The sequence below is a fragment of the Lutjanus erythropterus genome, chromosome 12 (genome assembly GCF_056507025.1).
Source record: "Lutjanus erythropterus isolate fLutEry1 chromosome 12, fLutEry1.hap2, whole genome shotgun sequence".
NCBI classification, from domain to species: domain Eukaryota; kingdom Metazoa; phylum Chordata; class Actinopteri; order Lutjaniformes; family Lutjanidae; genus Lutjanus; species Lutjanus erythropterus.
The window spans coordinates 37,448,639-37,520,727 of record NC_139328.1 but is presented as its reverse complement, the minus strand read 5'-3'; the positions used below and the strand labels follow the sequence as shown (position 1 = coordinate 37,520,727).

Here is a 72,089-nt window from a genome sequence, read left to right as displayed (position 1 = left end):
TCTCTGGCAGCTGGTACTGATGCTCCTGTTGTGCCGGTGTTGGTTGAGCAGGGAGCACTCTTGCTTCCTGAAGGGGCTCTGCAGACTCAGGGAGGTCTGTTGGCACTGAGGAGCCCTGGAGCAGCACAGAGAGCTCCTGATTCTTCTGCCTGTTGTTGTGCCACTGGATGAGGGTGTTCTGGTTTACCTCAACCAGCTGAATCTCTGTACCCTGCATCACCAGAGAGTTACAGACAACAAGCTGCCTGATCTTCCGGTAATCCCTCAAAATTAGGGACCACCTTGAATCTGCCCCTTTCCCTTTCCTGACTGGGTTTGGGTGAATGAAGCACAGTCTAATGAAAATGCACTCCACCAACCGGCAGCAGTCAGGCCATTGTGCAGGCGCACTACTTGCACCTAGCACACAGCGGGTGGTGCTCTCTACACCAGGTGTTTGTTTGGGCTTCTTGTGGATTCGGAATCGTCCACTCAAAAGTCTTTTCTGGTGACGAGCCGCATAAACCACCCGTTGCTTGTCATAGTCATCCAGGCTCTGCCACAGGCTAATAATTGTGCTGGCCTGCTGATTGCTGAGGAAGAGAGAAGTCTGGTCCCAAAGCCCAGACTTCTCAAGTACTCAGCCAGGTTGTCCACATGCTGGGACCCAGGTATATTTTGGTGGTTGACAGCCTGTACAAATGATGAAGTGGTTTAGAAAATAGCAACAAAAAACCTTCACTGATATATTAAATTGACCACACTAACACTTACCGAATCTTCCTCTTCCATCTGTGTATCCACTCCAGCCTCAGAGGATGAACCAGAGGATGGACTGGATGCACCAGAGGCCACTGCAGAACTGCTGGGAGCAAGACTGGATGTGCTGGCAGCTGAGGTTGAAGTGTGGGGACCCAGAGTGGATGAGCTGGGGGCTGCACAATATGTGGAAAAAAAACACTGTGATTATTTTGACAGATCCCGTGATTGTGATATGATTCACAAATCACAAACTTTGATTTTTGCCAAAAAAGCCCTGAAAACTAATAAACTTTTTTTTTTAACATCTGTTTGTAGAACAGGGCATCTCTGCAGCACTACAGTATTTCATTATAATGATGCTTTTGTCCTTTTTCAATAAAATGCAGCATCTACAGTTTAGATATTGTAATACTGCATTAGATAAGATTTCAATGACTTGTTCAGCCATACCGGGAGCAATGGTAGTTGTGCTGGTTGTCACTGCAGATGTGCCAGGAACCAGGGTGAATCTGCTGGGAACCGTGGTTGACGTGGAGGTAGCCATGGTGGCAATGCTGGAGGGGGTTGAGGAGACTGGAGCCTGAAGACCTTCCAGGTCCAGCATTGTGGGGTCGTCCGTGATATCGGAGAAGCCCTCATCTTCCTCCATGTCATCCTCCACGTCATGTTCCTCAATTAATTGAGCGGTCTGCTCTGAATCAGGGTGCATATCCTGCAGTGCCTGGCCAGTCTGCCGGAACAGATACTGCACCCCTATGAGCTCTCCTGAAACAAAAGAGGTCAAGTGGATAACTTACAAAAGTAAATAAAAGATTCAAAAACCAAGCTGAATAACTGATGTGTTTATAAATGCTTATCTGTATAACGTGAGGGTGGACAGAACTCTGGTACCACCTTCCTCCCGAACATCTTCTCATAGTTGCTGTTCACACAGTGAAGCAGGTCACCTGAGTAGCGGCGCAAGGAAGATGGTCCAGTAGACAGGGCAGCACGACCACGGTCCTGGTTCCATCTGTGCAGGCCCTCCAGCAGATAAATCTGAAAATTCAGGCTGTTGGCACTGCTCCCTAGAAGTACATTATCAAATATTACATTACAAAATATAGAGCTGCAATGATTAACCAATTATCAGTGAATTATTAATCACCAACTATTTTGATAATCAATCAATCGGTTTGAGTATTTTTCTAAGTAAGAAAGTCAAAATTGTCTGACTCCAGCTTCTTAAATGTTAATATTTTTTTGTTTCTTTACTCCTCTCTGACTTTAAACTAAATATCTTCACAATTTTCTAAACATTTTATCGGAAAAACAACTGTTAATCAATTAATCAGGAAAATAATAGACCGATTGATCGACTATGAAAATAATTGTAAGCTGCAGCCATGATAAAATATTCTTAAACCTTTCAACACATGAACCGACATGACTGACAGATACAAACCTGGTATGAAGCAGTTCAGATGTAGATGAAAAGACCCTAAGGATGTAGAGCCTCTGGCACATCTGTAGGTGGGTAACCGCACTCCTCCTTTTGTGAGCTCCCCTGTTTTGGCGTACAGAGCAACACCTGGCAGGTCCTGGATGCACTTAATGTGTTTTTTCTGGACACGCCAGATGTGCTCCTCCCTGTCAAACAGGGGAACTCCAAGGGAGTCATTGCCACTGGGCCCCATGAGTCCCCGCAGAAGCTCCTCCAGCAGCTCAGCGGTGGTCTCCTCACCGCGGGTCCTCCTCCAGCAATGGAGAGCCAGTTCCTCCCTGGACAGATGTCTGTTGATGTCACCATCAGTAGGGGAAGACGGGCCCTGGGACTGAAGCTGCTGTTTTTTTGCTTCGCACAACAGAGCTAAATCAGCTGCATCCCACTCAAATACGCACGCTGACAGGCGTGACATAAAAGGTGGGTACAGCTGATGAGCATCTGTTGAGCATCCCAGAGCAATTCGGCGCATAAAGTGCCAGATATCCAGCCTTACTGTAAGGTCTGACCACCCACTGAATCTGGTCTTCAGCTTGGTCTCCCCTGCTTCTGCACAGCAGCCACAGTCCACATACAGGGCTACAGGGGGCTCCACACCAGCCTGCTGGTATCTCTTCACCAGGTCTGCTGCCATCATGTCCAGACCAGCTCCCTCCTGAGCAGTCAGCACACTGATGAGTATCTGACCATGCTCATTTCCCACAGAGGTGAGCCAGAGTGCTGTCCCCTTGGCTGTACCAGCAAGCTTTTTGGTGATCTAAAAAGAGCATACAATTAGTAAGATCTCTGCAAACATGCTTCAGAAATACTGAATATAGGAATAATTAATAATTGTCTAATATCAGCAGCCCATTTTAAAGAACAAAGATTGGTTAACCTTTTTGGTGGAGACAATTTTTAGAATGGTGCCATAAGTGGATGTTATTCTGGCCTTGATTTCCTCCAGCCTTGTCAAAATGTCCTGGCTGTAAACGGAGAGGAGCCACTTACAGCTCGGCACCACAGCAGGCTCTGGAGGCTCTGGGATGGTCATGGACACCAGTCCGGGACGCTGGAGGAAGTCCATACACTCTGTCGTGTAGGGGTGGGAATCTTTGGGCACCTGCCGATTCGATTACGATTACGATTCAGGGGCTACGATTCGATTATAAATCGATTATTGATGCATCTTTATGTATATTGATGCACTTTTTCACAAACACATTTCTTTTTGTCTCACTGAATAAGCATTCGTCACTTGCAATTTTTAAAAACAGCGCATTTGTAATAAGAATTCATTTCGATTATATTTTATTAAACTATTGGAAATATGTGCAAACTGGAAAGTACCAACAGTAGCCACTAGTAGCCGCAGCAACAGCAGCCTGCCGTCTCCCCGACTCCTCCGTCGGGTGGAATCGAGTTACGGCTTCTCATGTTTGTTGTGTTGCCAAAGTATTTTATTTTAGCTCGACACAGCTTACATATAACGTGGCTCTTGTCCAGTTCGCTTCCGCCGTCGACGTTGTAGAAGCCGAAGTGTTTCCACACGGCTGCTTTTAAATTAGAAGGAGCTGTTCGGACCTCATGCCGAGGTGGCTGCCGGTCGGCCATGTTTGTTTTCCGCTGTGCGCGTGTCGCTCCAGGTGCGCGTCCCAAAGTGTCCCGGCGATGACGCGTACCGCGCTTCTTAGTTCCACATTATTTAGAAGCTTCTGTATCACTTTAATTAACAGATTTAAATAATCGAAATTTGGACGTTTGTGAATCGATTCAGATTCGTCCACGTCCGAATCGCGATGCATCTAAGAATCGGAAATTTCCCCCACCCCTACTGTCGTGTACCGTGCTACACGATGCAGCCACACGTGGGAGCATCTACATTTGGTGCAGGTTAGAGTCTCTGTCACCATATTGTAGATCCTGTCCACATCCAGGACCCGCCGTGCCCTCTTGTGCACCCCGGCTCCTGTAAGCTAGTGCCGTCCACAGACAGGGTTGGGACAAACCACCTTCACATTCCACAATTTGTAAGGCATCCAGACAAGAAGTGGGTGGGCAAAAAAGTGGTCTGGAGCAGGAGCCTGGTGGTACAAATGGCTTGGCTGTGGTGGAAAGTACCAGAGCTTTAAATTGTCCTGAAGCACCAGTTTTCCTTTGGGCCCTGACTTCAGCACGGTCTTCATAATCCAGTCCTCAGGTGGCAAGCCCTCTGACCACAAACGGGGAAGCTGAGGTGTCAAAGCTTCAGGTGTCTCTGTCCTGGACTCAGCAGCCTTTGCAATAATAAAACAATACACAAACATACTCAATACAGATAAAAAAAAAAAAACACTGCTGCTGATCTACACAGTATAAAATTTAATATTAAATTACTTACTGACACAGTGGCACTGGCTACCATGGGGCCAACGACAGGTGCTGAAGCTGGAACATCTGTCTGTGGAGCTGGAGCCTGTTATAGTTTGATAAGGTATATACTCACATTGGTTAAAAAAATCATAGCATTTCAAACACAATCAAATCTAAACAAATACTTCATGCTCCACATGAAACAATATTAGCATGCTTTCAAGTGTAATTTCTGATTTGAATTGTTTGTAATGCTCTTAATAATTTTAGGGAAAATTATATCTAAAAATACAAATACTTTAGCTGTATTTGAAAAATTTGAAAAAAGTTACATGATTACTCACTGAGACAGCAGTGCTGGCTGGAGAACTGGTACATCCATCAGTGGGGTCGGTGACTTGGCTCTGTAAAGTATTCAGTCCAAGTTATTTGTATTAATCACACAATTTAAACAGTTGCTATTTGATCTCCATTTACCTGGGACACCCTTGTGGCTCTGCTGAGATTTGGCTTCGCAGCAGCAACATGAGCACCACCAAATCTTGGTTTTATAAACTGAAAGGTAATAAAGCCATGTCATGAGAGGATTATATTGTAAAACTACCATTCAGTGAACAAACTATCAAATATTCTTTGTCACTTTATGAGTGTCAAATACCATTGACAAATTACTTATAGCGAAACTTATAGTGTGTGGTGGAAAATATCATGAATTTGAAAGGTTGTTGTTTACCTTCTTAGGGAATTCTTTTTTCTTTTTTTTTACATAGACTGAATTATATGGCGTTTCACATAACCAGGGATGTACAGTAAACTCGTCTATCCACCTCTTTGAAATAAGAGGTTACTCGTTTATTTTCAGATCATCCGTATCAATCAATGAGGAGAAACAAGGAAGGTAAATTGCAGTTTACTCATCTCACTATTTACCACTAAACCCTTGCATAAATCGAGTGTAATACTGACGTTTTTATTATATTAGACCTACATTTTTGTGTTCTCCGGAGGGTTAGAAAGGCCTAACCGTACTCCACTGCTGAGTTCAAACTAGTATTAAAGCCACCCAACTGTAATACAGCAACAGGGAGGCTAACTACCGTTAATAACACATACACGCAACGACCGTAGGCGACCCAATTAACCCTCCTATTATGTTCATTTGTCAGGAACAGCAATGGTGTTCCTGGGTCAAATTGACCCGGTGCATGTTTAATTATCCAAAAGATGTCCAAAACCAAAAAAATCCTAACAAGCATTGTTAATATTCCATTACTACTTACATTACTAACTATTCTATCAACATTTAGTGCAATGGTGTTCCTTACCTCTAACAGGTAATGGTTCAATTAGGATAATTCACTCGTTTTTCATAAAACAAAATACATGTTCAAACTTTTTTTTAATGTTTCACCACTTTATTACTTTTGAAAGACCAACATATAAAACGTAACATTGAAACATAACTTTTAAATTTTGTTTTACATACATGCACTGTTTGTGAACCACTAATGAACAAAATAACAAGCAATCGCAATATGAACAAGGTGTGTGTGTGTGTGTCTGTCTGTCTGTCTGTACATTTACACAGGACCATGATTACTCTACTATGCTGAAGCAAGACACACACAACGCACTCTCATACACTTATACACACACATGCACACACACGCGCACACACACACACACACACACACACACACACACACACACACACACTTACTTACTTACCTCACGCACTGGTGTACTTGGTGCTGTCCTCTCCTGGATCTCCCTCACCGTGGCTGCAGCAGCTGGGGTCTTTGGCAGGTGCTGCCTCCGTTGGATGTGCGGTGTCACAAGCGCCTTCCCCAGCTCCTCGAGAAAGATGCGCCTCTTGTATAGCTTTGACACATTCCAGTCAGGAAAGATCTCAGTCCAAATGACAAATGCATTGTAGGCCGATACATCGATCATGTTATAAAAGATGACCAGTGGCCAGCGCGCAGTCATTCGTTTGGTGCTGTAGGACCCTGTTACTTTGTCCAAGTTGTCTACCCCCCCTTTGGTAGCATTGTAATCCAGGATCATGCTTGGTTTCTGGTCCTCTCTTGTGCTGATTTCAGCATTTTTGTGCAGAGTGCTCATGAGCACAACATTTTTTCCCTTTTTGGGGCAGTAAGACACTAGGGCTGTGGTGTCTGTGAAGGCAAACATGGAAGATTGAGGGGCCCTGTTCTTGATTACCAGTAGCTCAGCAGGGAGTTCAGCCCTGTTCTTTCGGACAGTTCCGACCATTGTGAGCTTTCTCTTTAGAAGCTCCTGACCCAAGTTGTAGTTTGTGAAAAAATTGTCACAGGTTATGTTGTGCCCCCTGAGACCCTGTGCCATGTCGAGCACAACCCTTGTGCCCTGATTCTTCTCTGGGGCAACTCCTTCCAGCTTTCCAGTGTAAACCTGCATGTTCAATGCATAGCTGGTGTTTGCATCACATGCTGCCCAGATTTTTATCCCATATTTAGCTGGTTTGGAAGGCATATATTGCCTAAATGGGCAGCGACCTCTGAATGGCACCAGCCTTTCATCCACTGTGATATTAGGGCCTGGGTTATAGAGTAGTGGAAGTTGCTCTACCCACTTGTCCCACACTGTCCTAATAGCTGCCAGCTTGTCTCTCTCCCGTCTACCAGCCCTTGTCTCTCGATTATCAAAGCGGATTACTCTGGAGAAAATGTGAAAAGTCTCCAGAGACATTGTGGCTCGAAATATCGGCCTCCCTGTCTCTGCATCCCACAGACTGGCTGTTGATTCATCCTTCGATTTATAGACCCCAGCCAGGATGAGGAGCCCCAAATACGCATCTAAATGTGTTTTGTCCAGCTCCTTCCACTTCTTCCCAAAAACACGCCTCCCTTCTAGATTAGTCATTTCCAGAATGATTTTCTGTATTGAATCTGGCATGACCAGCTCAAAAGCTGACTTGATGTGTCACTGCCATCCTAGTGGGCCCTGGCACTGTCTTTATTATGTTTTCTGCAGACAGTTTTGCCTGACGCATATTTGGGGATGAAGACCAATATATTTCACCATTTTTTGACATAAATGTCTTGCTTGGAGGAACAGGAATAGCAATTCCCTCATCTGGTTCAAAATCAGAATCATTGGAATCAGAATTTAGCTCAAGATAGTCTTCATCTTCAGACACATCCTCCTCTATTTCACTGTCATGATCAATGATGGTTTCCAGAGCCTCCTGAACTGTCATCCTTTTGCTTCTGCTGCTCATTTTGTAAAGGTCTGCCTGACAGAAAATGTTGGTAGGACTCCCATGCAGAGAATCTTTTATATGTTTTGCCCCTCCCCTGTTGAGTGTCCACTGAATATGGGTGGAGTTTTCCCGCGAGAACATAAATGGTTCCCATCAAAAGTCATAACACCTGCACCTGTGTGTCTGTGTGTCTGTGTGTGTGTGTGTGTGATTGGTGAAATATGTCTCACAGTTGCAAAGAAAGAAATAGTCTGACATTTCTGACACCCTTTTACCTCCAGTTTGACTGCTGGGTCAAATTGACCCGAACAGTATCTATGTAATATAAACATACAGGGGGTGATCGCAAATATGTGAGATGAACCATTTTCATATTATATGCAGATTACACTAATTAAGGCAAGCAGAAGAAGTTTCATACTGAAAAAATACTTTTAACTATTTTTCCTAGATGTTCAAACTTTAAAATGGGTCAATTTGACCCGTAACATAACAGGAGGGTTAAACAAATATGAACTAATCAGGTGAGTACGACAGTTTATCATAAGCAACACTCACATTAGTCTTGCAAATGGTCTGGAAAGCCAAAATGGATGAACGCAAGCTTAAGTGATGAAAGTTACAAAACCGTATTCGTGCGACAGCGACCGGCAATATAGCCGATGTAGCCAATTACATGTGAAATGACATGACTGGGCAGAAATATGAGCTTCGGAGTCAAAACATTTGATTCAAAACATAGTATTCATAGCCGACCAGAAGCTAGCTAGCTAAATCGATATGACAGCATGGCTCAATAGGTAAAATTGCTTCTGTACTAAAAGTTTAGTCATATACAGCACTGTAATAAATATGTAAACACTCACCGTGTCGTTTTGAGTAACTTTTTGGGTAACTTTCGACGGCTTCTTATCTTTGACAGCTCCAACATCACTCTCCGACTCACGCCCCCTCTCGGAAAAACCCACCTTCTGCTCCAACATTTCTGTGCCGTGATTCGTCAAAATGTTGGAGCTCGGAACAATCCGCCAACATGATTGGTCGTTGAATGTTGGAGTGAGAAATGCCATTGGCTGAGTCTATCCAATATTGTTGGCCGGACGATTCTGCAGCAGCTGGCGCTCAGGTCGCAGTCTCCACTGGAGGCCTGGGTTCGAATCCCACTCCTGACATGTGGACTCTTCCAACAGCTCCCTGTAACACGATACTGGCAAAGGAAAATGAGCAATTCTCTGTATGTTTGGGAACAGGCTTGAGGCAAAATGCACGGGAGCAGATTCTGCTTTCTGACACACTCATTCAAGTTCGTATGTGGCTGCTGGCCCTCTTCCCCAGGCATTCTGATACTTTGCAGGCAGCAGAAGCAGTTGTTGTTGTTGCTGACACTAAAATAACAGTATTGTCAGCGTACATTTGTAACCCACTTATTGTGCAGCATTCAGAGATGTTATTAACATCAAAGCTAAACAACAAAGGTCCAAGCAGTGATCCTTGTGGTATGCCCATTTTACTTTCACAACATTCAGATTTCATATGACCAAAGGTGACCAGTTGACTCCTCTAAGAATTAAACCATGTTTTTGCTTGAGAAAAGAAACTTAGTTCATTTGTATAGCAGGAAGTTGTGTTTGACAGTATCAATGGCCTTTTTCAAGGCCTTAAAAAGTGCAACACCAACATTCCACCCCATCTACAAAACCTGTTGAAATTTTCAAGCAGGAGGCAATGTGCTTGTTCTGTTGTTGCCTGCCTTCAAGGCCATGTTCCCACATGGTGATATCAGGCAAGAAGGTGTTCTTCCATAGATTCAACATGGCTTTACGGAGGGTTCCATAGTGTAATGCTTAGCACTCTGGACTCTGAATCAAGCGATGGGAGTTCAAATCTTGGTGAGACCCGCTCCAATTCTTTGTGGACCATCATGCTAAAGGGCTATAGGTCCCCCTTGACAGAAACGTGTTTGTTGAGGTGCCAGTGTTAGATCTCAAAAAGCCAGTTGGTCTCTCAGGCATGATAGTGCCATGAAATATGTTGATGCTACTGACCGGGAAGGAAAAGAGTGAAATGTTGCTCACTTTCTTGATGCTTGCACACTTTAAATTCTGTCTTCTTCCACCCGCGAATATGACGAATATGACGTTTCACTGCCAGTGTTAGATCTCAAAAAGCCCATTGGTCTCTCAGCTGCGATAGTTCAAAGGATGCAAATATATTAAAATATTACACACTGTACCTTGAATGACCCACACCACTAAAAACAATCCATCACATTATGAAGTGCATTAACCAGAATAACTGTATTTAAAGTGTTTTATGTAGATTTTATTTAGATTAGATTTAAAAACAGACAGAGAGGAGGCCTGTCTGATGTGAAGAGGCAGATCGTTCCAAAGTTTAGGAGCTGCTACAGCAAAGGCACGGTCACCTCTGAGCTTGCATTTAGTCTTTGGTACACTTAGGAGCAGTTGATCAGCTGACCTGAGAGAGCGGAGGGGAGTATAAGGCTGCAGCAGCTCAGAGAGGTAGGGCGGGCGAGACCATTGAGGGATTTAAAAGTAAATAAAAGAATTTTAAAACTAATCCTAAAATGTATGGGCAACCACTGAAGTGAGGCTAAAATGGGGGAAATGTGCTTGTGTTTATGTGTGCCAGTTAAAAGACGTGCAGCAGCATTTTGCACCATCTGAAGACGGGCAATGGAGGACCCACTAACCCCTACATAAAGTGCATTACAGTAATACAGCCTAGTGGTCACAAAGACGTGGATTACTGTTTCAAAGTGCTGCCTTGAAAGAATAGGTTTAATTTTGTCGAGCTGCCTCAACTGGAAGAAGCTTGATTTAACGACCGAACTGATCTGTCAGGCAAGCTTGCTATCAGCATCCACTGTAAACCCAAGATTTGTGACGGTTGGCTTAATGAACTGGGCCAAGGAACCCAGATCTACAAGGGGGGCCCCAGTGGTGCCACCAAAAACCATCACCTCTGTCTTTTTCTCATTAAAGTCATCCAGGACTTTATGTCATCAATACACTTGAGTAGCAGTTTGACAGAATATGCATGACCTGAACCACTCCAGTGCTATGCCCCTGATACCCACCCACTGTTTCAAACGAGAGATTAAAAGGTCATGGTCCACTGTGTCAAATGCAGCAGTTAAATCTAAAAGCACAAGAATAACACAGTCACCAGAGTCAGTAGCTAAAAAGATATCATTAAAAATTCTTACAAGAGCTGATTCGGTGCTGTGCAAGGTTTTAAAACCAGATTGGAAGACCTCAAGAATTTTGTGCTCTTCCAGAAAAAACATTAATTGGCTGCAAACTATCTTCTAGAGGATTTTTGAGATAAAAGGCAATTTAGAAATAGCCCTGTAATTTGAAAGAACAGCAGTATCTAGTCCTGTTTTTTTAATTAAAGGTTGCACTACTGCATGTTTGAAATTTTCAGGGACCACACCTGAGGACAAACTACTATTGATAAGTGTCAGAACAGAGGACCCTATAGTGGGGAGAACCTCTTTAAATAGTCGAGGAGGGACCACATCATTTGCAGAACCTGAGGGCTTCAACTGACCAACAGTCTTCTGTAACAAGGACAGAGTCATGGGCTCAAACCTGTCAAAGACAGCAGAGCAGGGCACAGAGACTGAAGTGTCATATGCAGAGGGTGAGATTGAAGCCCTAGTGGAGGCAACCTTATCAATGAAAAAGTGAAGAAAGTTTTCACACACAGCAGGGGAGGACTCGATACAGACAGTCTGTGAGGCATTAAGAACAGAGTCAATGGTCTTAATCAAGACACGAGGCTTATGACAGTTAGAATAATATCAGAAAAGTGTTTCCTTTCAGCATCTTTCACAGTTGTTTGATAATGACGCCAGCAGTCCCTTAACATTTGAAATGACACCTGCAGTTTGTCCCTTTTCCACTTTCGCTCAGCTCTACGGCACTCACGTCTGACAGCACGAGTTGTGTCATTCAGCCAGGGTTCAGATTTAATCCTAGACTGCCTGGTTTTTAACGGTGCCATGGTGTCTAAAATGGATTGGCAGGTGGAATGAAACCATGAGCTGAGCTCCTCCGTATCAGTGACATCGTTATGAGTCTGACTGAAAACGCGGGGAGTTAAAATAGCAGCAGTTCTGAGGTAAAAGTTAAGTGAAAGCGCTGGACTCACCAACACTCAGCCAGGTCTTAGTCACACAGAGAAAGTCCAAAGAACAAAAGTTTTATTTGCTAGCGATCTAGTGTTTACCAGGCCAATCCTGGCGGGAACCGGTGGCTCTGCGACGTCGGCTGTCCGGGGAGCCCGACTCAGAGGCCGCAGGTTACACAGATTCACTCCACGCCGGCGGGGACGGGGAGAGCAGGGGCCGCGGGGCTGGAACATCTCATCCGGGCCGACAACAGGTACCAGCCAGGAGTCGACAGAGTCCAGCGGGCGCCGAGAAGTGAAGATGCGAGGCATCGCTCCAAACGGGGACCAGGAAGCCGTAGAAAGACACGCCATGCAGGCCTTCAGCCTCACCAGCTGACCACTGCTTTTACCTCGGCGGCGGGGGCACCTACACCGAAGAGGTGGAGCTAGGGCACGGCAAAGGTGAGCTGGGATCCCCGATAAAAACGGTGGCAAAGTTTTATGTCCAGCATCATCCAACTTCACCGGATCTTGGGTAGAATGTCGAAGATCCATCAGTGTTTGGCGATCGTACACCAGTAGAGAGTTGACATTTCGAGTAACAACTGACAGAAACAGCACAAACACACACAATGCTGGCAGAGACAGACGACAGGCCATACACACAGGCGCCATCTTTATCTTTATTATCTCAAGTGACACATTCAAAACACCACATTACAACACAAAAGGCCATCTGAAGTCTCTTCAGGATACAAGTCTTTTAATGATGGATCTTTACTAAGAGAGGACACCTTTTTATGTGAAGATGAACTTAAACTCCCACTCATCCTTTACATAGATGACTTTGAGGTGTGCAACCCTCTGGGAACATCCCACAAGAAGCATGAAGTCACAGCTGTGTACTGGGTGTTTGCAGACATAACTGCCACATTGAGATCTACACTGACTTCCGTTTACTTAACCATTTTGTGCAAGGCAAATTATGTCAACCAGTATGGCTACGCAAAAGTTTTGGACCCACTGCTCAAAGATTTGAAGTCCTTTGAAAATAATGGTATTTTCGTTCCAAGTCTGGGTAAAGTGGTCAAGGGCACTGTACTTGCTATAGTCGCTGACAATCTTGGTGCTCACTCAATAGATGGGTTTATTGAAAGCTTTTCAGCTTCACATTTCTGTCGCTTTTGCATTGGAGAACAGTCACAGATCCAGGAGCATGAAGTAGGAGAAGGACTGTTTCTTCTACGGACTAAGTCCAACTATGCCATGCATGTCAAAGCAGCACTGTCTGATCTTGCAGAAGCTCATCACTGTGGAGTTAAAAGACAGTGTCCCATCTCGGACAGACTCAGTCACTTTCATGCTACATCAGGTTATCCCCCAGATGCTTTGCATGATTTGCTTGAAGGGATTGTACCTGTGGAAATATCACTCTGTCGTGATGTGTTAATCAGGAAGAAATACATCTCTCTTCAGGAGCTCAACCATTCCATCCGTTGCTTTCCTTACAAATGGAGTGACAAAACAAACTGTCCACAGCCCATTGCCCCAAATTTCACATCACGAAAAAGTGTAGGAGGTAACGCACACAAAAACTGTTGCTTGTTGAGAATGATACCACTCATGATTGGTGAAATCCCAGAAGATGAGCCTGTATGGGAGGTTTTGATGACCCTGAGAGATGTTGTGGAGCTCGTCATGGCTCCTCTGCACACAGATGAGACAACAGGATACATGCAAAGTAAGATCTCAGAACACCGTTACAGATATTTGGAAGTGTTCCCAGAGGAGAGAGTGAGACCAAAACATCACTTTCTCGAGCATTATCCTTTGCTTACGACTGTTTACGGGCCACTTGTACATTTCTGGACCATGAGGTTTGAAGCCAAACATCGATTCTTTAAAAGGATTGTGAGGCAGACTGGATGTTTTAGAAACATTCTCATGACAATGGCAAGAAAACACCAATCGATGATTGCGTATCATACCCACGATTGCAACAACCAAAGGCCAGCACTGTCAGTGTCCCAGAAGACTCAAGTGGCAATCGATGTTCTAAAAGACAGCATTAAGGAGACCTTTGCAAGGAAGTTCCCTGGGGAAGAGTTTGTGAACATGACAAATAAAGCAACCATTTTAGGCACAGACTATAATGTTGGAATGATGTTGCCGTTTGGCTCAACAGGAGGCCTACATGACTTGGGAGAAATCCAACAAATAATCATTGTGCACAAAACTCCTGTCTTTGTTCTGAAGTTGCTTAGTGGCTGGTACTGTGAACACCTGAGGAGCTTCAAAGTAGAGCCAACAGGAGAGAGAAACATACCCCTTGGCTGCATACAATACAGCAGATGGCCGTATGGTGTCCCTTAAACACTTCATTTGCACATCAGAGTAAGTGTAATGGGTTGATTATTTCTGTTATCATATCAAATATGTGTGCTCTTTTCAAGTACAGTTACTGAAAAAAAAACAATTACTTCACAAAAAGAGTTTTAAGGGCTGCCCACACCAACAACTATATGGCCAGGCATCATGTCTTATTTATTTATTGTAATGTTTTTTTAACAGGGATGATACATACAACATTGCCACAGAAAATGGGAAAATGTGATGCATACTTCCTCTCCTCTCCTCTCCTCTCCTCTCCTCTCCTCTCCTCCCTCTTCTTAAAATAATAATGACCATCAAAGATTATTTATTCAAATTTCCACTGAACTAAATCTCCATTTATTTCTTTGGCAGAAGAATACTGAAGCAAACCTACGCAAGTAAGCTCATCAACTATTAATAACCTGTCTCAATTTCTTTTCTTTCTCTGTTTCTACAGCTGAGGAAATACCCCAAACAACAATGACGAGTCATTTTAGAAGAACACAACATTCAAAAGTTGACACTTCCATCAGGAATTCCTAATACAGTGGAAGATCTTGTTTCCATAGTTACTGAAACTTTCCAGTTGCCTGGGGAATTTGGACTACTATATCTAGACAAAGACTTTGACAATCAGTTTTTCAGTGTCACCTCAACTGCTGACTTGTACGACAAGGCCACTGTTAAAGTGATCCTAAAAGAGCCGATCATCACCCTTGATCTACACCCAGCATATGAATCATCAATCAATTTTTACATTGTTTATGTCATTTTTGTCTCGTTACACCTTTTATGTACGTTGTTTTTGTTTTGTTACATCTTTTATCTTTTTACATCTTTTACAAATGTCGTTTTTATCTTGTTGGATCTTTTATGTTATTTACATCTTGTATCATTTACATATGTAATTTTTGTATTGTTATGTCTTTTATGTTGTTTTTATCTTGTTACATCTTGTAGTTGATTTCGTCGTTACGTCTTTTTCGTGTGGCGTTTTCATCCTGCTACATCTTTAACATATGTCGTTTTTGTCTTGTTACATCATTTACATACATTTTACATACATACATCATTTTTGGATTGTTGCGTCTTTTATATCGCTTTTCTCTTTACGTCTTTTACAAATGCTTTCATCTTGTTACAACTTTTATGTTGTTTTTGTTTTGCTACATCTTTTTTTTAATCTTGTTACAGCATTGTCTTCTTGTTCTGTCTTTTTTATAGTTTTAACTACAAAGAGTTAACAAAGGGTCAAGGGGAATATGTTAGACAACAGTGATTTTTTTTTTCTTTGTTTTTTACAGCTACTTGTCTCTACGATATCTTCATTTGGCAAGATATGGTCATGGAATCATGGTTACACTAAAACTGAACACAATATAAACTTCTATAGTGAGATCTTTGACACAGGGTCCCTCCGCAAGGCAAGGCTACACAATTAGATAATAATGTAGAACCCACTTTAGTTTACTTTGTTCCTAAGTGTAGCAGATTCCCTAACATTTAATCACATTACTAAATCTACTTGCCATGCAGTCGACTTTTAGGGACACTGTGGGGTTTTGGGCTCAGGGCAGCTGCTTTTACTTACCTGGTTGGTAATCCAACCTGTTCTTTACCTCAGTACCTCCTTACTGATATGTAATGAAGCATATGCCATTACATCATTAGACTAGTGGACATATCAATGTCAGTGTCATCAATCAATCAATCAATGTCATCCAACAAAGTCACCTGTTTTCCCATTCATAAGGAAGTAAGTCACTCATGCAGGCCTGGTACGTACTGAATAATAATCCTGGCCCCAGTCAGACAGTGTATGTATCAGTCTGTGCTACTGTATGTTATGTTCTGTGTATGAGAAAGTGTGAACAATTATGGGAAAGTGCGCTGTACACAACAGTGGGGTGGGTTGAAAAAAAGATGCATGCTGGTATCTCGGTCCTTCATGCTCGAGTGCACTTTTCATTGTTCAGCAGCGCTCTTTAAACTTCATGTCTTCTTTTTGTTCCCCTCCTTGTGCTGTAACATATGCCATTTGTGAGACCCTTTAATATAAACTGCCTCTCAACACTGTGAGTGCTTATATTTTTAGTGTTGGAGCTTCCAGTGGGAATCTAACTCTCAGCCCCCTGGCAGGATTAGAGCCGCGTTGTCCTCTTTGAGCTACATAAGACCACATGGTTATGAATTATGAATATGGAGAGCACATGTACATACAGACTGATGTAATCTTGACAGTATTTTACTGTTATATATTCCCCACACTTTATCCAAGATTTGAAAAAAAGTTGGGACATTGTGTAAAACATAAAAAAAAACAGCCTATATTGTTTTGAATATAATACAAGTAAGATATTTAATGTTCAAACTAATAAACTTTATTGTTTCTTGTAAATGTACAGCCAGTCACCACATAAATTATACAGTCACCACACATGTTTAATAGGAGACAGGTCTGGACTGCAGGCTGGTCAGTCTAGTACCTTAACTCTTTTACTATGAAGACATGCTGTTGGAACACGTCCACAATGTGTCTCTGCATCGTCTTGCTGAAATAAGCAGGGACGTCTCTGAAACAGACGTCATCTTGATGGCAGTGTATGTTGCTCCAGAACCTGTATGTACCTTTCAGCACTAGGTTACCCATGATTCCATGGGGACTAGCACACTAGCTACTGAAGTTAGCGCTGGTAACAATCTGGGCCCCGTTTCCCAGAGCCTTCGTAGCGCTACGTGCGTCGTAAGTTGTATCTTAAGGTCTCCCTTAAGCTTACGGGCTGTTTCCCAGAGTCTCCTTAGCTAAGATATATCTTCTGAAGGTATATCTTAAGAAGGGTGGTCTGAACCACTCGTAAGCTGTCTCTTAGTGACGCGCTCCGTTCATCCTAACAGAGTTTTACCTTTATTAGACCAAAATTATGCTTTTTAAATGGACAGTTGCAGTATAATTCACATCTAGACTCCTTGCGCAAATTACATAATTAGTTTAAAATTAACCTCATGAAAAAAAATAATGAATATAATGAAAAAAATATTTTTATTTATTCATGTATTTATTTATTTATTCATTCATTTATTTATTCGTTTAATGGATGCCATCATCATAGTCATTTGGTTCATGTCAACCATTTTATAAGGGCAAACTTCAGTTCGCTTGATGTCCTCTCAGACAGTGCAATCCTGTCCCAAGTACTGGCTGCCACGTGAGGAGATCCTGAATCTGCTTGCACTTGTGTCCCCGTACATTTAGAGCTACCAAGTGCAACTTCGCTCTCAGCCCAGAGGTACAGCTTCTGGCAGCTTTGCGTTTTTACGCAGTGGGTAGTTTCTTGGAGGTGGTGGGAGTCGGATTCGGGCTGAGCAATGCATCGGTTTCATGGAGTGTGGAGGCTGTGACCAAGGTCATCAAGATTCCAGCGAGGAGAGAGGGCATCATAGAGGCAAACCAGAGCTTCCATGTTATGGCTGGCATTCCCCAGGTGATTGGACTGGTGGATGGGACCCTTATCCCCGTGTCCAAACCGTCCATGGACGACCAGGCCTTCATATTTTCATCCTGCGTAAGGGATACTCCACCACAAACACCCAAGTGGTGATGGACCACAGAGGGCTCTTTGGGGATGTTGTTGCCAAGTGGCCCGGCAGCACGCACAACAGTTAAATCTGGGCCGACTCGGTTGTGGGACAAGATGCTGCCAGAGGAGCGTTCGGCAGAGGTTTTTTCCTCGGAGGATAGTGGCTACCCGCATAAGATGATGGTGTCAACCCCCTGCCCGAACATCGTGCAGCACTGTACAATGCCGGTTTTCAAACGACAAAACATCATAAACATTTTTGCCTGAAGTTCCTGACTTTTTTTCTCCTCCACTTTTCCTGTGCAAACGGTCCATGTCCCACAGTCACCAAAGCATCACAATTGCCCTTTATTTCTCCCCACAATAAGCCCACTATCATAAAGTGTTGCACCCAAATTCATTTTTAAAACAATTAGCCAATAAAATGTAGGGTGGCCAAGATAGGCAAAACTTGCTGTGTGACGGACCTTTCCTTATATGGAAAGGGGGGGAATCTCTTGAGCGCACTTGGTGCGCTTCTGCAGCTCAGTTTTGTCTCTGGGAGACTGCAGAAGCACACTCAAGAGACCCCCCATACCCCTTTGTTCCCAGTCTCTAAAGTTAAGCTTTAAATAAATGAAAAGTTGCAAAGATGTAATCACATATCAAGAGTTGCCCTTCATTTTAACAATGAAAAGCAGCATGGTTTTACCACAACTTCAAAATGTTTAAACTACACAAGCAACCTCATTTCTCCCCACAACAAGCCCACCGTTATCAGTTTTACCATATATATATAGAGAGAGGACAACATGATGTAGAACATAAGTAGGATGGGGATTTTGCATGAAACGGTGCCAAAACACTTGTCTGGACAGAGATTCGGTTTTAAAACGCTGTTTTTAAAAAAATACCTGTGTATGTGTGGACTAGGTTTCAAATAGTTTAGCAGATGATCTCTGGGAGGCAGAGCATTTATGATATAAAATTTGATGGAGGTAAAATTATTGTGGCAAGGCTTGTAATATTACAACATCATTTATTTACCTTTATAAGTGATCAATCGATGCGTGCAGCATCGATTAATACACTTTCAGCACCGTGGCGAAGGACAGCTCCAACTTACGATGTACCTTAACAGCTCTTCGTAAGAGCACCCGCTAAGGGACAGTTTGGGAAACACTCGTTGGAAAAGAAGTTCCTTTGCTAAGGTATATCTTAGAGACCTTCATAGAGCACTAAGATACATCGAAACTGGGAAACGCGGCCCTGGACGGTCCTTTTCCTCTTTAGCCCGGCGTCCATGATTAGTGAAAACAATCTGAAATGTGGACTCGTCAGACCACAGCACACTTTTCCACTTTGTGTCAGTCCATCTCAGATGAGCTTGGGTCCAGAGAAGTCTGCAGTGTTTCTGGATGTTGTTGATAAATGTCTTTCTCTTTGCATGGTAGACTCTTAACTTGTATTTGTAGATGCAGAGACAAACTGTGTTTACTGACAACAGTTTTCCAAAGTGTTCCTGAGCCCATGTAGTATCCTTTATACAATGATGATGTGCCCGATGATGTGACTTTTTAATGCAGTTTTTAATGCAGTGCTGCCAGAGGGCGTCAAAGGTCACAGACATTCAGTGCTGGTTTTCAGCCTTTGCCCTTACATGCAGAGATTTCTCTGGATTCTCTTAATGGTATTATGGACTGTAGACGGTGAAATCCCTAAATTCCTGTAGGTTTTTTTGTTGCAAAACATTGTTCTAAACCCTGCATTCTGAAGAAAGTAGGGACCCTTGAGGTCCCCGCCTATTCACATTAACTTTGATGTCGGGCAGATGAGGATACAGACAATTTATCAGAGCTTTCTCAGTGAATACAGCTGCCTCCTGCTGCTGGAAACACACAGAAACAGTTAGCCACGGTATATTATGATACAAGCAAGGTGATACATTACTATTTTTTAATCTAATTTTGGGAGAACTGTTATAGTATAAAGAACACACCATATGCATAAAAAAGTTTTTTATGCAGTCAGAACACTGACAATGACAAAACCACTACCTAGCTGTCAGGTTTAAACACAAGACAAAATGATGCATTGCCACAAATGTTTGCATGTATCATTATATCACAGTACAGTGTTTATGAGAATCAATAAAGTATCACAAAATATAATATTGCAATACTCCAGTGTATCAATATTTTCTGTAAGGTCATAGAATTCACACTGCATGTCAGGACAAAAACAAGCCATAGAGTCCAAGAAACTCTGTGTGATAAAACTGTGGCAAGGCATAAATGAGGGCCAGAGAATTAGAAGTTTTGAGTGCTCCCTGGAGCACAGTGGCCTCATTACTTGTAAAATTGAAAAGTTTGACTTAGCTGTCCAGCCACAGTGAGTAAGCCAGCAAGAAGAGACTTGGCCAGGGAGGTGGCCAAGAACCAAATGGTCACTATAAGGGAACATCGGAAATCCTCGGCAGAGATAGGATGACTAGCCCAGCAGCTCTCCCATCAATCAGACCTTTGTGGTAGAGTGGCGAGACAGAAAGTACTCAAGAAAAAGGCATTAGACAGTCCACTGAAAATGTTTTCTGGTCTATGGAGACAATAGAACTCTTTGGGCAGAACTCCCAGCACTTTTGAGACCTCTAGGATAATGACAGCCTCACGGAACTTCACAACCACAAACCAGAGACCTCGGCCATACAGAGGATGGATGGCTTTCCCACAGACACTGACAACAAGGGAGCGTCAGAACAATCCCCAGAACAGAGGTGCTCACCATTCAATACAGAAAAATGTAATTCTTAAAGAAATTTCCAAATGTCAAAAGTTTTTGATCCCAACTCAGCATGATTTTTTCTATGGTGTTCCTAAAGGTCTTGGATTCTTAATGTGGTCATTTGGGGGGATTTTTTTTTTTCATAAAGTTTTGAGTGGTCAAAAACAGTTAAAGTTTCCACAAAATCTGTGAAATAAAACCTAAAAATGGCTGCAACAAGTTAGGAGACTTGAACTTATTGGAATTGTCATCATCTTTGTAAAGAAATCCAAGCACTTTGTCTGGCGAACTCCAGGCACTGCTCATCACCTGACTAATACATACCCCTGTGGTGAAGCATGTGGTGGTAACAACACAACATCCTTCTCAGTAGCAGGGACAGTGAGACTCAATGCAGGGCTCCTTGAAGAAAGCCGGCTCCAGAGTGCAACCTCAGACCGGGGTGACAGCTCACCTTTCAGCATGCCAATGACCCGAAGCATACAACCAAGACAATGCCCGAGTGGCCTCAGGAGAAGTCTCTGACTGTCCTTGAGTGGCTCAGCCAAAGCCCAGACCGAAACCCCTGCAGAGAGACCTGAAGCTGGCAGTTCACAGACCCCTCCCATCCAATCTGACAGAGCTGGAGGGGATTTGCCAGGAAGAAGGTGTGCAAAGTTTGTAGAGACTTACCCAAGAAGAGTCAAAGCTGTAATTGGGGCCAGATGGGCTGAAGACTTATGTCAATGAAATATTTTCAGTTTTTGCTTTGTTTTAAGTTTTATTTATTTGGAATCATCTTTGGTTAAATACCTCCAGCAGTTTACAGTATAACTATGAACACCAAAATAACACAGGCTGGTTTTTCCAGAACTAATGGGAAAAATATTACATTAAATTTAAAGTATAAGTAAATATAAGTATACATATTTATGCATACATACCTATGCATATACACTCATGTATACACATAAATGATAACACCCTCTTAAATTTCATCGAATTAAGAAGGGTGATTCTTTCCATTTTAAATATTTCATAAATGATATCATACAAGTCCTCTATAGATTTCAGGCTAAAGTTGTTTCCTTGTAATTGGTTTTGGAGTGGCTACACTCAGGATTCCAAACTGGGTTTTGTTTTAAGATTTATAGCTGTTGAATGCAAGAGTCAATTTAAATTAATTGTTGTCCCAAATATAATTTGCTCAGTCTGAGCAAATCATCTGCAAAAAAGTGCATATTTTTGGACAAGCCCAGAACCACTGGTAGTGATTTGCCTCTGGGGAGCCACGGTACCTCCAGCAGCTGGAGGAGCCTGATAAGTGATGAGACCTTTGAACAGGAGTGATGACATTTACCCACTGAGACTCTTCCAGCCAAACGTTCTCCAAGAGGTTAAACTTGATATATATTATAAAATTCACAGTAATTTAACCAGACTTCTTTTAGGATGTTTCCTTTTCCCATGTTTGTTCTACATAGGTGGTACTATTAATTGAACCTCCTGTAGCACCCTGTAAAATGTTTAAAGTCAGTTCTATATGCAACAATAAAAACTTTCAGTAAGTTGTTTTTAAACACCTTTTGACTTGTTAAAACTGTTGATGTGATGGTTTATTTGAAGAAACCTAAAAAAAAATTATTTAACCTGTGTAGAAATATTTCAGTTATTTTCTAAAAATCTTTTGTCATTTTGTCATTATGGGTTACTGAGAGTAGATTTATGGGCTAAACTTGCAGTTTTATCCATTTAAAAATTAAATCAACAATGCAATTAAGTGTGCAAAAAGTGAGGGGGTCTGAATACATTCTGTATGTGCCTCTCTGGTGTGAGCTGTTGAAGCAGGATTTTCACCTCAAAGTCCTTTAAATTTTTACACCATGCTAGATATATTTTTTTTCTCAGCCTGTCCTCACCAGAAAACACCTGAATGTTGGTTGCAAGAGCAAGCAGCTTATTCCAGCTGATATGTTCAATTATTGTTAGGTACCCATCTGAAGTGGACGTAGTAAGTATGTCAGGAAACAGAAAGTCTGCATTTGGAGGAGGTTGGATGGATGGATGGATGGATGGATGGATGGATGGATGGATGGATGGATGACTTTCACCCAGACCAGTGTTTGACTCCTGTATGGAACAAAAAGTAAACACATAGTTATTTAAAGTTTTAGGTAACTTAAAATTTTGTTATGGACTTGATGTCCGTCATGTCACTTCCATTGTGCAAGTGATGCTATTTCAGATATACGTAATGTGATTACTTTTACCCAAATCTTTTCCTAACCCTAACCAACTAGCTTTTGTGTCTAAACCTACCCAATCTTGAACCATTTTACAATGTAAACTATGTGTGTCATGAGTTATGTTGTTGCGCAAGTGATGTCACTTCTGTCACATGACATACATAATGTAGTTATTTTAACCCAAACCACAGTCTTTTCCTAAAACCTAACCATGTAGTTTTTTGTGCCTAACCCTAATCCAACTGTGACTTTTTTACAACATAAACTATGTGTGTCAAGAAAGTGATGTTGTGTGAGTAAGTATCACTTCCGTCACTTGACATACGAAATGAAAGTGTTTTAATCCAAACCACGATCTTTTCCTAATCCTACTCAAGTAGTTTTATTGCCTGGACCTAACAAAATTGCAACCATTTTACAACATAAACTATGTGTGTCATGTGAATCACTTCATCATGAAGGACTTTTACCATTAAACTATATGACATAGAAAACCTGAAAGGGACCTTAAAAGGTCCCGGTTGGAACTGAACCACTGAAACCTACCTTGACAAACCACATGACTCTGACCCCGACTGACCACCAGCAAATCGTCAAAATATGACCACTCAATGCTAAATGGGCAAAGGACACACAGCGAGAATTGATCATCCTCGCCTGGGCCTCCCTCGGAGGAGGGTGTCTAGTGTTAATGGCCAAAACACCCTTTAATTCTGAGGTCCACTATTGATGATGTGTCCTACATTTCGATAGTTATACAAACCATCTTGATATTCACGGGACCCCCGGGAACATAAATTTCTGGGTTTCTCACAATTCCCTACAATTTATAACTCCCCACACAACCAAAACTCGACTACCAAATACCTTCTTGCACTCTCATCTAACCCCCAACAACCTACACAAGAAAGACCAAAATATTCCTACCGTTCCAATTTCTCACAATTAAGATCTCAACTGGACTGAACATAAGACGGGTCCACCATTTTGTAACATGACTAATGATGACTCTTCCTGTAAAAACACAATCTCAACAATGACTTAACAAACCTAATTAAATGCCAAGAATTTTTGATTCTCAATTTAATCCCATATATCCCAATCTACAAAATTATTTTACTTCACCTTACCTATTTTTTTCCTTCTACTCTCTCATTCTCTTCCCGCACTTACCTCTTTTTCCTCTCTTCTATACCCACCCCTATTCTTATCCTATACCCAACCTCCTCCCACTCTTATCTTATTCACTGACTCTAGTTCTCCTTTCCATGCTCTCCCCCATCCTTACCCTAAACCCAACATCCCCCCCCCCCGTATCCCCCTTCTCTATTCTCCCTGACACTATACCCACACTGATACTTATCCTCAACCTAACCTCCTCCCTCTAACCAAATCCTCTCCTCTTACAATCTGCCCCAAAATGGACCAAGACAATAATTATTTTTCCTACACTTACATCAACACCTCTGAACACCCTCTCCTTTCCCCCTTCAATTCCCCCTCAGGAATCTGGGGGATGGCAGGGAGACACAGGACAGGCCTACTCCGGCCGGGTTTTGATCGAGGTTAACCCACTTCTCATTACCTATATCCTGTGGCTCTCGTCCACACGGTTACCAGCATGATTATGCTCTGGCCGTGGCAGGAAGGCCCGACCACCGTGCTCAGGCCAGGCGCAGCAGGTTCACCCGGGACAGCGGAGGAGGTCGCCGCTTCCACCGAGGTGCCGCGGCTCGACCCAGAATTGACAGCGGGGGCGGAAACTGGTATGACGGGGGCTCCGGTGGACCTTGTCGGGACTCCCGAGTCACGGGCCCACACTCCACGGACCCTGATTTCAGCCACAGGACCATGTTGCTGCACCAGAACTTCTTTAGCTAAAATGACTACTAATTTGTGTTCTACTATTAAACCAGCAGCTCCAAGTGCAGAAACTTTAGCTTTATTGGAGGATAACGCCAAGCAGTGGCAACAGAACACTATTCACATTCTCCGTGATCATTACCAGAGGAGCATGCAAACTGATATTGATACATTGAGCCAGCTGTCAGGGGGACACTGGCGTGAGCATTTTGATGTAGCGGCAGCCTGGGCCAGACGACATTTTGGCCGCAAATTGTAGACGGCTTCACTGGACAGGATGAGAGCCGCACTCATGCAGAAGCTTGGTGAAGAGTTCAGGAACCAACCCATCACTGTGAGGATTCAGCAGCCACCAGCAGCTACGACAAGAGACACAGGCAGCCAGACAACACCACCAGTATCCACAAGCAAAGATGCTGGCAGCCAGACCGTCTCTGCCATCGAGAGCCAGCCAGCCCACCGCGGAGGTCCAGGTTCCACCAAAACAGAAAGCTAAACCAGCTTCTGTGACCACAGCCACCATGACAGCCCACAGAGAGGACGGGGCGTCAGGACAGCATCAGGAAACAGATTTGAGCAGCTCTCCCTCTTCTCTCTCCCCTGTCCGGGAACCGCAACAGTCTCCATCCACAGAACAGGGGATAGAGGAGATTCTTATAGGTGCAAAGGAGTGGGACAAAAGACAAAGTTTATCCCGAACACGGGTGTTGAGGTCTCCACCCGAGCTATATAGGCTTAAAGTACAGAGGTTTGATGATCACTTATTTATGAAAAACAAATCACAGTGTTTTCATTAATAATTGTACGATCCTGTTGTATGTATGTTCGGCGGCGACATTTTAATCCTTTATTCCTAACTCTAACCCTAATCCCAACCCCCAGATTTTTAATAAACAAATTCATAAATTAATATACAGTTCATGGGGGAGGTAAGGATTCATTATTAAAAACCAATTACTATCATTAAAAACCATTCAGCAAATAAGGGGTTAATTTTCAAAATCCATCAGGCACAGTAACAGTTCATTGGGTAATATCAATAATCTGCAATATCAATTCATAGGGGTTTAATTGGCATTAAAAAGATATAGTGGTATACAAAGGGTTAAAATCCAAATTCATGTGGTACAGAAGGGGTTAATTGGCGATGACATACCAGGTTGAATATTAACAAAAATCATACATATCAATTCATTTGGCACTTATTGGGATAAATTCATCTAAATTCATTCAATTTTGTTTGGCACACAAGGGGTTAATAAATTAAGTACATTTACATTTGGGTATATATCAATAAATAAAAAAAAGTATTAATTCATTTGGCAGTTAAAAATTGGATTAAAAACATCTTAATTCATTAAATTAAGTTAATTTCATTTGGCACACAAGGGATTAATACATTTTGTATACTAACATAATTGGGAAGTTAAGCACATACACATTTAATTTGGTTTGGCATTTTAGGGGTTAACAGAAAAGGGGTGTGACTTAAAAACAAAAAACTCAAATGCAATTGCATTGGCGCAAAAGTTAAGGGAGTTTGCAAGCTGAGTTGTAACTTGGTGCATGCTTAGTGGAAACCTCACTTGGCATTTGGCACTTGATGGAGACGCATGCTCATTGGTGCTCTGTCCGGGCAAGCCACTTTTACTTCTTTGGTGTAATTTTACCTGATGAAGGTGTACTATAGATCGAAACGTTGTATTATTTTGCACACCCTTCCTTAGTTCTTTATTAATATATACAAAGTTGAGTTAATGTTTTCATTTTAAAGGACCAGTCCGTACATTTTGAAACAGTTTTAGGTTTTTGGACATTTAGTTTTTGGTTTTTTCCTTTCCCCCTTTGGGGAGAGCGCTTTTAGTTGTTTGTATTATTTTGCACACCCTTCCTTAGTTCTTTATTAATATATACAAAGTTGAGTTAATGTTTTCATTTTAAAGGACCAGTCCGTACATTTTGAAATAGTTTTAGGTTTTTGGACATTTAGTTTTTGGTTTTTTCCTTTCCCCCTTTGGGGAAAGCGCTTTTAGTTGTTTGTGATTTTCAATGAAAAACAAAAAAACAAAATATTACACAAAAAATTAAAAATACAAAAAAATTACAAAATCTAAAAAGACCAAAAACAGTTTTAAACACTAAAAGAGACACAAAACAAACATGGATAACTGGACTGTGGTGCGCCAGGGGAGGCATCGCCAGCACACCCGTCCAGCAGACTGGGGCTGGTGGGACAGGCGGTACATGGGTTGGATGGACTGAGCACCTTTCTTCCCCTTTCGGGGAGGGGCTCAGGCCCAATTTCCTAACCAATTTTGGATTTTAGACCTAACCCTACCCCTGACCCCTGACCCTAAACCTAACCGTCAGTGATCCACGCCTAACCCTAACCGGGATTAATAGAGGACGCAGGAGGGAAGGGTCAACAAATTTACAACAATATAGTAGTTGAGTAATGTGCCTAAACGGATGGAGGTCGGTGTAATGCACACAAATGGGTTAATGGAGATGGTGAGCCTGCTACTGCAGCTCTGAGCTAGAGAGCTTTCCTGGCCCCTCCCCCTTGAGGCAGAATCACTCTCCTTTGCTTTGCTCCTCTCAGTCGCTTCGTGTACCTTGAAGAGAACATATCTCCATGACACTCTACGGCTAGCTACATGGCTATTTCCATGTGCTTTTTTCCACAAGCCGAACCTGAAGAAGGTCCTTTTCAGGACCGAAACTATCGGTCAGAATGGCTGGTTTACTAAAGAACATTCTTTGGTCTGATCGGGAGCGCAAGAACAAGGAGAGGCGTTGGATTTGGCTGTTGGGCACCAGGGCACCGTTCGGCTTAAATGTTAGGCGGGATTAATGTTTGTTGAGTTCTATTTTGTTCCATGCCCTGAGTTCAGCCTCATCCCTCTTCTTGTCTCCATCTTAGTCCTGTTTGACTCCACCCCTTTCTTGACTGTTGTTTGTAGTTCCTGTCCCCTCGCCTAAACCCAATTTCGACTTTTGCCTAAACCCAATTCCAATTCTTTTGCCTACATCCAATTTTAACCTCTTGCCTAAACCTAATTTCGACCCGTCCTAAACCCAATTTCGACCTTTTGCCCAATCCTAATTTATGCCCTAACCCGGTTTTTACCCTAACCTCAACCACCCCCAGCCCTGACGCCTAATCCTAAATCCCGCCTCTAACCCACCCCTACCCTATTTTTGCCCCTACCTTTATTTTAATCCCAACCCCCAGACCTTTATTGTTACCCTTTGATAAAGAATTAATAAATATGTCATAAATGTGCAATAAGCATAGTCATACATACTGACAACAAAGGGTTAAAACATTTATTTACGTGGTATGGGAGGGGATTATTCTTTGGGATCCTAAAAGTCAAATTTAATTTCATTCGGCATGGGAGGAGTCGAGAAGTTTTGAATATTTGGTTTATTGGGAGTTAATAAGTAAAATTCAATAATATCAAAGAACGTTCGGGACATATAGGGTTAATATTCCAAATTAATTAGGCACAACAGGGGTTAATTTGATAAAAGCATTTTTTATACATATCAATTTATGTGGGATTAATTGGCAGTGAAAGGGTTAATTGGCATACAAAGAGTTAAAAATCTAAGTAGGGGTCAATTGGCTATCATAAATAACATTACATTTCACTAAATAATCATAACTATTAATTCAATTGGTTTCCTAAGTTTAAACATATCTAAATTTACTAAATTCTAATTGGCGCATAAGGGGTTAATAAATTTTGTAAGGCATAGTATAGGGGATAAGGGTATAAACATTCATTTTGGTTTGGTACTTGAGGGGTTAATGCAAAAGAGGGCGGAACTTAAACAAGAGAAATCTAAATGCACTTGCAGTGCACCTAAGAAAAAAGCAGTTGGCAAAATTAGTTTAACTTGGTGTAGCAATGGTGACACTTCACTTTGCATTTGGCTTTGGAGGTGAATACAGCTCTGTCCGGGCAAGCCCTTGTGAGTTTTTTGGTGTGCGTGAGTTTTGGTGGGACCTGAAGATCTTATTGTATCGAAAGATACAGATCTTATTGTATCAAAACATCGTTTGGTAGCACACCCTTCTTTAGTTGTTGACATGTTTGGACAAATTTAAGTTTATTGTTTTTTATTTAAAGGACAAGTCCGTATATTTTTGAAGTTTGGTTTTTGGCTTTTTTCCTTTCCTTTTTTGGGAAAGCGCCCTTAGTTGTTTGTTGTTTTCCATTTATACATTTAAACAGAAAAATACAAAAAAATCAACAAAACGAAAAAATACACTATAAAAACTACAAAACTGAAAAAGAACAAAAAAAAAAGTACAATACATAACAAGAACAAACACTGAACATGGATGATTGGATGGTGGTGCGCAGGGGGAGATGCCGCCATCGCAACCGCCAAACAGACTGGGGCCGGGGGGACGGTCGGTACGTGGTCTGGACGGACCGTGCACCTTTCTTCGCCTTTCGGGGAGGGGCTCAGGCCCAATTTCCACACAAGACAGTCATTTGGATGACTAACCTTGGTGAACAAATGCTATCAACACTAATTCATTTAGCAGCGCTAACGTTAGCCGACATTTAACTAGCAGCCTCCTCCAGTTGCTCAGGCTGCCCTTTGAAGGTATTTATAAATTCAGCTAAGGCTGGTGTTGGCTGTTAACGTCACCCCCATCAGAGCAATAGAAAGTCAAATTTTCTTGCCTAAACCCAATTCCTATACTTTTGCCTACACCCAATTTTGACCTCTGGCCTAAACCTAATTTCGACTCTTTGCCCAATCCTAACTTATGCCCTAACCCCTAACCCCTAACCCTAACCCCTAAGCCTAACCCTTTTTTCCCTGATGAAGCACTACGCAGTGCGAAACGTTGGGAACAAATTTGAACTAGAGACACTTTTAACTGCTTTTCTTTGAATGCTCCTGTTTGTCTTCTTAATTGGTTTTAACGGAACTCCTTTAAAAGTCCGCCTGCAGGCTTTTTTAGGTTTTTATTGTTCTTTTAAATTTTAATAAAGTATAGTTTTAAACGTGGGAACGCGGAACTGCCTCACGGACCCAGATCTGCTGCCCTGGAGCCGTCTAACCCGCGTCCAAGCGGACTCTCCTCTGCTCTCCCTCCCTCAGGGGTTTAAACACTTCTGCACAGAACCCAGAACTGCACTGAAACCCGACAACTGGCTACGTAACCCCTGAGGACGGACACCAGCGGAGTTTACAGCAACAGGTACGTTCCCCCCACGTTTAACGGAATATTTTCCCTTTACAGGAGCAGCACAACGCAACGCAGTCAAAAGAAAGCATGAATGGACAACCACCACATCGCACACACACACCAAACCCATATTGCCTTCCCTTATGTCTATTCCGACTACATTCACACATACACCTTGGCAGACACTCCATACGCGACGCAGACAGAGCACACACACACATACTACATATACTCATTCACTGACTCCCACCCCTCCTCAACCCCTTCCTCCAGAAATGCAACATATTACTAAGCAATATTTTAAGGTTTTTCAGGCCACACATCATCAGTCCATTATTAATAAAGCAGTGTCGACGGGCCATTTTCTGCCGGGGATGCTGCGTGAGGTTAATAAACTCACCGACTTTATTAAACCGGCAGACCCCACCCCGGACACACGCCGCAAGGTGCAAGCAAACACAAGCACATGGATGCGGGAGAATATGCTCATCCTCCAGGAGCACTACACCTCTCTCCTTGCTTCCCTCACACAAATCCCACGCGACCCCTTGGCCCTGCAAATAGCCACTAATTGGGCAAAAGACGGTACAGTACTAAACTCAGTCCTGACACTATTCATATTGTACACCAGACATTAGGATTTCCCCCAGCTGGTCCCCCTCCTCTCTCCAATCCTCCACAGCACATTCCTTCAGTCCCCCACACCATAACTACCACAACCGGACCTGTCCTCCCGACTATTCCCGAGGACAGAGAACCGGATCATTTCCCTCCCCTCCCCAAATCCCAGGCACCCCACAAATTATCCCTCTACCTGGGCCCCCGGCACTCCTTGATGGAAAGTATCACGGAACACCAGCTACCCCCCTCCACTGTCACATCCACTCCATCTCTCTCCCTCCCCTCTACCACAAACAATTGCTTCCAGCCTCAGCCCTCTATGCCTGGGTCCGCCTCCAATGGTAAACTGGCCCCCGTCCCGGCACCACGTAGAAGGCCCCCTCTTAACCAGTGCGGTACCCTGACCACGGTACAGGATCCATCGGCGACACTTGGAGGGACACCGGACCCTCTCACTCCGGGGAACCCCGCAGGTAATCCCCGCCTTGATACGGAGTCCCCCCTGCCCCCGTACCCTAATTACACCCGGGCCACCGCTGTCCCCCCTCCGGCTGTACCCACTGTCCCACCTGTCGGGCCTCCTGCCGGGGAATTCTCCCGCTCAGAGAATGAGGCAGTTCCTCCTCCTCCTCCTCCGCCACCTCCTCCCTCTACCTCCACTCCACTGCCTCAGAGAACACGCCGCCAACCACACAATATTCCATCACACAAAGTAAGATCATCCTCTACATCAACTATCATCTCACCCATCTTACCTATTCCAACATACCAATTTTATGACCCGGACCCAGTAACTCTTCCCACCCCCCCACAGCCCAACTGTGCTCCCGTAGTTTCTGATCCACAGAACAACGGTTGTACACTTACATCCTCGCCTGCGGCACGGGAGGTCGGGGTCCAAATCCACCATCCCCCCAATAAAATACTGCCATCTAACACCCTTCCCTTCGACTCCATTCCACTTCAATCCACTTTCTGTCCATCCAATGTTGTGGTCCAGACTTCAGACATAATTTCTCCTTCTTCTCCCATTGCAGAAAACTCCAATAACACCACGGAAGGTGACGGCGTACGGGCCTCTGAAAAAAAGAATAAAATAGACTCTGATAAGTGGATCAGTCCCTCTAATCCAGAAAAAAATAACTCCCATTTTAATCAGGGCGATAAAAACATGATGAAAGGTGTTACGTGCCAGTCAGGAAAGGCGCTTGTTTTTCCCTCCTGTCTGCCCTTTCTCCCCTCCCCCTCCCCTCTTGTCTCCAGGTGCTAATGGAGAGGCTCCTCATTGGCTGACATGGGAGGGTAATCAGCTGATTGAGCTCACCTGGGCCTCTGGGCTTAAAAGCTGGGCCCTCTGCTCACTCTGTCTCTCTCCCTTCCTCCAGCTGGCATCGACCTGGTGGTCTTTGTGGGTTGTGTTACATTCTATGGTAGATTTAGGTTAATAAATTATTCTTGTTTTTTCTTTAACCCCTTGTGTGGCCTCCCCCTTCTTGTTGTTGCATTCACTGAGCCGGTTTGTAACAAAGGGAACAACAAGGTTAAGTTGACCGATACCGTTTCCCGATCTGAGCCCTCTAATTTAATCACCACGGAGGCCCCTCCGCCCCACCCTGCCAGTCCCCCGGTCACATCCTCTGGTAAATTTCTCACCCATCCTGCCACCTCATCTCCACGGAATACTCCCACTTCCACTCAACATGTACCCCCCTTTGCGTCACTTATAAGCCCACCTATCGCCTCACCCATCCCCACCGAAAAATACAAGACTGGAACATTTGCCCCTGTAAATCGATTCTGATCTTGGAAGACTCCAACATTAACAGAATTCCTGCACACACAAACCCGAACATCCAATTGGACAGCTACCCAGGCGCGACGTTCTACCATTTTCTCAAAATACTAGAAAAGACTCCTGTTAATCACAATACCAAAATATCGATACTGTCGGTGGGCATCAATAATAAAGATCAGGATGCCAAGCTTACCTCGATCAAACAACTGAAGGCTCTGTATAAACAGGCCCATATAGTTTTTCCTAACACCGATATTTACTTTCCAATTATGAATTTCTCCTCACAGCTGACGGACATACAACAATCAAACCTCAAGCTCATTAATAATACTGTTGCTACCCACTTCCCTATCCTGGCTGAAATCCCACACGATACCTTTAGCAAGGAACCCGATCACATCCATTAGACCCCCGGGACAGCGCGCTCCATTTTCTCATACTGGTGTGAACAGTTAAATTTACCCATGCCCACAAAGCAAATCCAGCCACACACACCCCCCTCTCATCCCAGACTCCGCAATTAATAACCTCACAACTTAATTCCCACTCCAACGTCCTCAATCTCTCCACTCTTTTCACTCCATCCTCTGCTCAAATCGAATTACTGGAAAAAGGACTTTCTTTCATCCCCCGCCCCACCCGTTTCAACCGGGAGGAACTTCGAAGGGACATTCACACACATCATAGAAGAATTAAACTTACCGACTATTTCCATAACCACTCCAGCCACAATCCTCAACCGTTTATTTACCCCTCACACTGGGAACCGGCAAGTACTCAATTACACCCCAACATTGTAAAACTTACCAATTTGGATAATAAAACTTTGCGCGCCTTTCGGCCTCCGGCAGATATTCCGGATAATCTGTCGGGGGCCGAACGGCGCACACTAAAACAGTTATCTCATAACCCTAATATTATTATTAAACCAGCCAATAAAGGCTCAAAGGTGGTACTTCTGGACAGACAACAATATCCGTCAATTGAATAATAACACTTATTATACTCCCATATCAGATACCATTCAGTTCAATACACAATTACAGCTCAGATCAATTATTGATTCATTATACACCAAAAAATACATATCAGCCAAACAACGTGACTTCCTCTACGGTCCCAGTATTCCCCGCCACAGGTTTTTTTTTACCTCTTACCCAAAATCCATAAAGATCCCAAATCCTGGACGGTTCCCTTCGGAGTTCCTCCCGGTCGACCCATAGTTTCTGACTGCTATAGCGCCACATATAATGCATCCCGTTACATAGACTCATTTCTCAATCCCCTCTCCACCCTCCACCCCAGCTATATTAAAGACACATATCACTTCATTGAATTAATTAGAAATAAATCAGTCCCAAATAACACCTTTTTATTTACAATAGACATCGATAGTTTGTACACGAATATAAACACGGACCTAGGCCTCTCGGTGCTCCGCAACATATTTCAAAATAACCCGGATCCGTCGAGACCAGATCTGGAACTCTTACAACTAATTTCATTATGTCTTAAAAATAACGATTTTACTTTTAACAATCAACACTACTTACAAATCCATGGAACGGCGATGGGGCAACGTTTTGCGCCAGCGTACGTGAATATTTATATGAGCGAGTGGGAGCGAGAGGCGCTGGATAAGTGCACCCTTAAACTTTCAGTATACCTCCGCTACCTGGACGACATCTTTGGAATTTGGTCTTATGACTTATCCTCTTTTCAACAATTTATTACGACCTTAAATAATCATCACCCCTCCATTACAGTTAAATCAACAATAGATGCTCAGCAGGTTCATTTTCTAGACACTACCGTTTTCCTTTCACCCATCACCCCCACATCTAAACAGATTTTAACGAAGGTTTATTTCAAAAATACCGACACCCATGCACTGTTACAAAAATCCAGCTATCATCCCAAGCACACCTTTTCCGGTATTATTAAATCCCAAATCATCCACTTCTACCGCATCTCATCACTTCCATCTGATTTAAATAATTTCATCCAGGTACTCTTTAAGGCACTCCGTACTCAGAATGTGTTACACATATTTTTAATTTAACCATCTTAACAGGTACAATTCCCAAAGTATGGAAGGTTGCGCATGTTATTCCATTGCATAAAGGAGGAGATATTAATGATCTTAATAACTACAGACCTATATCTAAATTATCATGTCTGTCTAAAATACTTGAATTCTTAGTAAATAATCAATTGAAGTCTTTTTTAACTGCATATTCTGTACTGAGCCCGCACCAGTGCGACTTTAGAACTAATCACAGTACCATCTCTGCAACATCTCTGATTTTAAATGATATTGTGTCTGCAGTAGACGATCAGAAATATTGTGCTGCTCTGTTTGTCGACCTTTCAAAGGCTTTTGACACAGTCGATCATTCCCTACTTTTACACAGACTGTGAAGTATTGGATGTGATGCTAATGCTCAAAGATGGTTCCACAGTTACCTCTCAGGTAGACAGCAGTGTGTAATAGCAGGTAATGCCCAATCTGCATTTTTATCAATAACAAAAGGTGTTCCCCAAGGTTCAATCCTGGGGCCTGTCCTATTTACAATCTACATTAATGACATTGTCCAGGCCCTAACTACTTGCACGGTTCATTTATATGCTGATGAAACCATTTTATACTGTTGGGCGGATTCAATACAGCTCGTCATTGACAAGCTGCAATCTTCATTTAATGCTCTTCAGGAGGCACTCATTGGCCTCAAAGTCCCGTTAAATGCAGAAAAAACAAAATATATGGTATTTACAAAATCTAGGAAAATTGATTACAGTACATGTCACATCAGCACTTTATCAGGCACAGCGATCGAAAGAGTCCCACACTACAAATACCTGGGCATCTGGATTGATGACAAACTCACTTACAAAGTTCACGTTAATAATCTGGCTAAACAACTGCGGGCAAAACTTGGGTTTCTCTACAGAAACAAATCTTGCTTCCCAATGTTTTGTAGGAAAAGAATTGTTGAATCTGTTTTACTCCCTGTTATTGACTATGGTGATATGATTTATAGACATGCTGCTGTTACAACCCTGAAGCCTCTGGATGCAGTTTACCATTCTGCTCTTAGGTTCATCTCCGGCGATACTTACAGTACCCATCACTGCATTCTGTATAACAAAATTGGCTGGCTGTCTCTCTCTGTGAGACGAGACCATCATTGGTATTTATTTATTTACCATGCACTCCTTAACAAACTACCAACCTACCTTGCATCACTATTACATCTAAGGACAGGAGCTTATCAGACCTGCTCTCAGGACTGGATAACACTTCATGTTCCTCGTGTCAATTCTGAACTAGGAAAAACTGCTTTTAGATTCTGTGCTCCAAACACATGGAATAACTTGCAATGCACTTTAAACTTAGAGTCCCTGATAACTCTGGGAGATTTTAAAATTATGCTTAGAAGTTTTAATGTTCTTACATGCACATGTTTTAACTAGAAACTGTATTAATCAATTGTAAATTTCTTACTAGCTATTTTTTTTATTTTTTTTGCTTCTGCTGTTTCTATTGTATTTCTGCTTTGTTGCCTAATTGTAATCTCGGCATCATTGAAAATGAGGGCCACCCCTCAATGTATTCCCGAGAAATAAATAAAGGTTGAATGAATGAAAAACTCGAGGCTATTCGAGAAGGTTCCTTAGAAAAATTAAAACAAGCACTCTGGCGCCTCTCGCTCCTGCTCGCTCTCTGTACCATCCCGATATTACATCTCGCGAGACCACCCACATCTGTCCTCCCTCAACGCCCCCCCCGTCTAGCCGTCATACCGCACCCACACAACCCCAGCAAAATGCCTTTCATGCACCGTCTCCCCCCTTAGAATCCCTTAACTCTTCCCCCCACCCGAATCTGGGTCTGTATCCTGCTTCCCCGCACCCTCCCACCTCCTCCCCTACCCTGGAAAATTGGTGCAATCTCTCTATACATTTAAACCCCCCAGCTACCACCCACACGGACCTCCTCCCCTTGGTATCCACCTTTTCTCATCCGGTTACATCTCTTCACCGCAAACTTAAAAATAATTTTACACGGTTTCAGCCCGACCTCCCATGCTTGCAACAGCGCCGAGTTATCTCCGCGTATAAAAAGAATCCAAATCTACAAAATATACTGGTCCGGTCAAAATTTTCCACGCACATTCAGTCCACTAACACACCAGAATCCATACATTTCAAGAACAGAAAAATGATTATTAACCCACATAACAATCATTCTTTTCCCACTTTTGGTCATCTCTCGTTACAACACACCAACATTATTTATATAATCACCTGTTCCACCTGCAACATGCATTACGTTGGCGAAACACGCAATACATTATCTGCTCGGCTCACTCAACATCTCCGCAATATCAGACTCAATTCCCTCACTACACACCTTGTACAACATTTTCAGCATCATCCCATCTCCTCTCTAATCACCTCTGGGCTGGAGGCGGCCGATTATTGGACCACCGGACAGAGGAGGAGGCAGGAGAGGATTTGGATAGAGAGGTTGGGGACCCTCTTCCCTAGAGGACTTAATGATCCCCCTTAACCACCGTTTTTTCCCTCCTCCTTTTTCTCTTTTTCTTCCTTTTTCTTCCTTTTTACTCTTCTCTTTCTTTTTTCTTCCCTCCCCTCTCCCCCTTTCATCCCAGGTACTATTCATCCCCGGGAGCGGCTCCTTCCCCTATTCTAACCCTGCCCTCTCCTCTTTCCTAATCCCAACCACCCCTTCCTTGCCCTAACCCCCTTTATTCATCCCTTGCTGGGAACCCCTCTCCCAGAAATTACAACATTTCTCCCTAATCACAGGGTTCCCTCTTTTTTCTCCCCCCCCCTTTTTTTTCTTTTCTCCCATTTAGGTATCATTTACCCCCGGCAGAGCTCTCCTTTTTAACTTTAAACCCTGCCCTTTGCTTTTTCCTAACCTTAACCCCCCCCCCCCGTTTTAATTCCCACTAATTATCCTTCCCTTTTCCCCTTCGTTTTTTCTCCTTTTCTCCCCCCCCTCCCTTCTTTTTCTCCCGTTAGGCCCAATAAATATTTGTTATTTTCTTCCCTAAATTATCATCATCCTCCTTCCTTTTCTCCCCTTTCCTTTTTTTTCCCCTTCCCTTCCTTATTCCTCCTCCCTTTTATTTCCCCGCACCCCCCCCCCCCCTTTCTTATCGTCCTTATAGCGGCATCGCCAAGTGCTTTTGAACATCTTGCCACAACTCTTCCACACATGAGCGGCTCCTCAATGAATTTGTTTGTTATGCATTCATACATTCCGGGTCAACTTTCCCCTTTCCCCACAGGCAACATGAAAACTATGACTTTACACAATAAATTTGTTGTTTAAATTGTCTCCGGCATTTATTCCTTTTCGAACAATGTTTTTTTTTTTTTAAATGTGTTTAATAGAATTATCTGCCTTTGTATGGGATTACACTCATTATTAAACGAAGTTACGATTTTGAGAAATTAATATCCTATTGGTATATTTACTTATTCTGCCACAAGGGTCCCTCAGGTAATTAAATTACTCTGTAATTTTTAGTTGGTCTTATTTAATTACTCTTTTGTTTTTTGTGTTCCTTTTTTCTCCCCTCCTTTTACTATGTCTATATCTTATTGTTTTTTCTTCCAATGGGCCACCTCAATGTAATGATTACACTCTAGACCCTCTGGTTTCATTTTCCGTATTACCAAATTAGCCTTGATTTGGTTAATTATTCGTTCCTCTTTCCGAACCCATAACAACTTTCTTCTTTTCTTTAAAACTAATTTAATATATTTTTTTATTTATATATATTTTTTATATATTCAATATAATGTTTTCCTTCCTAACTAACATTTACAATACTATGAAGATCCTCTTACCAGAATTTCCCTTTTAGTAAATTCATCACCATTTTAACAATTTCCCTTTACCATAATGAAACTGATTGTACCTTACCGTTATTTATGGCTATTCCCTTTGTGGAATTAATTGTTGTTTTTCCTCCCCAAATATTAATTCACTCCCAACATTTACAGCACTTACATTTATTTATTATTAACTGTTATTATTAGCATTATTATTACTCATCTCACAATCTTGAGGTTCTACCATTAGGTTTCGATAATTAATTCCTTTTACCTTTACCCGAGGTTGCTGAGTGTTTAATTATTACAAAATCCAATTGAAATTTAGCGGCGGACCTTTCAGGGTTTCCTTTTTGCTTTGCCGTGTTGTTTATTTCATGTTTCAGCATTTATCTTAAATTGGCATGTTGTGGTTTGATCTTTCTTGATCTATAGTCATTTTAAGTTGTTCCACAGAGTGAATTGCATGATGTGTGTTATAATAATCTATTACCTTGCGCCGCGGGGTCACTATTCTGATCCTATAGGCGCCCCCAAATTGTCCAACTCCACGTATATCACACATAATAATTTATTCTTTATTTTTGTGTTATTCTATTCCTTTTTATCTCTCCCTCCCTCCCCTCCCTTTCCCCTCCCCCTTTTTTTTTCCCTCCCTCCCTCCCTCCTCTTATCCTTTCCCTCTCCTTAATTTATTACTACTAATCCCATTACTAAAATTCATCAATTTTAAATACTAATTATTTTATTACTGTTATTAAATTATTACTGGTTATTTTGACTTACTTGTTTCCCCTGGTTGGGACCCTTGTGGCAAAATTACTTTCAGCCGCTCCGCCATTTTCTTTCCTTAATTTTTCCTTCACGTATTTCTACAAAATGGGAGCCGGAGTACATCGGGATGATGGGGGACTGCAGGCTTGCGGCGCCTGGAGGTGGGGGGTGAGCTTCTCCTCCTGCCTCTGATGGGCCTCGATCCCGGCTCCCATGGGAAGTCCTGCGGCTTTCTTGCTGCTCCGTTAGCACATCTGTCCTCAGTCTTTTTTTCCTCCACAATGGGGACCAATGGCTAGTAGGCCCGCGCTATTAATTCGATTATGAATGTGTACCCTAACCCAACCCTACCCTAACCCATTTCAGCAAGCCACAGATAGCTCTTTTCAGTGTGCCTGACCTGAAGAAGATCCATTTGGATCGAAACGTCGTCGTGGGCACACTCTTCTTTTGTTTATTGATAATTTGTATTGCATAAAACGTATAAATAAATAAAGTTCATTTTTTGTTTTTGATTAAAAACATTTTATTTTTTGACTAAAAACAACTTTTTGGGTTTTCCTTCCCCACTTTTGGGGAAGCGTTTTTGGTTTTTCATTTTTTTATTACATAAATAACAAAGCTAACAATAAGAATATTACACAAACAATTAACAATGGGTGACTGGACGCTGGTGCGCCATGGCAGAAGGCACCAGCGCCAACGCCAACCTGACTGGGGACAGGGGTACGACCCCCCGTACCCCCGTACCCAGTATGGGAGGAGATTTCATATCCCCCTACCTAACCCTAACCACTTTCTGGAAGACATTTTTGGGCTGTGACACTTAGTGAAATTTTCACTCCTCCCATTCACTTGTATGGGAATTTTATTTCTGGTATAACTCGAGAACCATACATCATAGCGACTCAACAAAGGTACCGTTGGGCTCAGGGTACACACAAATAGGGGGGTAGGTCATGGTCCCATGTCTCTATCTCACAGGTTTGGCAACAACTTTTGAACGGTAAGTCCTAGAGACTCAGGGGTGGTACCGTTGGATTCAGAAGGACCACAAATGGGGGGGTAGGTCATGGTCCCATGTCTCTATCTCACATGTTTGGCAACAACTTTTGAACAGTAAGTCCTAGAGACTCAGGGGTGGTACCACTGGAAAAAACATACCTGACAATGGGTGGGTAGGTCATGGTCCCATGTGTCTATGTCGTTGGACTTGGGAGTTATGGGCGGTACAATGTCCAAAAAACTACCCGTGGAACCATGTCCATGTCAGAATGACCTGAAACGTACTCCTAACCACTTTCTGGAAGACATTTTTTGGCTGTGACACTTAGTGAAATTTTCAAAATTCAAGACTCTTTAGTCTGGTTTCAGTGAACATACGGACTGTCCAGATAGGCTCTATTGAGCACAGCTAACAACTTGCCTTACCAAACAAGAATAAGCTGTGCTAATGGAGCCTATCTGGACAGTCCCTATGTTCACAGAGACACACAAGCCTCCACGCCACGTCAAGGCACAGTCCATGCGGAGGTTTTTTTTTTTTTGAATTGGTTTTCTTGTTTTGTTTTTTTTTTTGTTTTTTTTTATCTTAACATTCCTAAATCTTATCTAATTCTTAACCTATGCTTACTCTAAACTAATCTTATCCTATGCTTATCTACATAACAATTCAAGAACTATATATATAACTCTTATCAACACACACTCCTACAAAACAAGACGGAACTCTTCACGTCTTTTTGCCGGTCAGACTTTTGACCTTGAACCGGAAAGCATTGTAAGTACGTACGAGAATCTTGTTCTGCTTGCATTTCTCGGTGTACTCTTCATATGCTGCTCTGACTTTGACATTCGTGTCTGTGGGCAGGAAGGACAGTTCCAGTTCTGACCACTGCCTTGATGCATTTGCAGGAAGGTATAACGCCTGAGACCTCTCCATGGGTCTCAGATCATCTTGGGGGTCCACCTGCTGAACATCCTCCTCTGGGAGTTCTTGCTCTGGATGCTCAGGTCGCCGGGGTGTCTTGAGGGCCGGTTCTGGTTTTTGGACAACACGATATGGGATGTCCTCGTGCAGCTTCCAGATGAGCATATTGAAGATCTTTGGCAGTGTGAACCGGGACTGGATCTGCAATTTCTGGAGATCCTTCTGAGACAAGACGTGGCTCATTTCTGTGAGCAGGTCCCTCAGGTGGTTATAGTCCACGTAGTCCCCATTCATTACCATTCCGATGCAGCTCACAAAGGTGACAACTCTCAAATGGTTGTTCGGGGTCTTTTTCAGGTTAGGTGGGAGTCTGACAAGGACCTTTTCCATCCAGGCCATCCCGTGGTCCCTGTACTTTTCCAGGTTCCTGGAATCACACAAACCTGCAGGGTCATGCTGGCTACAGTTGAAATTGGGAAGGGCTCACAATGAGCGCGATGGACCTGGACATAGTCGCGGAAGTTCCACCAAATTCTCTTTCCTCCCTTGATATCCCGAAACTTGAATGCAGGGAAAAAGTTGAATTTGGCATCAACGAAGCCTTGGAGGAGACACTCTTTCACATCTTTTCCTGCCTGGGTCACCAACGTCCGAGCCCTGCCAAATGTGTTTGGCACAGGGAAGGACTCTTTCTCTGCCAGGTCGTTGCACAACGTGTCCAGGGGCACCTATCAGCCTTCCAGGTGGGTGGTTGGATTTGAGTGCAGCCATGGGGATGTCGGCGTTCCTTTTATAAAGGTCTCCGAGTAGCACTGTAACAAGGGCGGTCCCTATGACAGATGGTTCCACATCCAGCGTCTGACGCAAAGGGAAGAGACATCTGCAGATCATCCCTCGTCCAGTTGTGAAGGGGAGGGGGTGTTTCCCCAACACTTGCACTGGAATGGGGTGCCAGGCCCAGGAAGCCTCTCTGGTGGCTGAGACTCTTTTTGCTGACCGTGCTCGTGCCCAAGCTCACACTCAGCTGGTAATCGAGTGGCGAGAGAGGACGACCAAACACCATCTCCTCCAAAGCCAGCTCATACTGGTATGCCTGCCAACTCGAGTCATAGCGCGCGATGCCAACGCTGTTCTTGTAAATGGCCGTCAGGTTGTCCACAAGGAACAGGAGGACATCCCGGAGGACTGAGAGGACACTGGTGTCACCGCAGTCCTGGAAGGGCACGAGGAGTGCATGCTTTTCAAACAGGCGGCCCAGCCTCTCCTGTTTGAAGTGCTCTGATGGATCCAGATTAGAGAGGACCCTGCTCTCAAACCTTACGACCTGCTCAATCCTGCAACCCAGTTGCCCAACCATCCTGGCATGCAGGTCCCTCATGTGGCTCAGGTAATTTTCTGCACGTCACAGCAGTGCCAACTGGAAGTTGGGGTGAGACAAGCCACAGGTGACAATGGCACCATTCGCAGGATGCTTGAAGGGAGTCCTTAGGTGGGCGTGTGGCGAGTCCACATACAGCTGGAGGAAAGTCAGCTTCCCATAGTTCTCCAGCACCCCCAGCAACTCACTGCTGACATCCATGCCACGGTTGTCCAGGTTGCTTTGAAAGTTTGTGGCCTCGTGGATGCCAAGGGTGGTGAACAGGGCTCCCCTGTCACCAACAAGGTTCTCCAACCCATAGTGCGACAAAAAGATGTGGCTCTGAGGGTCCTTGGACACAACATTGCACGCGAAGTGCACAGAGATAGACCTTGCGTGACATGGGTCAACAACGTCCGTGATGTCCACAGGTTCCACGTCTGTCTGTCCAAACTGAGATAGAAAAAGAACCACCTTCATAAAATGACAGGCGTTGGACTTCTCCACCGCCCTGTCCAACAGGGACGCAATAAAAGTGGCATCCCTCCTCAGCACATGGAACCTGGATGTCTCGAAGGAACCCTGGCTTCGGATGGTGGGACGAGCTTTCTCCTCATCAGGCAAGTTCTTGGGAAGCGCTTGGAAATTCTCAATTACGTCATTGAGCAGCTCTCCCGCCATCAAATGATACAAGTCCTTCCGGAGCAACCTTCTGTCTGGATTGTCTGCATTGGCCGGAAGCACGGTCATCAACAGGTGGTAGCTACCATCTACGTAGCTGATGGTGTGCCCCACTACATTTCTCAAGGCTGTTAGCCCGTCCTGGCTGTAGCAAGTGAGGTCAACATGTCTTTTAATGAACTCATACTGAGGAGTTAGGTTGACAGGGCGAAGTCTGGGCAAGAGCAAATAGTGGAGACCACCTAGGAGTCCTTGGAGGCTCTGTAACTCAATGCAAATCCCATCGATGTCAAATGAAAAGTTCAGAAATGAACTTGCTTGAGGGACTGTCGTTGAGTGGATCCCGATGGTCTCCGGGGCTTGCAAAAACTCTTCAATGTTCTTGTAATCTCTCATGCTCCGGAGTAAGCTGCTGGTGTTGGTAACGCCAACATCAACTATCATGTTCTGAACAGCCATCCTTGCTTGAGTGTGTCTGAACAACAATGAAAGGTAAGGCTGCTTGCTGTCACTGCTGCACACAAAACACTGACAAAATAAACTGCTGCTCACACTATGCACTGGCAGTTGTATTGACTGGACAACACAAGAAAATGAGACACTACACTACTACAGGGGCTTTTTACAGAGTTGTACCTTTTCTGACTGATGCAAACCACTAACTGAATGTATAAATGGAAAGTCACTCTATTTATACACTTGGAATTAACAAAATAAGATTTATTTATGTAGTAATAGCATGTGCACTTTTTTCTTGCATTAAACTATTAACACTATGTTTGTAGGAATAGTGTGTGCTCAGTGACTTTTTGGCTTTGACCTATATGGTAACACGTTTCGGTTAATGAATCAGGAACTGTATGTTGCAGAGACTCGGTTCTGGCACCGTTGGAATCGGGAGGGCCACCTCTAGCCATCTGGACATGACAGGTAAGTTTCCCAAGGTAAGTAACTTTTTTTCCGCTAGATTGCGCTATCGAGACCGAGTCCGGAACGGTTGGAGGTAGGGACTTGAGATTTTTTCTGGGGGCATTTGGGGACGGGCCACACCTGTCTGTAAAGGGTACGACGCAATTTGACGACTCGTGTCTCTATCTCACAATGTTTGGCAATAACTTTTGAACGGTAAGTGCTACAGACTCAGGGGTGGTACCATTGGACTCGGGGTATGCACAAAGGAGGGGGTAGGTCATGGTCTTATGTCTCTATCTCATTGGACTTAGGAGTTATGGGCGGTTCAATGTCCAAAAAACTACCCGTGATCATCAATTTTGATGTCTGTTTTTTTTTGCTTTTTATTGGTCCTAAACATATCTGATACATGTCTCACTGACCCCTGAACACCCTGAAGCAATATGGCGGTCCACAGAGCTACATTACACTTAATGGAAAACTTAAAATGGCCATAACTTTCCAACGGTACATCGTAGAGACATGGGGGTGGCACCGTTGGACTCCGGGTACATGAAAATGGGGGGTAGCCGCGAGCTCGACCCTAACCCTAACCCCTAACCCGAGTCTGAGAGGTGTTTGGCAGTGTCAGTATTTATGCCTTACCCAGGGGAGTCAAGTCCTAACCCCAACCAGATTCCTCTTCTTGCCTTGCCTCTTTTACTACCACCAGGGAGGCCCCTCTGCCCCACCCCACCAGTCCCACAACCACATCCCCCAGGACTCCCCCAACCCACTCTTCCACTCCGCCCCCCCAGAACAGACTCACTTCCACACAACATACACCCCCTTTCACTGTGACCTATAAACCAACCTACCATCTCACCCGACCCCACCGCAAAATCCAAGACTGGAATATCCGCCCCCGTAAATCTATCCTCATTCTCGGGGACTCTAACATTAACAGAATCCCCCCCACACAGAAACCCACAAATCCAACTTGACAGCTATCCCGGCGCGACATTCTACCATTTTTAAAAAATTCTGGAAAAAACCCCGGTTAATCTGAATACAAAAATACTTGTATTGTCTGTTGGCATCAATAACAAAGATCAAGACCCGAAACTTACCTCTATTAAACAACTGAAGGCTCTTTACAAGCAGGCCCGCTCAGTTTTTCCCAACACAGACATTTACTTCCCTATTATGAATTTCTCCTCACATCTCACACTCACACAACAGGCAAATTTGAAACCAGACCACATCCATTGGACCCCTGCCACGGCGAACGCAATATTTTGTTATTGGTGCCAACAGCTAAATTTATCCCTCCGTCCAAAGCTAACCCAGCCACACACACCCCCAACTCACCCCAGAACCCAAAACTAGTCGCCTCTCACATCACCTCTCACTCGAATGTTCTCAACCTTTCCACTCTTCTTACCTTGTCCTCCGCTCAAACCCAACTTTTAGAAAAAGGTCTCTCGTTCATCCCCCCTCCCATCCGTTTCGACCGGGAGGAGCTTCGAAGGGACATTCACACCTATCATAGACGCATCAAACTTAAAGACCATTTTCACAACCGCCCAAGCCGTACCCCTCTACCTTTTACTCACCCTTCACATTGGGAACCGACAACTAATCAACTTCATCAAAATACAATAAAACTCATTAATCTGGACCATAAAACTTTGCGTGCCTTTCGGCCCCCGGCAGACATCCCAGATAATCTGTCGGGGGCCGAACGGCGCGCACTAAAAGAACTGTCACATAATCGTAATATTGTAATAAAACCAGCTGACAAGGGGTCTAAAGTCGTTCTGATGGACAGACAACAATACTTCTTGGAAGCCAATCGCCAACTTAATAACACCACATATTATACCCCCATACCATACCCCCCAACACAATGACAACTCAGAAATATTATTTATTCTTTATATTTAAAAAAATACATTTATATACACAAATAAATACACAAATACACCGGCATATGCAAATATTTACATGAGCGAGTGGGAGCGAGAGGCGCTGGAAAAGTGCACACTCAGACCTTATACCTATACCTCGATGATATTTTTGGAATTTCAGGAATTCATTAACACCCTCAATAACCACCATCCTTCCATCACTGTTAAATCTACAAAAAATCTAACCACCGTTTTTTTCTCACCAGACTCCCAATCCAAACAGATTTTGACCAAGGTTTATTTTAAAAGCACCGACACACATGCACTCTTACAGAAAACCAGTTACCATCCAAAACATACTTTTTCAGGCATTATTAAATCACAAATTATTCGATTTCATCGTATTTCATCCCTCCCCTTTGATTTACATAAATCCATCCATACTCTGTTTACAGCTTTGCGCACTCAAGGTTATTCCAGGAGGTTTCTGAGGAAAATTAAAACCAGCACCCTGGCGTCTGTCACTCCCGCTCGCTCATCCCACCGTCCTCCTGCCGTTTCTCACCAGACCACCCAGATCTCTCGTCTCTCACCCACGCCCCCTTCTTACACCCGCAATATCACACCCGCACAACCTCAATTTAATGCTCCTTCCGCACCTACGCCTCTCCCAGAATTTTCTACTCCCCTCCCCTACCTGAACCAGGGTCTATATCCTCTTCCTGATACCCCTGCACCCTCCCATTTCCTCTCCCACCTTAGAGGACTGGTGCAACCTCACTATACACTCGGACCCCTCAGACACCAATTACACCGATCTCCTCCCGCTCATTTCTACTTTCTCTCATCCTGTCACATCTCTTCATCGTCAGCTTAAAGATAACTTCACACCGATTCAGCCTGACCTCCCGTGCCTGCAGCATCATTGGATCATTTCGGCTTACAGGAAAAACCCAAATTTGCAAAACATATTAGTCTGCTCTAAATTCATCACACACACTCAGTCCCCACAATCACCAGAATCAGTACACTTCAAGAATAGAAAGTTTATTATTAATCCTTACAGTAACCACTCCTTTCCCACCCTTGGCTCCTTTTCACTACAACGCACTAACATAATTTACATAATCTCCTGCTCCACCTGTAATATGCATTATATCGGCGAGACACAAAACACACTATTCGCTCGGCTCACACAGTATCTTCATAATATAAGATTAAACTCCCTCACCATGCATCTTGTCCAACATTTCCAACAACACCCGGTTTCCTCTTTGATTATTTCTGGACTGGAAGCGGGGGACCACTGGACCACCGGACAGAGGAAGAGGATGGAGAGAATTTGGATCGAGAGGCTGGGGACCATTTTCCCCAGGGGCCTTAATGACTCCCCCTAACTAAAACCTCCATCTTCCCCTCTCTCCCTTTTATTCCAGTCACCACCTATCTTCCGGAGCGGCTCCCTGCGATATTTGATTTCCTCCCCTCTCCCTTAATTCTGTTCTCTAACCTAATCCCTCCTCTGTGTCTTCTCCTTTTCTCTCCCTTAATTTTTCTCTTCCCCTTCCCTCCCCTTCCCGTAATATACCCCATCCCAATTTTCTCCCCCCTAACCTTAACCATCCCCTCACCGGCCCTCTCCCCCACTCCTCCCTTATCCCCCTTTTTTCCTCTACCCCTCCCTTTCCCTACATAACCCTGCCCTCCTTATTTTCCTAACCACAACCACCCCTCCCCTGCTTTATCTCCCTTCCCCCTATCTCCTCCCGGCCTCCCCCTATCCTATTCGGTCCCATTCTTTTCCCCTAACCCTAACAACTCTCCCTTACCTTAATTTCCTTTTCCTTTTCTTCCTTCTCATCTTCCCCACAGCGACCATCACTACGGTGTTCCTCAACACCCCGTTAATATTCTCACGTCTTAAATTGCTCCAAATATTTTATGACTACCTAAGAATACATAACCTGCAATTCTTGTTCTTGTTAAGTTCCAGGTTTGGCCAGGACCCCAGACGCAGAGAACGAGATAAGTGAAGTTTTCAAAAAGGTTCATTATTTCACAAAGGGCAAAAAACAACGAAAGGCGAGGGCAGGTGCTGGACACAGTTGGCTGACTGGCGCAGCAGAGCAGGCAGGAGGAGAACCGTGCTGGCGTCGGTTCAGGAGCTTGAGAGCTGCACACACGGTCGGGAGGAGCACTGAAGGCTGCACAAAAACACTGAAGATTAGAGCCACAAAAAAACACCATAAGTCCACTTGAAAGCTTGCTGCGCTACGTTACCGACTGCGACTGGATAGTCCAGCACAGGAGTGGTGACTTGGCCGAGCTCATATAGCAGGGGGAATGAGATGATGAGAGCCAGGTGCGTCTCATTATGCTGAGCCAGCCAATGACTGCCGCCGCTGCCACACACACTGCCCTGGAAGGAAAGGGGAGGGGGGAAAAGGGAAACAAGGAAAACAGAAACACCAAGCAAACCAAAACAAATCCAAAAACTCAACAACCATGACAGTTCTTCCCCTTTTTCAGGTAACCTTTGGGAGAAATAAATAATAAAAAAAAAACTTGATCCAAGAAGTGTTTCTTTAACTTGTGTCTATCTGAAAAATTGCTCTAACTGTGCCATATTCCTGCATCTTGCTATTATTCTTTTTCTCGGGGTTGTATTCGATAATATTATACTACTACAATTAAGAGATACTATATTCTTGCACTAATTCCATAGTGTTCTACCACAAGGGCCCCTATGTCCACATTAATTTACCGTCCCTCAACTTTTCTATACCTTTTACTGTGGTTCATCTTACCACACTTTAACTTATCTTAGCTCGACCCCCTTATCCACTTCATGCCTGCCTCTCTTACTTTCTAGTTTCTCCAATTTTTTGGCCTCACTCTAATTATTTACTGTTTCTACCTTACTTTTGTTTGTATTTATTTAATCTATAATTATTAATTGTATTTTATTTCTAGGTCAACTTGATAAATGAAGTTGATCTCCTTTTTTGATTTAATGGAATTTATCCCTTATTAATTTAATCTTCCGGTTGATTTAGATGGATTTAACCCTATGGTATTGCTCGGTTTGATTTAATTTTATCTTATTTAATTTATACCCTTACTTTAATATTCTCTTATTTATTATTAGTAGTAGTAGTAGTATTATCTCTACTATTATTATTATTATTATTATTACTGCTGTCAAAAGTTGCAAAGGACTGTAGACCAATTAGCATTGTTGAAGACAAGGGCCTCGCTAAAACAATAAGAGTAGCGTCCCTCGACCCGTCCTACAAGCCACCATGCAGAACCACAATAATGACTAGGATCCACAGCCAGTATGAGACCGAGAAAAAGAAAAAAGAAGAGGCTTTATCTCAAGCGGAATATGTCCCCCTGACAGGAGACCACTGGACCTCAGTGAGTAACACTAATTACCTGGGAGTGACTGCACATCACATCACTAAAAAATGGGAACTGGTCTCATTCGCAGTAACTGTAATGAAAACAGAAGAACGCCACTTTGCATCGGCATGCGCTGAACAGTTCCAAACTGTTGCACAAACATGCAAGTGGGATATCGAGGGGAAAATTACAATCATAGCAACGGACAGCGCACGTAATATGATTGCCGCGGCTCGCATCCTACCATACGATCACATGCCATGTATCGCCCACATCATACAGAGAAGCATCACTGTGAGTCTGGCCGACAGTGGGTTTGACACTGCATTGGCCAAGTGTCGCAAAATTGTGGGTCATTTAAAACATAGCCCAGCGAACCTGGCGGAGCTGAATGCAGTGCAAAAGTCACGAAAAGAAACGGAGGAGCCACTGACCCAGGATGTTTCAACGCGCTTGATTCTGAATCTGAGGAGGAGGTACAGCCTGACAGAGCCATACACAGGTACAGAGCAGAGCCCACCATTGATATGGAGGACTGTCCCTTGCGGTGGTGGTCATCTCATGCAGGAGCCCATGAGAAGCTGGCCCCACTGGCTCGTAAATATCTATCTGCTCCTGCAACCTCTGTTCCATGTGAAAGACTCTTCTCAGTAGCTGGTCATGTTGTGAACAAGAAGAGGGCAGCTTTACTGTCAGAAAATGTGAATAAGTTGGTTTGCCTCAGCGACTGGCTAGAGGATGAGTAGAGAAGAGAGCCACATTTAAATGTACACACACACACACACACACACACACACACATACACAGCAGAAGAAACATTTGATTTATATGGTGAAGCTCAAAGCAGGTAGATTTAGCCTGATGTTCTGGTTTTGAATTTTTGATAAGAAAAAAAGAAGAGTGGCCCTGTTGTGCTAGTTTGAAGAGGGGGAAAAAATACTGTCCTGTTACTGAAAGAAAGAAAGAAAGAAAGAAAGAAAGAAAGAAAAAGTCTTGTTGATTTTGAAGAGAAAAAAAGAATACTGTCTAAGAAATAAATAATGTTCTTGAACAATATTAATGCCATCCAGTGTGGATTTATGGTTGTAATGAACAAATACTGTTGCTGTACAGTATATATCCGCCTTGTGTCATTTCTTTCCATTCTAACAATAATTTACAGAAAAATATGACATATTTTGGGGATAATTTGAATTGCGATTAATTACGATTCATTAATTTTTAATCTGTAATTAACTTGATTAAAATTTTTAATCGTTTGACAGCCCTAATTATTATTAATAATTTTTTTTAAATTATTATTACGATTATTATTATATCTTTAACTTATTTATTTCACTATGAAATTTCTCACTCCATTTCATCTTGAGTTGGGCATGGAAATATACCTAAACATAATTATACAGGACAAATTACACTCAGAGCACTTACATTTTACCAATTAGTACTCGTTACTCCCAGCACTTTTTCAATTATACCAGCAAGTGGAGGCCTTTCTTATTTATTCACCCTAGTGTGCGGTGTGCCTGCTCTTGCTATTTTTTTTAATTTATTAATTGCTTTTTATTTACAGATATTCCTTATTATTGTTTTCTATGTCTCCGTGCCCTTGGAAGCGGCATGGTTGAGCACTTGCTTTTAACTTCTTTTGGGTTTGAAATTATTGCCTGCTTACATTATTAATGTGTGCTTTATGATTTCTTTGAATGTTGAATTTATATAATTAATTTTGCACTTTGGGCCTCCATACCACCCGCTGTAGGCCCCCCCCCCCCCCCTTTTTTTTTAATTTCATCTTCATTAACTTCACTTGCTCTTCCGGTTGATTTAGATTAGGATAATTTTATGATATTGCTTTATTTGATTTAATTTTATCCTATTTATTTAATACCCTTTTCTAATATTAATTATACTATCAATATTATTATTATTACTTATAGTATTATTATCACTAATTCTATTATTATTTCTTTATAATCCCTTTAATTTTCCATCTAATTCTTTCTTATGGTACTTCCCATTTTAACTCTAATTCTGAGTAATGCAGTATACTTAAACTTAATTATACAGAATCATTAACACTTAGAGCACTTACTTTTCTACCAGTTAGCACTTCTGATTCTAGCACTTTTCTCATTATATCAGCCTCTGGAAGCCTCTTTTATTTTATCACCCCACATTGCTGTGTGTGTACTCTAGACATTTATTAATATGCTTTTTTTTTATAGTACTTTTTAATTTTGTCCTTTTCTTGCCGTGTCCTTTTAATTAGGCATGTTTGAGCACTTATTTTTACTCTTCCTGCTTGATTCGGATTCTACTCCTTGTTTATATTTTTTATGTGTGTGTGTTATGAATTTTTTGAGTGTTGATTTTTTATTCTATATAATGAATTTGCACCTTGGGCCTCCATACCACCTCCGTCAGGCCTTACCTCCAGACTGCCGACTCTCCTCATACATATATACCACACATTCCTTTCAGGCTTTTTATTGATGATGGTGTTTACCCCTTCTCTCTCCCTCTCCTTTTTTCACAGTTCCCCTTCTGATCCTTTCCTGTATAACCCCTGTATCCCGGGTACAACAATAATTTGTGGTACAACAATAATTTGCCCGCTCCCATATTTTATTTTTCATTTTATCTATTCTACCTCCCACCCTGGGAACCGCTCCCTGTGGGCCTCGAACCCTGGTCTCCGGTGGGGAGGGGCTCTGCCCTCTCTATTGAACCACAAAAAGGGCTTGTCTGCAGGCTCCAACACTCAGCCCTTTATTCCTCTTCCCCCCTATTCCTTATAAAAAAAATAATAAAAATGAATATTAAAAAAAAAAAAAAAAAATACACTAAAATACAAAAAATAACAACATGGGATGGGGCTAATGGGTGGTGACGGGGACTTCCTCTTGTTCCTGGTGGGGCTCGATCCCGGTGCCTCTGCCCGGGATTCCGCGGACCTCTCATCGTTCCATAGTACAACCTTTATTCAGCATAAATCCCTTTTGGCATAAGTGAGGACTTCCTGCTAGTAGGCCCGTGCCACCAATTCTATTGGAATTTGAACCCTAACCTAACCCAACCCTAATCCTCACCCATGTCTGAGAGGTGTTTGGCAGTGTCAGTATTTATGCCTTACCCAGGGGAGTCGAGTCCTAACCCCAACCAGATTCCTCTTCTTGCCTAACCCCAAGTCGAGGCAGTGACTCATAATACCCTAACCGAGGGATTCGAGGCCTAACCACAACCTGTTTGAACCCTAATCGCAATAATTTAAGTCATGATTGATTATAATTTAACTCAACTTCATTTGGGTTCCTCCAAATACATTCTGAAACACCGATATAGGGGAGAATATTGGAGTTTTATCCAAAATCCTTTAATGTAAATTCATGTTTGTACACAAGAATTTACAAACAAATGATTTATGGATTTACAAGACAGAAATTTACAACAACAAATTCATATATGGACAGTACAAAGTAAATATACACAGTTCATATATTGGATAAAAGATATGTAACACTCAATTCATGAAATTAAAATGAATTCATGATATGAAAGTGTTAAAATTATGCTAAATTCATGTTTGTACACAAGGAGTTAAAAATGAATAATTTATGGATGTACAAAACAGAAATTTAAAACAAACTATTCATATATGGACAGTAAAAGTAAAAATATACACAGTTCATATATTGGATAAAAATATGTTACACACGATTCTTGAAATTAAAATGATAAAATTATGGTACTTTTATTTGTTTGGAGGACTCTTATTGTGAAGAAGACTAGAACCACAGGCTGACAACACTTTGTAGTGTTGCTTTCACCTGCTCACTGCCTTGTGCTTTACAGACTCGGCCGCCACAACAGCTGGTAAGACAGAGGAAAAATACACTTTTTGTGCCTGAAGAAGGTCTTGTTAGACGGAAACGTCGCGCACACCAGCTTTAAATAAAGCTCAGTTTTATTTTGGACCATCACATTGTAGTGGTATAATTTTCAACCACCAGACTCATTCCATCCAGGGCAAAAAGGTCACTCTAACCTGGTTGCAGTGAAAGAACATTCCATTCTAAGGTAGATCATGATGCCCATCCAGAATGTTAATGAAGAAGATCAAACCACAACATCAATCACTGTCATCTAAGGAACTTGTAGGTACTTTCCAGCACCTGGTGCTCACCACACAGTTAACTGTCAGATCAGCTGTTCTTTTCATGTGATGCATTGACCTGTTTTGTCATTTAACTATTTTTAAAAAATATAAGATTAACGCGTGCGAACCTAAGGGAAGCAGCAATTTGCTAGAAAATGAATGACATTATGATCCCATAAGGTAAAATTTAATACACAATTATGTTTTATTGTAAGCCAAATTGTTCAAAGTGGGAGGAGGCTCCCTAAACAGTATATCACAAATTGTTTTGCACCTCTTTCTTCAGTCTAAACCTGGGTTTGACTCAAGCTTGTTGATTTTTCTACCTAGAGAAATCAATAAACTTTGTGTGGCAGAACTTTGTTGCTCTTCCAGTGATTTTTCCAGACTTTGCCTGATTCCTATTCTTGATGGATTAAACTTTGGGAATATACAAGTGATAACAGTGGATTTTTATTAAGGTTTTTGAGGTGTTGTGGCTTTAAGCCCAGACCTTACTGGCCTATTATTCTGAGTTTTTCGTCACAACAACATGTCTTTTTTGACTGTGAGAAAGCAGCGTTTGCAACAAAATTAGCGCACCACAACCAGCGGAGCTGATACAAGATGGCAGACCACCGAATGAATGAATGGAGGGAGGTAACACGCAGGCGAAACAGGAGGAGAAGCCAGGAATTCACCCCTTCACCAGTAAGATGCGCTCCCTCCACCCGCCGGGCCTCTTGTCCATTCTCACCAGCACAGTGGGGAGGATCGCTGCTTCCACCGAGGTGCCAAGGCTCGATCCACAACTGACAGCGGTGGCAGCATCAGGTATGAGGGAGGCTCCAGTGGCCTCCGTCGGGACTCCCGAGGCACGGGCCCGCAGTCCACGGACCCTGATTTTAGCCACAGGACCCACATCATCTTTAGGATTTTGAAAGCTGCTCATCATTTGGATAATGTTGCTGCACCAGAACCGCCAGCTTCCTTAGCTAAAATGACTGATAATTTGCTGTCTACCATAAAACCAGCAGTTTCAAGCGCAGAAACTTTATTATTGATGGAGAACAATGCCAAGCAGTGGCAACAGAACACGATCCACATCCTTCGTGACCATTACCAGGTGAGCATGCAAAAGGACATGGAGACATTGAGCCAGATGTCAGAGAGACGCTGGCGTGAGAATTTTGATGTAGCGGCAGCTTGGGCCAGATGGCATTTTGGCCACAAACTACAGACGGCTACATTGGACAGGGTGAGAACCGCACTGGTGCAGAAGCTTGGGGACGGGTTCACGGAGCAACCTACCATGGTGAGGATTCAGCAGCCACCAGCAGCTACTACAAGGAACATGGGCAGACAGACGACACCGCCAGTAAGTACCACTAAGGATACAGGCAGCCAGACGACATCAGATCCGTCTCTGCCATCAGGGGCCAGCGAGCCTACCGTAGCGGTTCAGGCTCCACAAAAACAGAAAGCTAAACCAGCCTCTACGAGCGCAGCCACCATGACAGCCCACAGAGAGAACGGGCATCAGGACAGCATTAGGAGACAGATGTGAGCAGCCCCCCCTCTTCTTGTTCCCCTCCCTCTCTCTCTACTCCCCTTCCTTCTGCCTCTCCTTCCTCTCCTTCTTCCCTTACCACTCTTCAACCCTCTGCCTCTTCCTCTCTCTTCTCCTTTCCTTCTCCATCTCCTCCTGCTCCCTCCCCTGTCCGGGAACCGCAACTTGACTCCATCCACAGAAAGGGGAGATACACGTACCCGCAACTCATCAGCTGCAAAGCAGAAAAAGGTGGATCTCTGGATAGAGGAGATTCTCACAGGTGCAAAGGAGTGGGACAAAAGACAAAGTTTGTCTCGAACACGGGTGTTAAGGCCCGGGGAAACGAATTGGGCTTCCAGCCCAGCTATACAGGCTTAAAGTACAGAGGCATTATAATCGTTTAATAATGAAAAACAAATCAGAGTGTTTTCATTAATAATTGTATGATCCTGTTGTTTGACTCCAGACCAATAATGGTACGGAGAATGTTTTAGCATCTAATTTGAATGTGACATTTATTTATGAAAAACCAACTATAGTGTTTAGTGTTGGTGTGTTTGTTTAGTGTTTATTTACTGTTTACTCCAAACCAGTAATGGCATAGAGAATTTTTCAGCATTGGTTTTGATTGCGAACTGGAATTGTTTGTGGGCGCTCTCTTGTGGGGGCCTGGGGATGTACTGACGGGCTGATGGCCCATGCACTAATGCCGCTGAAAGGCGGCGACATTCATATCCTTAATTCCTAACCCTAACCCCTAACCCCACCCCACTTAGGGTCCACAGCCTAAAGTTAGGGTCTCTTCATTATTTCGTATTCTTGCTGCAATATCATTTTTTTACCACTTGCTGGGCTCACGCTGTATGTGTAAAACCCTAACCCTACCCCTGAATAAATTGGACAGAAACACGATTAAGCCCAATCCACTCACCCCTACGAATTCATGATTTTAAAGGTATTATTTGAAAACCACTTTTTCCACTGGCCTGCTTGTATTGTATTTAAAAGTATGGAGCTCCAGACATAACTTCAGTGAGACTTAAAATGAAGATAAAGCATGGAGTTGCTGTAGCTGAGGAAACTAGCAAAAGAAGGAACGCAGCAGGTAGGTTGTTCCAAACATCTTGGAGAACTAACCACAGATCTTCTGGGGATGTAGGCTGCCTCAAATCCTTCTGTCTCTTCTTGTAATCCCAGACAGACTCCATGATGTTGAGATTACGACTCTCTGGGCGTCGTACCATCACTTCCAGGACTCACTGTTCCTATTTATGCTGAAGATAGTTCCTAATGACATTAGCTGTATCTTTCGGGTCATTGTGCACCATCCAATCAGCATGTCAAATAAATGTTCCCGGACAAAAGACTGAAGCATTCACACACTCACCAACACCATTACCACATGTTCAGTTACTTTGATTTGCAGTCACTTAAATTACATGCAACACACATAGTTTGTTTTCTTTAAAATTTGGTTATTAGCACTTTGACAATACACTGTTTTCTAGATGAAGCACGCACATTTAGTTTACATTGTTTTGTCACTTTGCTATTTGTTTGTGTTAATTCATTTCTCTTTTCTTTTCTTTGAGTTACCTGACTGCTGCATGTACTTCCTGGTTGGAGACAGCCAAAAGATGAGGCTGAGGGCAGAGCATGGCTTTATGCTGAAGGCCATCCCATGGACCAGATCAAGAGTTCTGAAATCATGGGAGTGGGATTTAGGGTTTCTTGGTGTTAGTTTTAGTTATTGTCTATGTAGTTTCCCCCTGTGTGATGAATTTGGTCTGATCGGCCAGCATATATGTTGCCTCGGTGTCTCATTCTGTTAAGTCTGTTAGTTGAGTTGATGTCCAGCTTTTGTTAGCTTTATTTTTCAGTAGAGTTATATTTTGTTGACCTCTTTTAAGGGCCCTATAACTCTAAATGCATTGCCTTCAGTTATTTGCTTAATGAAATCTGTTTTTTTTGGAAAATAAACCCATCTTTTTTTAACTTTAAACCTGTGTTCTTTGTGCTTTGACTGCCTGGTCCACGACAGATGTACTGAAATGGGAGAACCCTGGATATTTAGTCTTCATGTTCATGGTCTGGCTTTATGTGTGTGGAAAGCATTTTGTTTCCTAAAAGAAAAATTACCGGTAGAGAGTGAAAGTGAATCTCTGTATGATTTATATCATGTCTGATTGTCGAATTGAATGGAGATGGATAAGAACCACACTTACTAGCTGTGACTTGTCATGTACATATTAAGGAATTTATATACTGATCTACTGCTGCCATGGCAAAGGCAGTGCTGGCAAATTATACACATGATATTACAATTTGAAATTTCATATGAACACATTCTGGAACTCGTATACCTTCCAGTACGTATTCAGGAATTCAGTAATTTCCGAAATCATAATCAGCAAAAAAAAACAAAAAAAACAAAAAACTGACAAAATGAATTCCCTAATAAATCAGTTACAGTTAAGTTCCAAAAATGATTTATCTGAGGATGAATTAAAAACACTAAGAAGTCTCAGTGAAGAGCTTGATAGTATGTCTGTGAATCTAGCTAAAGGTGCTTTCATCAGATCAAGAGCTAAGTGGTTAGAAGAAGGAGAGAAAAATTCCAGTTACTTTTTTTTTTTTGCATTAGAGAAAAGAAAGAGAAAGAGAAATAATGTTACATCTCTTAATGTAAATGGCGTCATATGTTCAGACCCTAATATTGTCTCCAATTATATCACCTCGTTTTACAACAACCTATGTACATCTGAATTTAATCAAAGTGTGACACATTTATGAAACACATTCGAAATTTTACACCCTTGATTTCAGAAGACTTTAAAGTGACATGTGAAGCTGAGCTCTTATGTTTAGAAATCACTGATGCTGTACACTCAATGAGATTGAGGAAATCACCTGCCCAGATAGCACGCATACATCTCGCCAACATCGGCCTCAGATCGTGCATCGGCATTCTACTCCTGACGTCTGTAAATACATTGGAGAAGCATCGGCCCATAGCAGGGACATGGTTTGACAGAGGGCGGGATTATGCGCGCCATTTCAAAGTCGGCAATAGGTCGGCTGTGGATCGATATATTGCACGTTATCCAATTGGTGCCAACGGAACTGAGAGCAGGCTTTGGAGACGGAGAGGCTACTTCATGTCAGCCAGGACTGGTCCTCAGGTAAGATCGTTAGTTAGCTTTAGCTGTTGGCTAGTAGCTGGTGGGGTTCGGGATTCTACAGCTGCGGTGACTTTAGCGCGGGGGTCGGCAACCCGCGGCTCTAGAGCTGCATGCGGCTCTTTAGCGCTGCCCTAGTGGCTCCCTGGAGCTTTTTCAAAAATGTTTGAAAATGGAAAAAGATGGGGGAGGGAAATATATTTTTTGTTTTAATATGGTTTCTGTAGGAGGACAAACATGACACAAACATTCTTAACGTTTTCCAATGCTGTGAAAATGTGTAGAATAAATATTAAATTTCAACATTTCTGTCAACAAAGATTTGCGTCATAGCCTGCGACACATGTTTCTATCAGCAGGGCGGGATGCCAGGCAGGTGGCTGTTGTAAACAAACCGGCGGCTGTGTGATAGTGTGTGACAGTTATAGGAACATGAAGACATATGCATTTGGAGTATTATCCATCTTTGGATCAACATACCTGTGCGAGCAGATATTCTCAAACATGAACTACATCAAATCAAAATATCGCACCCGCCTCACAGATGAGAGCTTGCAGTCCTGCGTCAAGATTAAAGTTGCATCTTACATGCCCGATGTTGAGAAGCTGACCAGTGATGCCTGAAAACAGAAGTCACATTAAACGGGTAAGAACACAATCCTGTCATAGGCACATATTTAGTAACAAAGTGGCTGTTTTTATAAAGTGATTTCTGATTTTTGTCAGTATAGACAAAAATATATAAATATATTATTGTGTTTTGTTGCTCAGGTCCGAGGATAGCTGCGCTGGTTGCGTGTCAAAAGAGAAGAGGATGCTGCTGCGTTTTACCCTTGCACTGACTTGCTTGGCATTTGCACAGAAATCAAACTTAAACTGTATTAATTTGATTTTATATACTTTACCTTTTCAAAAGGCTGCTGTTTTATTTTTATAAATGCAGGCTGCGTTTTATTGCACTCTGTCTGTTGCCCAGATAAGGGGCACGTTATGCACGTTCCATTTTGTTGTTGTTTTTTCGAATCCTCAAAATAAAAATGACATCAAAAATCGGATTTCTTTATTGCATTTCTTTAATTTCATCAAAGCAATGAAACATAATTCATTAATATTGTAATGAAGTTAAACTTGAGGCGGCATTGTACAACAGAGTAGTCACGTGGTGCGTCATTCTCTACAGGATGCACTGCAGGGAAAATAAACATTTAATCATGAAGGCTCATTATGTATTTGTAGCCAACTTAGTCATTTTGATAGTAGGTTAATATAGCTAATATACATACATACAGCATGTGTTGCCTTCATTATAAGGCTTATATAAGGCTTTTAATTTTTTGCGGCTCCAGACATATTTGTTTTTTGTTTTTTTGGTCCAATATGGCTCTTTCAACATTTTGGGTTGCCGACCCCTGCTTTAGCGGTTAACTGGCAGCTAATGAAGGGAAGCTCTGCTCTGCTCTATTTGTAAATATGACTCGGTGTAACATTTTCTCATAGTTCGGTACTGGTTATGGACTATTGTTGGTGTGTTTGTACTGTAAGTGAAGTTAATATCCACTTGACGTAGGTGTGTGGAAAACACAACAGACTCCAGTTGTTTCTGTCATGTCCCTCCAGTCACCCCCCCTCCGCCTCTCCTGTAGAGCTGGCCGGAGTTCAGCAGCTATCTGTGGTCAAGCCAGGGCTGTCAGACCGCCCCGCAAAATAATACACGCAAACTTTTTGTGGTTCATATTTTCAAGTCATGCTTTCTGCTGGTGCTTCATACAGTGTTGCCTGTGACACATTATTCTTCTCAACGGATCTATGAACACAGCAACACTGATACAGCAAAGTCAAACATCTTTTTGGCTAACCTTGGTTTTGTTTACAACCTGTCTGACATTGTCTGACTGCTTGTGTCTTTTGACGGCTCTGACTGGCTTTGAGTGATGTCACCATGTTCCCAGGTTTCAGCAAAGACAGAAAAGATGGCCAAAGTTAGGTTCATAGCACCCAGGCTGAAATTAGAATTACCATCTCAGGAATGGCATATTTTATTTGTTTAGGTAATCTTCTTCGTTGTCTTATCCTGCATCAGATGAGATAATCAATATAAATTTCCTCTTTCTGTGCATCCAGTGAAATGGAATTGTCAATGATAATGCAGAACCCAAGGTTCTGCCCAAACTTAGCAAAAGGAAAAAAAAGCAGTGGGAGATGTCATTTAGTCCCTTCAAATGTTAAGTCACATGCCTTCTAACAAGTCTAAAGTTGTGTTTTTGTAGTGGTTAGCTTACTTGTCATTATGTGGGTGCTAATTCTAGCTCCTCTAGGCAGTTAGCTCCTTGATAACCAGAGGTGGCAAAAGTACACACAAATAGAAGTACAGATACTTTTGTAAGGAAAAAAAAGACTGGTACAATTAGAACTTCTTTACTGAAGTAAAAGTGAAAGAGTACAGGCCCAGAAATGTATACAAGTAAAAAGTCAAAAAAAAATCTCATTTTTGGTCTTGTCATGTCATTTTCTGATCTTATTACATCTTTTTTGTTTTTCTACTGTCTTTCATCATTACATCAACACTGGCACTGACCTGGCTGTTTAATGAGACCCCATGTGTTTGTGTGTCTGACTGACATGACTGGTATGTGAGCCATAGCTAGTGTAACTGTAGTATGATGTCTCTATATTGAAACAGGACAAAGTTTTAATATGTTCTGTCAAAGACACTGGATCCATTTTCAATGAATGACATGACACAAGCCTTTAGAAAAACATGTACATATACTGTGAGCATATATGCAGATGATTACATATAATATAGCGTATATGAGAGATGGTTAGTATATTTACTTTATTTCTTCTGTATTACTGACAGAATGGCTGTTAATAGTCAGTGTGATGTATGAAAATGTTAAATTTATCAATGTTTTTTTGTCTAAAATTCCTGCTGAATGATTCATGTATTTAGGTCTGGTGAATGAATGCAGAGCTAATGTGATTGTTACAACTAACTGTTGGGCCAACTATATTTTCATGGATGGATATAAAGTATTACATCAATAAAATATATTTTTTATACACTGGATGTTGACCTCACAATTTGAAATCTTCACCTCATAGGCAGACAGACCACAGTTCATTCTACCTAAATGTACTGCATAACCAACTCTAGGGCCATAAAACAGTAATATATCGTCAGCATATTTAATGCACTATAGCATTACACAACAGATAAGACAGTAGAAAAAGTCTACATGTCTCAAACTGGTTCAAGATAAAGAGAGTGATTGGCAAAATTAAACAGTAAACATGCCAAACAAATGAACAAATAGGTGACGAGTCTGGCGCCTGCACCTGTGGGGCACAGAGTAGTTCCTGCTCAAAAGTATTATGCAGATTAGTTATGCAAACATTCCTCAAAGGTAAGCGGCTGAAAGAAGAAATAATCTCACTGTTTGAGCCATGCTTCACTTGGAGTTGTTCAGAGCTGAGATCAGCTACACTTGAACTGAACCTGCACTGTTCTCCCTGTTACACTGTTTTCTGACCAAGTGTTCCTCACATGAACTGAATTTTTACTCATACTTAAGTGCACATTACATTGTTATGTAATTATGCACACCGTCACACATGGAAGACGGTGAATTAATGGTCCATGGTCTTCTCCTACTAAAAGCTTAGCTAACCAACAGAGTCTGATAAAAAAGTTGAGGCGACAAAATCCAAAATGTACTATATTGATAATTGAAGCAGAAGTGGCAAGAAGATTACTGACATATGACACCTTTTATCTGGTGTAGGGATGCACTGATAGACCGGTTAGAGACCAGAACTGGCCAGTTTTCAGTGTGACCAGCCCTGACCGGTGACTGGACGGTCAGCGTCACACATCCGATTCTGTGCTGGTCATATTCACACATGATGGTCACGTCATGCGCGCAGCAGACTCTGACCATAATGTCACACCCACAACAGTACTGATCAGCAGCAGCACAGCAGCACAGACTCAGCCACATCTCAGAAGACAGACAGTCTACATCAGGAGTGTCAAACTCATTTTTGTTCAGGGGCCACATACAGCCCAATTTGATCTCAAGTGGGCCGGACCAGTAAAATTAAAGCATAATCTATCAATTATTCTGCAGATTAATCGAGTAATTAGATAAGAAATATTGTGTGTTCTGCATTTTTTCCTATTACATTTCTTTTGCTTTATTTAATAACAATGGTAATATACAAAAGAGAAGATAAGACAGGTCTATTAAATGAACAACTATGAATTGCTAAAGTAAAAGTACTCAGTAAAGTAACTTTACAATGGGAATAAATGTCCCATTGTGAAGCTGTGGTGGTCCGAGACTGCAGACTGTGGGGCCAGTATCCATTTGGGTTTACAGTTATTGGAGCCTGATAAGCTGTAAATCTGGTGTCAGGCTGAGAGACATAAGATCACATGACAGATTTTAGGCTCTAGTCCAATGAACTTGTCAGACACTTTTAGAGGTGAGATCATGTCATCCTGCTTCTTAGTGTTTGCTGCTCTCTTGTGTTAGCTCAGAGTATTACATCAACAATTCTAGTTACAGAAAAGGGTAGTATGTAGTTTCACCAGACAAATGAAAAGCAGCAAAGAGATTAAGCAATGGTGTTACAAGAGTGAAAAACTGGTTTGATACAGTAAAAGGATTCCACAAAGATAAAAGAGTAAATAAATGGTAAAGTTAAAGAGATGGGTGTGGTAGGTAAACAACACAACTTATTCTTTTAAGCTTTATACTTTTAAAACAATCAGAGGACCTGTGCCAGAAAATGAGCAGATATGCTGTTGAGTAAGGCAACATGCGACTCTGGAGACAAAACACTGCTGGAGTTTCACAGGAAAACAATGTTGCAGAATCTTCCAAACAGTGGAAGTGAATGGTGACCAGTTTTAAAATAGAAATAACAACAAAAAAAAACCATGAAATGCCTCCATTTTATGCTCATCTGGCATAATCCGAAGCCCTGACATGCTGCTGACATGCACACGGACACTGACACACCACACACATGCAGTTCAGACAATGTGCACACACATGTGAACGTGACTCCAAGCTAAGAATCTACAGTGAAGATTCAGGCTAAAAACATGGTGGAAACTTGGCAGAGAAATCAGAGAGCTCTCTCTATGAACTCAATCTACTCTCATCCCAGCTTCAGTTGCATCTCATACTAAACTCAGACAGAGCAAATGAAGAGCTCTCCACAAGCACTCATTGAATTCTCAGACTTAGATAAATGTTTTGGTTGTTTTGTTGTGACAAAAAGTCCTCAGAAGATGGGTCAGTAAGGTCTGGGCTTAGTGCCACAACACCTTATCAATCTTATTTAAAAAAAAACCCCACAGTTATCACTCTTATTTTAAAAGTTCAGACCATCATTAAAGGAAGATCAGTAAAAATCAGGAAGAGTCTGGAAGAATCACTGGAGGAGCAACAACTTCTGCCATACAAAGTTTATTGATCTGTCTGGTGTAGAAAAATCAACAACCATGAGTCAAACCCGGGGTTAGACTGAAGAAAGGGGCTCAAAACACTCTATTATATACCAGTTTGGAGGCTTCTAAGAGCCTCCTCCCCCTTTTAACATTTCAACTCACATCCAAACATACCCCTGTATCAGATGTTCTTATTATTTGGCCTTGGCCTTCATATTCTAGCAAAATGCTATTTCCCTTAGGTTCATGTGGTTTAATCACATGTTTTTTTTAAAAAAGGAAAAGGACAGCTGGCCTGTGGTGTAAATACGTCTAACAAAAATCCTCTGGGAAAGTACTAAAAGTATCAAGATAAGAATGATGATAATGATGCCAAGTACAGCACTACAACTGTAGCAATACAATGTAGCAATACTTGGTGAGAAAATGTGCCTGAACATACAATATAGCAATATTGGATGAACATCATGATGAGAAATTATGCCACTACAGTTTCTTATCAAATGATATCATGTTGACTTTATTATAATCTAAATGATTTTTTTAAATTATATATTATTGTATGCAGAATGAATGGATTGAAAATCTATGACTGTAAGCTTCAAAGACCTTCTGCTTTTATGTTAATCATATTTTCTATGAATAATTTTAAGTATTCCACTGCACATAATTCAGTTTTTTAATGACCCACATAAAACACATTGTAAAATAAAAACAATTTGTTCAATTTGTGTTGAGTGAGTGTGAAGGTTGTGTTTTACTAGGTGGTGTAATAAAGACTTACCTCACTACTATCACCTAGGGATGACAGAAAAAAAGGCACAAATAGTTCATACATGTGAGTTGCACATGTGGTGCACAAAATAAGATAAACCAGTAATTGAATAATTATACACATGTGCAACCTTTCCCATTGAATTGATTAACATAAAGTCGACTAAATCATAATCATAATGAAAACGATCAAGTTGTAACATTTATAAGGTGGTAGGTACATTGATTTCACATTTTTTAAAAAGCACAAAGGAAAACTCTTACTGGCAACCCAGATAGCACACATACGTCTCGCCGACGTCGGCCTCAGATCGTGTGTCGTCATTCTACTCCTGACGTCTGTAAATGCATCGGAGAAGCATCGGCCCATAGCAGGGACATGGTTTGACAGAGGGCGGGATTATGTGCTCCATTTCAAAGTCGGCGATAGGTCGGCTGTGGATCGATACATTGCACGTTATCCAATTGGTGCCAACGTTGGAGATGGAGAGGCTACTTCATGTCAGCCACGACTGCTCTTCAGATAAGCTTACTTTAATCAAATATATAAAAAAAAGTTTTATAAATATGACATACAGGGTTAGCAACATAAATCGGGATTTAGCAACATAAATTGTTAAGCCCTGACCAGGTATGTTAGCACAGGTGAAGAGCTCAGATTCCTCCTAACAGGCTAACTAGCTAGCTTAGCAAACGTTAGTTGCTTATAAGTCACAGATCTGAACAGCAAATGTATCAACTAACTTAATTTAGCCATTGCTAGGTAGCCATAAGTCTTTCCAGCACATGAACAGTCTCCATCTAGACAACAAATCAGTGTTGAATTTGGGAAAGGGTCAGGTAATGTTAGTTAGCATTAGCTGTTAGTAGCTGGTGGGCTTCTGTGTTTTTACAGCTGCAGAGTTAACTTTAGCGGTTAACTGGCAGCTAATGAAGGGAAGCTCTGCTCTGCTCCATAAACATGGCTCAGTGTAACATTTTCTCATAGTTTGGTACTGGTTATGGGCGCTGTAAGTGAAGTTAAGTTTATCTTTTCTGTGCTGGAGTTGTTCTGACTTTGCAGTCCAAAATAAATGTATGATCATTAACTCATATTGCCATATTCCTATCACATTATAAGTAAGATAGTGAGATATTTGCTGATAGAATGATTCGACCTGAATAAATAAAGGTCATAGAAGCTGTAGAGAGGCTACGCTGTGCAGCTTTGATACATCATCCAAACATCATCTGGAGAGCATTTTCGACCAAATGCATGCTGTCTGGGATATAATAATCAATTATCTTTCTTAACCATTTTATTATTGGGGTATTATAAGGTTATTACAGTTAATGAAAACAAAATATGATATTGAAATAATGAAGGTGTCAAAAACAATTTCAGCTTAATGAAAATAAAAATGAGGCTTTACAAAACTCAAGAACTGAAAATGTATTGTATGTTTACAAAGCTAACTAAAATAAACTCAGCTTATAAAGAAAATGATTAAGTAAACTTATTCTCTTCCTAGAAATGTAGCTGTATCCACTCACCACTTATAGATGCTCCATCTTTGTTTTCTTTAAACATCAACAAGCTCCATTTGGCGCAAAAACGCTGTGAACTTTGAACCCTGTAGATCAAGGGTATTCAACTAAAATTCAAAGAGGTCCAGTTAGAGAAAATTTCCTAAAGCAAAGATCCAGAACATCATAATGTCTAACTTGTGTTATGAGAGTGATATATACTGAAGTAGTGTAGTAGTTGTATCAACATCTACATCAGGGGTGTCAAACTCATTTTGGTTCAGGGGCCACATACAGAACAATTTGATCTCAAGTGGGCTGGACCAGTAAAATTAAAGCATAATCTATTGATTATTCTGGTGATTAATCAAGTAATCAGATAAGAAATATTGTGTGTTCTGCATTTTTTTCTATTACATTACTTTTGCTTTATTTAAGAACAATGGTAATATACAAAAGAGAAAATTAGACAGGTCTATTAAATGAACAACTATAAATTGCTAAAGTAAAAATACTCAGTAAAGTAACTTTACTTTTAATATAGATTTACTTTTACTGTTTTTACTTTACTTTCTACTTTTTTTCAAGTACAAAGGTAAAAGTAAAGGTAGTAATGTCTGCAGAAACCACAAACAGAAGAGTGAACTAACTCTTAACTGAAACAGTCACCAGGATGTTAAAATCACAACATTTTTCTTCTGGAGCAGGACAGACGCTCCCAGACCCCCAGAGGACAGAGGACAGGGGACTGGTTTACCAACATGACACCTTTTTCTCCTCTTATGAGTTTGCAGGTCTGTATTTAGTCAAAAAATAACGATAAGAATACCATTAAAGTACAACAACAGAAATAAAAATGTTAATTTTTCAAAAAAGGAAACAATAACATGCAAAATATTTAAATTGTAATTAAGTAAAAACACTAATACCACAATGTAAAAATACCTAAGTAAAGAATGTGAGTATTTTTTCATCACAGCAGGTCAGTGATCAGTGTTTCAGTGACTCTCTGTGGATCAGTGAATAGTGTTTTATTTATGGCGGCCCGCCACATTAAAAACATCGACACCATGACATGATTTTCTATTTTTGGAGAATAGAAGGTAACTCTTTATTTGCACAACTCTCACAAGATTTGTGTTTGTTATTTCTACTAAAATAATCAAACTCACGCAATCTTTCGCAGGTCTAGGGTTCCCTTCTAGACACGACCCTCTCTGTCTCTCTGTCAAAATCAGTCTGTCCTCCTCTCCTCACTCACCTGTTCACTCTGCTGTGAGAAGGTCTGAAAGTTTCTCACAGAGAAACACAGACTCTCCTGTTTTACATTTAGGCCTCCTTATACAGTTGTTTAATTTTATAAGTGCATCTGGTTGGTGATGATGTCATTAACCATCACGTTAGTTTCTGTTGTAATAAACTCTGTCATTAACAACAGTCTCCTCCACACGCAGCTTCTCTGCAGTTGGTCTGTGTGTTTCCTGATCAGATAAACCAGCGCCGGAAAGACTAGAAAAGTTGCACCAGTTAAAATAGAAGCATCCTGTCAAAATTTAAAATCTCTCAATAATTTATTGGTTTATAGGTCCGGGTCCGTATAGGACAGCGTGTGGGTCCGGACTTGGACTACGGTCCGCCTGTTAGTTTTCATTGTTTTTCACAGGACCATTAAGCACGTACTTAAATTGACTGGCGCTTTGCACAGAATACGTTCTTTGTTGCGTGTGACGTCTCAAGAGGCTGCTTTGTGGGTGGCTCCACTACTCTGCTACTGTTAGAAAAAATTCCCAACTCATCGTCCCAGTCAGGACAAATGGGAGCTGAAGTGCACTGTATGCAAAGATGGCATGTAAGTTTCCATGTGAAATAAAGGTGCCGAAAGTTGTAGAAATTCATTAGTGAAAATGTGTGGGAACCCAATATAGAGAGCCAAAGTCACGCCCACGGTGGATCCCTTGGGACTTTACTTTGGAAAAAATGTGTATGGCAGTGAACTGCAAGAGACAGCTAATCTTTTGATCCTGTTTGAATTGTCATGAATTACACATATTTGCCAGTTTATAATATAACTTAACAACTCAAAAAGTCACAGTCACAGTTACTACACACCCAAGAGTTGCCTAAGTAACATCATGCTACCCAGAGCTGTTGAAACTAGTGTTAACACGATACCCTGTGTGTTTTGTTCCGGCATGTAGTCACATGTACATTGAGTCTTGCTCGTTCTTTGCTTCTCAGCTGAAAAGGAACAGGAGTCGATGCATGAACACATCAGCTGAGATACATTTGTGCATGTCTTGTTAGTTCCCTCTATTTAGTCCCTGTGTTCCTCAGTGTCTTTGTCAGTCTGTGCTTGTTTTTCATGTATGTCAGCCTGTGTCCTGTGTGTCTCCCTCCTGTGATTCTTCTGTGTTTTTTTCCCCCTGGATTGTTTTTGAGTTTGCCTTTTTGGATTCTGTTTCATTGGACTCTGGATTTTGACCTCCCTGCATTTCATGTAAGCCTTTGTTTTGTTGTTTTATTTAATTAAACCCTTTTTGAACTGGAACTCCACCTGTTGTCTGCATTTGGGTCCTCCACATTGTGAAACCACAACAGTAACTCTTTTGAAATATGTTTTAAAAAAGAAGGTATTAGCTATGAATGGAGTGTGAGAACTGGTGACGTGACTAAAGATGGATGCTTTTAATTCTTTTCCTTAACATATAATAATCCTTAATATATTTATTTCCATTTTGCAATTTGGAAATTGCAAAATTTAACACACCAAGACATGTAGACATGTAAATTGAGTTGTTGTATGACATTTAATTTCCACCCGAGATACAAAAGTTCATGCTCAGAACCAACGCATCTCCTATTCATCCAGAGAAAACGTGTGATAATCTTCTTCATACACTGAATCTTCCTTCCTTCCTTATAAGAGCTCTGGAGAATCTCTTTATGTTTAAGAACATTTTCAGGTTCTTAGGGGGACTGAATGCATAAAAAAAGTTCTTTAAGACACTGCTTTTGAATGACATTTTCATGTTTAATAATCATTTTTATTGCACTGAAAAAGTAGGTGCAGTGAGGCAGATTAGGAATTGATGGGCCACCTGAGTGTTTTCATTTTCAGCAAAGCTGTCTTGCTGTCTGTCTGCTTTGCTTTTTTGAGTTACAGGTCTTGCAAATGTAATTTGGTGAAATATTTGTTCAGGAATAAATTGTGGTTTCTGGGAGACACTCCATACCTCCTAACATCATTAGCCAAATAATTAAAGTTATGCACATTATACACAGATTCATCAACACCATACAACTGCTCAAATTCAAGTAAGAAATATTCATGAGAGCATCGACAAAGATTATTATTTTTTTTTTTTCATTTTCAATCAATTTCAAAACAAATTATTTGAATTAGGATTAGAAGAAAGATATTTTCAGGAAATTATGGATAAGATTAAGGTACCAGTAGTTTGGGTCAGGTAATTCAATGCACAATGCAATGATCTGTGGGGAAGCAAGAGCAGAGATAGAAATGAAGGAATATTGGAAGATTTTATTGATAATAACATTTCAGTTGTATTGAATGATGGCTGACTAACATTGTTTAAAACAAGCCAGGCAATTTCATCTTCCATAGAACTGCATCAGCAAAGTTGGCATTTATCAATAGGTGGAAGATACTTGATTATAATACAACAGGCAGTGACCATGTTTCAATAGTTAGCAGATTTGAAAGATGCTTCATTGAGGAGCCAGTAAGTCTCTCTATGAGACTTTACCTTAACAGGACAAAGCGGATGGAGTTTGAGGAAAATATGCACTTAGAAATGTCCAGGGTCGAAAGTGGAAAAGGGGTAGATGAGTGGAACAGCTCACTATCTAAGGCAACATGGTTAGCTGCATCTAAGACAATACTCAAGAAAAAAATTCCCCAAAGAAGAACAATGGTTCCATGGTGGAAAGAAAAGTGTAACATGGCAATTTGAGCCAGGAACAGAGCATATAAAAAGTTAAAAAATGGTTCACTCACCAGAGAGATGTGCTATTGCTCGACGAGTAATAACAGAGACAAAGAAGCAAAGCTGGAAAAACTTTTGTAATTCCTGCAAAAAAACCCAAAAAACATAAACAATAAAAAGGATAACTAACCACAAATATGTTACAAAAAAGGAGATAAAAATAAGTAAATAAATATGTTTATGAGAGGAAAGGGGGGTCACCAACATCAATCAATATGGTTCATTCTGTGAGAGTCATGAATGTGCACCCCAAATTAGAAAAGATTTGGATGAAAGATTTTCAAGATACACTAACTCTAAAACTGAAAGTTTGACCTGATGGTAGCGCTGCAGGAAATGTCATATCATCACCAAAATCAATAGGGTTCATACTCTTGTGTTCATTAATGTTGTCAGTAAGTTTGAGAAGATTTGGATGAAAACTTTTCAAAATAAATTAATTCTAATTTAAAAGTTTGGCCTGATGGTGGCACTAGAGGGCAGGTCAAGGTTTCATTATCAAGGGGTCATTTATGTATTCAACAAATAAACAAAGTGCCTGACACAAAAACTTGGTCAACAGTTTTCTGTAAATCATTTTCTGGAGGCAAATATCCCTGGGGTCAGATTGACCCCAAAGGTAAAAGGTGTTAGTGATATTTGAGGATAATAGGAGGGTTAAGTATTCATTATGCCATGTAATCTACTAAGTTACTTTTAAAATCATAGTTGAGTACTGAGTACAACTTCAATTGATATCCAGACCTTTTATCTGCATTTTTGTAGCCAATAAAGTGATTTGATAGCAAAAAAGCCAATGAAAACTAGGACATATGGACAAAAACAAAACAAAACAAAGAAAGTATATTTAATGACTGATCTTTAATTGATTTTTCATTAAGAATTTAACCAGTTAAAAATGTATTCATGGATATTTAATCAATAATTGTGGCAATAACTGCACCTCATCTTGCTTTGTTTTGTCTGCTGGAGACATTTGCTGAATAAGGAAATAAAAACTTGATATAAGAGAAAAAAAAAACAGCCAATCAAAATGAATGAAAAAACCCTTGTTTTGTATCAAATCAATTATTAATGATTCATTGATTGTTAGTGTTTTAACTATTGGTAAAGCAAAACAGAAAATTTAGAGCCCTAGTCTGGAGAGATGATGATAACATCATCGGTTAAAAGTAACTAATACTCTGAGTAGTACTTTTGGCAAAATCTTTGTACTATTAGTTAAGTATTTTTCTAACACTAGTACTTTTACTTGTCATTGAGTAATATTTTAGCAATGTAATAGTACTTGTACTTGAGTACAGATTTTCAGAGTGAGCCAGACTTACAGGATGATTCGGTACCCTGCGTAACGGGTAATGTGTATACTCTTGTTTGAGTTGAGAGTAAACCAAATGCACAAACCCTGCTGGGTTGAAGGCAGCTGGTAGTTGGTAGGGAAGTAGATCACCGACATACCAGAGCATCAGTGGCCTATGCGCTGCTCTTGCCGGGAATAATTTGTTTGGTTTATTTGTTTGTTCTTTTTTTACTTTGTCAGCTTGCTTCCCCCTCATCACCAGTACGCAGTGTACTCCCAGTCAGGCAGTCAGGGAGGGCCTAAGATAAGATAAGATAAGATAAGATGAACTTTATTGATCCCATGCCGGGGAAATTCACTTGTCACAGCAGCTCAGCAGTACAGATAGAAAGTGACAATAAGTACTTATAAGTATTAAGATAAAAAGAAGAAAGATATGTATGTACATATTAGTTTAAAAATATAAAATCTAAGAAATATAAAATGTAAAGTATTAAGTACAGGGCTGTACACACAAGACTATTTACAATATATACACCTTCCACTGTAAACTTGTTGCCTTGAAGAGGCAGATTGCACAAAGGGTATGATAGATCGCACTAAATATTAGTGTTAGCAGCAAGAGATTTAACAAAGTGAGGGATTTAACAAAGTGAACATACAATATTGCACAAGGAATATGCAGCAGACCTAACAGTGCTACATTAAGTCACGCTGGTGTTGGTGTTGAAGAGTCTGACAGCTGATGGGATGAAGGACCTGCGGTAGCGCTCCCTCTTGCACTGTGGGTGCAGCAGTCTGCTACTGAACGAGCTGCTCAGAGCTCTTACAGTCTCATGCAGGGAGGTGTTGCCCATGATAGATGTCAGTTTTGTTAACATCCTCCTTTCACCCACCTCCTCGATGGTCTCCAGGGGACAGTGCAGGACAGAGCTGACCCTCCTGACCAGCTTGTTCAGTCTTTTCCTGTCCCTCTCTGTG

General features: G+C 41.8%; 2 pseudogenes; both read right to left on the bottom strand.

Annotated features, from left to right (window-relative positions):
* Positions 1-790: 790 nt before the first annotated feature.
* On the bottom strand, positions 791-2,977 carry LOC146318439 (uncharacterized; annotated as a pseudogene).
* A 37,772-nt stretch (positions 2,978-40,749) lies between these two features.
* Positions 40,750-43,444, bottom strand: LOC146318438 (uncharacterized; annotated as a pseudogene).
* Between the last annotated feature and the right edge of the window lie 28,645 nt (positions 43,445-72,089).